Source organism: Arvicanthis niloticus, chromosome 1, assembly GCF_011762505.2.
Source record: "Arvicanthis niloticus isolate mArvNil1 chromosome 1, mArvNil1.pat.X, whole genome shotgun sequence".
NCBI lineage: Eukaryota > Metazoa > Chordata > Mammalia > Rodentia > Muridae > Arvicanthis > Arvicanthis niloticus.
The window spans coordinates 24,649,332-24,721,420 of NC_047658.1; the positions used below are offsets into that span (position 1 = coordinate 24,649,332).

The 72,089-nt window shown below is 38.4% G+C and overlaps 1 pseudogene; it reads right to left on the reverse strand.

Moving 5' to 3' along the window:
• Positions 1-5,677: 5,677 nt before the first annotated feature.
• On the reverse strand, positions 5,678-23,987 carry LOC117707748 (E3 ubiquitin/ISG15 ligase TRIM25 pseudogene; annotated as a pseudogene).
• Positions 23,988-72,089: the final 48,102 nt, after the last annotated feature.

Below are 72,089 nucleotides of genomic sequence, written 5' to 3' on the forward strand. Positions count from 1 at the left end.
AGCTTTTCTTGTTCTCTTTCCTGAATGTTCTACTATACCCACATGTGCATCTGCTTACATGTGTACTGTGTTATCCATTTATCTGTTGGTAGAGGACTAGGCTGATTCTATTTTTTATGTAGTTAATAAAGCATAAGAAACAACAGAAAAAATGGACTTTCTTTCTTCTAAATTGCTTTGCATTGAAAAGACATTATTTTCCTTTGTTGTTATTCTTGATACCACTTTTCATCACTTAACTTTTAATCAGATTACATTATCATGAAGTACAATAACATGTTGCCTAAATGACCTAACTGCTCAATGAAAGACATAATATTTGGTGGTCACTGGAACACTTTCAAATATTTTTGCTCCATAACAACGAAGAGAAAAGCAGAATACCAACCTGAATTCGATCTAGGGTCATTTCAAACTTTGAACTACATAAATATGGCTCGTGTTCAGCTGATTATCCATTACATTTATTTATAACTGTGGGCATTTTAATTGGAATTTAATATTAAGAAATAGAAATAGTATTCTTAATGAGACGATTATGAAAATATCTTTTCATGTGCTAAACTAAAATATTCAGAGATTTATTTTTAATCCCTGATTTGTTTGTGATAAAATTAGTTGAAAGCAGTAAAATCATCTTTTGCATTTTCAGTATTTGAACTCATAATTTCTAACAGTGTCTTGGGGTAATAGAATCATGTTAATTGGAAAATTTTTTGCACTTTTTTATTTGTTAAAGGATATAGCAAGGAGTCTATATTATTTGTGGATGACACTAAGCTAAGACATCCACTCTCCTGGATGTCACCCTCACTGTATATCTTCTAAGAAGAAAACGATGGACTTACATCAGAAGAAAATATCTTCTGTCATCTAAGCACTACAACCATGTAAATCTTGGCCTCCTTCTATTAGACACATATAACTTGAGATGGAACTATGGGATTGATTATAAACTTACAAACTGGTCCTCTGAATGATAAATGAATCTATAAAATAGATTTCTACGCTGCTGCATTCTTGATCCATTTTGTTGGTCAAAAATCAACACATGGGATTTTTAGGATTGTACTTGATTCTGCAGCAAGTAACAGTCCTTTTTGCTGTGTCTTTTCCCCTTGCTAGATGAACTTAAGTATAAACCAGTGCTGTGTGTGTATGTGTGTTTTGTAAGATAGATAGATAGATAGATAGATTAGATAATAGATAATGTTGATAAACTGATAATAAATAAACAGATAAATAAAAAGAAAGATGACAGATAAGATAGATTGGTAGATGACAGCCCTCAAAATGAAAGTAACATAAGTTGGCACTATGACTCTATTTTGTTTTTCCAACAGTTACATTATTCAGTTTTTTATTCTTTAAGAATTGATTGAAATGTATTTCTACACAAGAGAGTTCATTTTTACAAGCTATTTTATAAAACTCAGTTTATAACAAGTAGGAACCAAAGGTTGTGCTTGCTATAAACTGGAGTCTCCGTGCTTAACTAAATCTCTTGCAAAGTCATGAGAAGTTGAGAGCAATAAACTAGTGTCAAGAGCTCATCACAATCCTCATGCATGACAGCCGTGTCTCTAGGAGGACATGGTGTCACCTTGTGCTTCTTCCCTTTATTCATGAAGTCGTCTTCAGACATGAGTTTGAGTTTTACTTCTATTGCAATTGGCATTGGAATTTCAACAAGTTTCTTAACTCTCTAAGCACTCCTTTTCCTTTTGACCAAGACAATCATCCTCTAGTTGAGCTTACAAACTACCATGAGGTTACAGTGACAATGAGAAGTTCACTAAGGGTAGTTGCTGTGGCACTTCAGTTTTACTCTCAGGACCTATGCAGCAAGTGCCATCAATCAGAATGTCTGGAAAAAAGCATGAGTGAGTGAAGAAATTGATCACATAATGATGATAATAGAATACACTAAAAAAAAAATACAATGAGCACAAGTAAACATCAAATTACATAATGGGCACAGTGCTGGTGCTGTAGATGAAAAATGAGTTTAGGAACTGACGAGTTACATATGCATCGTTTTGTAAATGCAATCAGACACAGAAATTTAATGAGGCAAAGAGTAGAGTTATAAATCTAATGACAGTGAGTAAAGATGAGTTTTAAATTCTATCCATCATTTATAAAAATAACTTGTTTATATAATATGTATACATCTATAGAGGCACATATATATGTACATGTGTGTATACATGTGCATATTATAAATCATATATTGCATATATTATATGTATTGTAGATAAGGGGTAAATAGGTATTTAGAATGGCTGTAATAATTCACATCTGATCTTTGCCATAAAAGTTACTTATCCTCCTTTTGTTCCGTGACTCCACTATATTGGGTGTTTTACAACGTTGAATTGTTGTAACAATTCAAGATAAGCATAACCCTTTCAGGGGATGCTTTTGTTGTTATCTACTTATGATTTTGGAAAAATTACTTCCCTGGAAAATTTTTCTGGCATCTGTTTACCACAGACATAGTACCACAAACATGGTGCACCTTCTGACCTTGTTGTACTGAGTCTTGCCTTGAGGACAACCCTGTGGTGATGTTGTTGAACGGGGCTCTCCTTATCAACTCTGGCCTCTTTCAAGATGGATGTACTTGTGATATTCCTCCCAGTCATCAATGTCACTCAGTGACAAATGTCTGCCTCTCCTCTGTTGTCATGATTTTTCCATATTTGCTCTAATTTCACATGAGCTATTTTTCTGTGGAAATTTTAGGGAGAAAAACTTTTTTGGAAAAACAGTAGCAGTTTCCTGGCTTAAGTTGTTCATTTCAAAGACAAAGAGCTAATGCAGTTGGTAAGCTACTCTCAGCCAAATTACACATTAACACTCCAGCCTTGCTTTTCCCAGTTTCTAGGATGTAGAATGTGAGAGTAATTAACTGCTTTACAGTTAAGTATGTAGGAATGTTCTGGTATGTAAGAAGTAACAAAGATGATCCATCATATTTGTAAACAAAATATTTAGAAACTGAAACTCAACAATGTATGCTTTATTTTGGGGGGAGAACTATTGAAACTTCATCTTGAGGTCGAGGTGTGTGTTATGAGAACATGTGAAAATTTAAATCCCTAATATACATCAACTGTTTTACACGTACATGAAGTTCACAGAGAAAGTTTTGCTGCATTATTATGAATATTTCTTCATTGGTATGTAAGTTTGTTTTCTCCTCAACTACTATGTTGATTACACATCAAAGAAACAATTTCAGTCGAGCCCAGGTTGCTGAACTAGAATCTATTGGGGTTCTTTATATGAGCATTATTGAGAACTAACAGAATAGCCACATGGGTGACAATTCTCAGTGGCTGCATTCTGGGAATCCTGTGCACAATTTGCAGGTACATGAACTCAAGACTCTCCTCTTCCATAGCAACTGTTTCCTGATAATATAACCTCCCGGAGCTGCTCCTGATTCATATAAATTTCTTGTGAGTCATTGCGACTTGCGGCAATCTTTCCTCTAGAAGGGAATGCTTCAGGAAGGGAGGCATAGATGCACAGCAACCCTAGATGGTAGTATATGAACTCCATGACAAATATGTGTATAAAAAGCTCAACAGTGTTTTGAAAAATATGATATATAACAGCAATATATATGGATAAGTAAGTATGTCAAACAAGATAAAAAATGTACTAAACAAAAAGGTTGATGGATCTGGAGTCGTTAGGGAATGTTGTTATTCACTATGCACCAATGTACACATTTAAGTTATAGGCATGATGCTAAGAAATGGAAGGCGGACACAATTAATATTTAACATTATTATGCTTTTATCTTTAAATAATATTTCTGGGATGTGTGATTTTTTTGAGAGATATAGATAGATAGATAGATAGATAGATAGATAGATAGATAGATATAAAATATAAAGAAATCAGGAACAAAGAAGAAATAAACACAGACTTTAAGGTTTCCATAAGGAAATGTTAATTCATGTGCTGTGAATGATAATTGATGCTTCAGTGTGGTCAGGGTACTGAGGTGAGAAGTAAATGAGTCAATATGGCAGCATTTCTCAAGTTGTGGGTCACAACCCCTTTAATGGGGTCACCTAAGTCGATCAAAAACACAGAGATTTATATCACAATTCATAACAGTAGTAAAATTACAATTATAAAGTAGCAAAGACAATAAATTTATGGCTATGGGTCCCTATAACATTAGGAGCTGTATTAAATGATGTATCAAATCATTAGGAAGTGAGAACCACTGCAATATGGGACTGAAAGTTTATCATATCCGACAACAAATGTTGTTCTTAATTTCACTGGACCACATACTGTGCCACTTCCATGTGTTATTCCTGTCAGTCTTCCTTTTTCTTAATGAATTTTGTAGTCTCCAGAAAAACAATCCTGCTTTTCCTGCTTTCTTGGTTTTTTTTTTTGTTTTGGATTTTATTTTGGGAGAGGCATCAAGACAGGGTTTCTCTGTGTAGACATGGCTGTCTTGAAATTCATTCTAATGACCAGGCTGGCCTGAAACTCAGAGATTTGCCTGCATCTGCCTCCGAAGTGCAGAGATTAAAGGCAGTGCGTGTCACCACCATCCAGATTTTCCCTGCTTTATTTGCATGATGCACGGGCTTCCCTTCTAAGGGACGAGTCCTGTGGGCTTCCCTTCTGAGAGCTGTAACACTTTGGTTGTTTCCGGCTGGATCACAGTTGCATTGAATCCCATGGAGGGTGACATCTGGTGCCGCGATATGGTAGGAAAGCAGCTGGCACATACTGCAGCTGACACCCACACAAATTTAATTGGCCCTCTGACTCTACAGGAAGGGTAAGTCCTCCAACTCTGAAGACAATCAACCTGTCCTTTACCTACTATGTTTTCAGTAGGCACCATTGCATGAATTCAGTCAGGCTAAGAGACAACTGATGCTTTCTGGCCAGAGCCAGTTTCTAGTGTGGACTGAAGGTCCCTTCAGTCCCTGTATAAAATCCAACAGCCCATAATAGGCATTGGAAAAGACTCTCTATTTAAGCTCTTGAAACAACAACAGCATAAAAAGAACCTGGTGATGCAGCATCCAGTTAAGTCACTAGAACAGCTTCCTAGTTCTTACAACTGTGGGAAGGCTTATTAGCATTTTGGACCTCTGAAATCCCCTAAAGCCAATAGGCCAAGGGAACATTCCCATTGAACAAAGTGTTTCTTCTCTTTTCTGTCACGAACAACATATCATCACGTTAGAAAAAGAATTCCCTAAGTTAGGGGAATAAGTGCTTTTGAAAAGCTCTCAAGAGATAAAAATTGCAAAAAAAAAAAAAAAAAAAAAAAAAAGCCTCCTTGTTTTGGTAGGAAGACCTTCAGATAACACTATTCATAGCCAATGGTAATATTTACAGTCTTGACTCATGGACCCAAGTAGCTTTCATCATCCAAGGCATAGACACCCAAAACAGGGGGAAAACAAAACAAAACAAAACAAAAAAAAACAACACTTCAGTCCTCTGATCTCTACTCCTTTTTTTTTTTTTTTTTTTTTTTTGCCAATTTCAGCTGCAATCAGGCAGTATACTAAAAATGTGACATGCAGATAATACTACTGTCCCTGCACCTCTTCAGCCAGATGAACCTAAAGATCAAAGGCCTAAAACTCACCCTATTTCAGATCTCATAGCTCTTACCCAACTAACACAGGATGGGTTTGGGCGTGGACGCTGTATGATCTTCCACGTTACCTGAGCCAAAGGGTTCCTCAGCTACTTGAGAGTGGGCTTCTGCTCTTTCTTGAGGTCCAATGCACCTTGGTAGACTCTTTATCAAATCCTGATCCAGATCTATCTTAGGTTTCGTTGTACCCTGGTTTTACTGACACTTCTTGCAGTTTTGCAGCTTTCTCCAGAAATACAAACTGGTCCTCTTGAACCAGGACGAGCTCAACCTCTGCCTTCAGATTCTGTATTTCATTCTTCTTCCTGGCAAGAACCTGGTAGACGGTGTTGCGCTTTCCAGATTCTCTCCTCCTCCTCCTCTTCCTCCTCTTCCTTCTCCTCCTCCTCCTCCTCTTCCTTCTCCTCTTCCTCTTCTTCCTCTTCCTCCTCCTCTTCCTCCTCCTCTTCCTCCTCCTCCTCCTTTTCCTCCTCCTCTTCCTCCTGCTAAGTCAGACAGCCTTCATTTCCATATATTCTTGTCTCCGCTGTTCCACCTTCCTTTTCATAGACTCCTGCACACTCTGCTACTTGGCTCTCACGTCCTCCAGTGCATTGGTTGCCCCATTGATGTGGCTGTACATGATGAGTTTAGGCCTCAGCTTGCATCTCTACGTCTGGCTTGGCTTAGTAGTATAGGAGAGCAGGCCTTGTGCTCTACAAGGCAGATACGTCAGATGCACTCGCCGTGCTCAGGACAAAACAATTCTGGAAGGTGATTGGGCTGGGAATAGGTAGCTGCAGGAGGGGGCGTCCTGGAAGGTGGGACTATCTAGGTGAGGAGGACGCAAGTGCTCATGGGAGAAAGAGGCCATGCACACAGGCACATCCTCACAGAAACCTCCTTCAGGCAAAGGTCGCAGGCTAACTAGATGGCTGAGCTGGAAGCAGCAAAGCAGGAAGGCAGAGTCCAGTTGTCCAACGGGTCCTCACCTACTGAGCCTGCTGGAACTGCCCCACCATTGTGCATAGCATCGTGTTCTTGAGCAGCTGCAGATGCACCTGGTACATGGTGCGGCATTGTGGGAACCAGTACCGAGGGTTCTGGAAAACACACATCAACCTGCAGAAGTTGTGACCGCACTGGGTGGTGATGGGCTCCTTGAGTGGCTCTGGGCAGATGGAGCAAAACAGTTCCTCGGCCAGCAGAAACAGCCCAAGCCCCAAGCATCGTGCTCCTGGGGGAACCCAATGGATATTCGGGAACAGCTGCAGATAACACCTCGAAGTGCTCAGAGAGCTGGGTTCTGTCTCTGTCTCTGTCTCTGTCTCTGTCTCTGTCTCTGTCTCTGTCTCTGTCTCTCTCTCTCTCTCTCTCTCTCTCTCTCTCTCTCCCTCTCTCATCTCCACTCTCCCTCCCCCCCACCTCCCCCTTTATCTATCTTTCCTTTTCCAGTCCTCTACTCCTTTCAGCCCTCCTTTCACCCCAACCTTTCCTCTCCTCCAGATCCTTTTCTCTGTTTCTCTTCAGAAAAGAGCAGGCCTCCCAGGGGATATCAACCAGATCAACCAGACAAGATATACTAAGAGTGGGCACCAACTTGACTCTCATATCAAGGCTGGATGAAGCAATCCAGTAGGGGAATAAAGATCCTCAGAGCAGGCAAGAGTCAGATACATTCCCTAAAATTAGGAGTCCTATAAGAACACCAAACCACACAACCATATATGCAGAGGACCTAGCTCAGACCTCTGCAAATTCCATGATTGGATGTCTGCGAGCCTCTATGAGCCCTGCTTAGTTGATTCTATAGAGCCTGTTCTTATAGTTGCCTTTCCTCTCTGGCTCCTATAATCTTTCCTGTCCGTTTTGCACAAGGTTCCCCAAGATCTGTCTAATGTTTGGCTGTGGACTTTGTATTCCTATCATTTGCTCTCTGACGATGATTAGGGTAGGGACTGATCTATGAGTATAGGAGAATATCATTTCACTGACTTTTTTAAAAAATTGGCCAGATAAATTTAATAGTAAATTATGGCCTGGTAGCCAAGCACAGCCTGTTGCAGGTGCTTGTGACAAAGTCATAACCTTCTAACAAATAGAAAGCAATGTTTTATTTAAATTGCAATGTAAGTCAAATTGTGCTTTTTGAACATATTTAATAATTTGGGTTGGCTGGGTACTTCTACAAGTTCTGCTGCAGAGGAAACTCTCTGGAATCTTCAAGGGTGAGCCTGGGGAAAACTCCTAGCATGGAGGGATGAGGAGCCAGAACCTAACATCTGCAACCAGGCAAAGCTTCCAGTGGTGAGATTGGGACACCAAACCCACCACAAAACCGTAGACCTACAATTTGCCCTGCCTACAAGATATGCTGGGGTAATGATGGTGCAGGTTTCCCTTCTAAGCCCATTGTCAATTCTCCCTCAAAAGACCACGCTTGGGTGAAAGGAAGCTATGCTTCAGCCTATAGATTAACTGAAAAGTGTTTTGTGTCCCTTTCATTTTTCCAGCTTCCTGTTCATAAATTCCTGCAGGAACTTATTTAGAACTATTAGTATTGAAAAAACAAATATGGGATTTGGCACTAGAAGAATTAAAAGTAGCTTTCAGATCCTTCCAGAGGCATGTAGTGAATTGGCATTAGAACAGTTTTCAATGGGGACCCACTCAACTCTAAAGAGCTGTCCTGTCCCTACATTCCTGGACAATCTAACTCACGATGTTGTGATTTGGGAATTCTGGGTCTCCTTTGATGAACTGTAGGACTCTAATCTTTCCAGAGTCCTGGATTTAACCACAGTGGGATGAATTGGGTGCCTTTCAATTAAGCGAGAGTGCTTAATTGTCTTAGTAGATGTCATGAATGAGTGAGGGTCAGAACAACTTTCAATGCCAAGAAGAAATAATAGAAATAATTTTAGTATTCTGCTGAAGCCTAAAGCTATGTTAGAAGGGATGGCATTAGCTGAGCATGTTCTACTGTTGGATGACGTTTTGTTGTGTGATGTGTAGACTCCAGGTACTCAACTTAAGTGACCTAGAGAATTCAAAAGTGTCTCTACATTATATAAAGGAGGAACCAGAAGTGTCAGAAAACATTTTTTCTCTCAAAATCAATAAATCATTTTTGTGTTATTTGGAATAGAAAAAAATTGTGAAAATATTCTAGCATAATTTAAATTTAGCAAGCCTTATTGGAACTTATGTAAAAATATAAATAATACATAGATAAAAAGAGTGCTAGTGTTTTCAATACTATAATGACCCCCACACACACTCTTGTTCATATGGGCAGAGCACACAGAAGCCAGGAGAGAGCATTGGTTCTCCTGGAGTTGGAATGACAGGTGTGAGTAACCTAAACGAGCATGTGGTTCAGAACTCCTGCCCTCTGCAAGAGCAGCAAAAGCCCTTACCTGCCGAGCCATCTCTACAACCCTGAACATTTTATTGTGTATTCTAAAAAGAATGAATACTTAAAATAAATGGAGTTTTTGCTTTAAAATTTGTTCTACTGGTATGGTTTAGTATATGACTTATAGTCAATTAATTTTCAAAAATTTTTGGCAGCATTATTATGAAGAATTTATAATGAAATCCAGCAGGTTATCATTTCATTGACTTTAAGCTGAAACTTTAATGTATTATGATATTTTTTTCTATTTAAGAAGATACTGAATGAAGAATGCCAATTTCTTCCTGAGCCTCATGCCCAACATATGGGTACATTAAATGTTTGAAAAGAATAAGAATCAATTTACAGACATGCTCGAGATTAGCTTGACTGTATCATGGGAAGAAAAGAACTCTACTTACAACCCACAGAGCAGTATATTTTCTGTGCTTCCCTTAGAATACACCTGCTAGATCTGAAAACTCTGTGAAGCATGAATGAGGCAGAAACTCCAGCCCATGAAGTCCTACTGTGGGATCTGCTGTCACCTGTTCAAAACTTAAGTTCTCACTAGTGTTGCAGCCAGCATGCAATCATTGAGATGTCTTTAGCATCCCATGAACACAGGTGCTGATCTTATGTCTGGAGCTAGGAGGCATGAAGAGATCCACAGACCCAGGCCATGATAATAGGCTACCTCTCTTCTTGGCTCTGAAAGTGGGTTTAATTTAATGCTTTTTATTTTAACACTACATAAAAAATAGATAAAATTACCTTGCCTTTTATTTGCTATGTCTTATTGACAGACAAAATTGAATGCTACAATAAAACAGAACCTTAAAATCCTGCAATCATTAGAACACTGGAATACTCTAATTGATTTACTTTTTGTCACATTCAGCTATTGTTTTCTTTAACCTGCCATTAATCAAATAAATATTTTCTTAATAATTTATACAGGATTGGGCATATTCCTTCCTCTAGTTGTTGTGTTTGTATCTTAAATAATTATACTTTTAGGTATAAAAATATAAAGTCTTGCATATAAACATCCTGAAATTTCAACATACCTGACACATAAGTGATATTCTTATGATTTCATAACTTAGATTTTCAGGACATTCCCGTACTGATATTATGAATATGTTAGAGCATTCTGATCACTTAATTTTCAGAATAAAGAACAACTTGTGAAGACTAGCTCTGTTACAGCAAAATAGAAGGGAATGGTAAGGATTTTAAGGTGATTTTGCTGTTGTTATTGTTGGGTTTTTGTGGTCAGTGTGTGTGTGGGTGTGTGTTTGTCTGTATGTCTATGTGTCTATGTGTCTGTGTATGTATGGTTAATGAGAAGTAAGGTATGAACTAATCACATCATCACGTTTTTTAAATGTTTGTATAATTGCTTTGTATTGCTGCTTTTGTTCCCTAGCCAGAACATTTTAGCTTGTCTCTCCACTCTGAACAACATTTGACTGAAAGGTGATATAATAGGACATTTTACCCTCATGTGTTTTAAAATGATGCACTCTGCTTATTTTTACTCAGTTATTGATATGGTGTATTTATGGTATGAAGGTGGTCAGTAATTTTCTTGTCTAATTATATTGATTAGTGTTATGTGAACAAATACTTGCAGTCTTGTGAACAATAACTAGTCAAAACCCATAATTTTTGTTTAAATGATGTGATATCATTAGAATTTAAGCTTATATAACTGCATAGCTTTGATTAAAATCAAGTCAATACGTGGTCTCTAGTGTCTCTAAGCACATTTCTGAAGCACTTCCATCATGTTTCCTTAAATAAGCACAGGAGAGGCACACATCATTAATGTCAAGTGAGCACAGACATGGAGGGAATGTGCTTGAGTTAAGGACACCACTTGCTTAGTTTAAGAGGTGCATTTCTGCAACGGAGTTCAGAAATGAGAGCACTGGATCCCGAGGACTTCATCATGCAAGGGTAATTATGTAAACTCCATTCAATTATGATCAACCTCAAGAGTCAATTTTATTTATGCCTTTCAGGTGATGTAGCTTATACTGGCTATCTGATAATGGTCAGTCCTTCTCTAAGAAGGAGTGTAAAACCCTTGATAACTAAAGCATCAGCTGTATGCATATGCAAACACACATACAGATATCCAGAGAGAAACAAACCAGCATGAAAGTTAGTGAAAACCAAATCTAAAGCATCTCCCTGATCTGACACTCAGCCTTCTCATGGCCTATAAGCATGAAATTGTATGGTGCTTTGGAACTAAGGCTTGACTGTATTGTCAGTTTCATTCTGGACACAGTAACTCAGGCTCAGTAACACAGACTCAGGCTCCTTCCTCTTTATCTCCCAAATATTCCAAGTGTTCACATGTTAATGAATGATAACAATTGGAATGAATCAGCTTTAGAATATAGACTTCTATAGTTGTCACCTGAAGCAGCAGCCACTATTTAGACAGACAAATATGTAGGAAAAATAATCAACATTCAGATGTTATTAGACATCAGTTCTAGAGGTAAAATGAAACTACCGTCCATTTTCATCTTACCCATGTGGTTCTGAACTGAGTGACAGAGAATAAAGAAAACTAGATTTTAAATGACTAGAATTAATTTACATTAGAACCTAGGGCAGAACTTGTTCATAATTTCTTCACATTTCTCACTTTCTCTTTTAGGATATGTTCCTCAACCTGAACTGCTTTCTTCATCATAAGAATAAAGCATATGTGTGTTGGTTCACACAAAAAGAACATGGCAACTTTTCACATGTGGACATTTTTTAAAAATAAGTGCTATTTCTCTAAGAGTGTTGTCATATATCTTGTGCCCTCTGCTAAAAATGGGATAAGGTTACTTACCAGTTTAATTATATGATACTGTGTGAAAGAGAAGGAAAGAAATGTCATTCACCCCATATAGAAAGGTCACTGATGTATTCATTAAAAGACTCCCTCCAAGTGTTACGAAAGTGATGATGTAGTTAGGGTTACTTACAGGGTCATGGGTGTAAGAACACAGCAGCTCCAGAAATCCCTGGGTAAGGCATGGGCAGCTGCACTATGGAAGAGTCCCAGGTTCACTGTTTCCTGCTTATATAGTCTTACAAAAAGAGGAAATGGGTGCCTGGTGATCTCAGGATGGTTTCTGAGCACCATCATCCCTGCCCTTTCCTCTGAGAATGAATGCCTGTAATCAGGATTTCAGGAGGGTGACCACAGCAGCTCTGATTTAAGGCACAGTGGCCACATTCACGCTGGTTGACACAGATGTGTAATACACTGTATGGTTCATTTGAGTTTATTCCAGGTTGTGGTCTTCACTACTGTTGCCTTCTTTTCCTTTTGAATGAGGAAGCCCAGCAGTCTCTAGCTGAACACATAACAATGTCAACTAACCCCCAAATTTTACATTTAAAATATGAGTTTATTGTGCTTTTAGGTAAACTGGCTGTTTCTTGGTTAAATTATTTTTTCTATGATCCAAATACTAGAGTCAATGTCAGGTTGAGTTCAGGGAATTAGTGTTGGAGGGTTCCTTACATATCATTTTTATATTAAATATTAACATGATCTGTAACTGTGATCAAGCCAGGAAGAGAGGGATGCAAAACAGGGTTCTTTTGTAGTGATGGTTCATTACTTTTTCAAAATAAAAAATAAAAGAGCTGTTATGAATCATTATTTAAAAGTTGAAGTTTGGAACTAGAAGGGGAATTGCAAAGTAAAATACATTTAAAATATCTAGTATAATTTATAATCATTCATAAAGTTTTAATATGCATTATTTCATTAATTTTTACCATGAAGCTCAGGCTGTGGTGGAGCTCATGCGTTGCTTAGTGTTGCTGTCAATCCCAGAGAGACAGGCCTGTGCAACTACACTTGCTTTCTTAAATTTTATTTGACACATTATAATTGTGTCGTCTTACCAGTACAATGCTATGCTTGGATACATCCATCCAATGATTCAATCTGTATGATTAGCACATCTGTCATCTCCAGCTTTTGCTATGAGACTTTTTAACATCTTCCACTGAACATAAACCACACTTAAGATGAAAAATGCCAGAGAAAGTAGTTTTGTACAGACTACAGTGATATATTGTTTCCCCAAATTTAGTTAAAATGTAGTTCTTATAGAGAAGCAGTGTCATACTTTTGCAAATATTGGAAGATTAATGTTAACTAAAATAATAATTAAAAACCATTTTGAAAATTAAAGCCAGACATAGAAACAGAGATCATTTCAGTCTCTGAGAATTCAGAAACTGGAAACTGACCACTGGGATTTCCTGTATCTGAGTCTGTGTGTAGTGGACTTGCAACTATCCCTGGCAAGCTGATGACCCTTGAAACTCAACCTCCACTGTTGGGAGCCGCAGTGCCAAGATGGCACGGACATCCTGTCCTCCCACTTGTAAACAACTGACTGCGCAGGTGCAAAAGGCAAAAGGCGCGCCAAAGTCACTGCCCATCCCGGGGCGTAATATGGGGTGATGAGTGAACAGCCAATCAGAAGTGAACACGCCACTCTAGGGTATATATAGCAGTGCCTTTCCCAGGCTTGGGGTCTTTTCCGCTTTTGCTGTTACAAGAAGTAAAGCCTCGTCTGTAGTGATACCCGATTACTGCCTCCGTGTCCTTATTCGCGGGCGAAGGGGACACAGAAGAGGTGCGCGCAACACTCCACTAAAGGGTAGTAGCCTCAAATCCCGCCCAGTAACATAACCCTATAATTTTATTTCCTTTATTTTCTTCTTCTCAAAGACTTCATCTCACTTTCTCCTTTCCTTTTCTCTCTTTCACTAAGCTTTATTTTTCTTTTCATATTTGTTTGGTGAATGTGTGTTTATGTTTGTTTGCTTTTATGTGTATAGGGATTATGAGTAAAGATATATATACCTTTTTTTAGTTTTCTTACATATTTAAACAAAGTAATGTCAGAAGCCAGGACCCTCGCCTCTTACCCTCACCCCCTACTTCTCCCCACCTGCACAACGTCCCTTGCAGCTTCATCTCCCTAGCAACCACAAGGTTCTGCTTAATAGTTACAAATAGATTTTTAGATGTAAAGCAGTGTACTGTATCTTTTGAAGTAAGCAGTTAGACCGCCATTGTTTCAGGGCACAGGCCAAGAAGATTCTGTACTTTCCCATCACCTGGATCCCTCTTACCCCTCCCTTTGCAAAATGTATTATAAATAAGCACTTTGTGCCCAAATATATGACTCTTGACAAGCATTTGCCTCCTTGAGTCCATTCTCTCTCTTGCCCATTCTTCTTTCAGGTCCTCGTCCCTCACGAATAACCTAGGACCTGCTGGTCGGGTCAAAGTAAAACCTTAGAAAAGAATTTCATGTAGGTAGGCATGGCCAAATAGAAATTCTGTTGCAAAGTTTATCTCTTTAGCAAAGCACCTATGACCATATGAATGAGTTCTTATTCACAGAGAAACAACAGTTAAGGGTCAGGGACCATGGAGGAAGGATTTATAATAAGTGTAAGCATGGGTTCTATCAATTGGGAATGCAAAGTACATGGGACCTTTTTCATATGGACAGGTTCTATCCACAGAGAGACAAAGCTCAGGATTAGAGCAAAAACAATACTCAGAATTTGGAGGATTCACATGAAGAAAAGCAAAAGATCACCAGATTGTTAGATAACATCCATTCCAGACTTCCTGGTAAACAGGAGTCTGTCATTCCCTTCCTTTGAAAAAAAAACAAAACACCCATGTGATTAGCAATTCTAAATTTTCTAATGTTTTCTGTGGGCTGTGCCTTCCACCTTCTTCTATGATATATGTCCATATATCATTTGTAATTTTCAAAAGTAGGTTTAATACTTGAGCATATAAAAGGTAAGAAGTTGATATCTGGTTTCAAATTTATCATCAATGAATTAATAATGATTGAAAATATAAAATCCTGTGATCCTTTTATTCATAGCTATATGACTTGACTGGGTTGATATATATAAGATTCATTGATTTCCATAAACACAAATTCTGAAACAGTAATATACTGGCACTAAGTTGAATATTTGATGTATTTAATCTTAAGAGTTCATTAAATAAGTCAGAAGTGCATTCTGCCTTCTCATTCTTTCTGTTCTCCTTTGTTTTTAATACACTGATATTACCTCACTAATGAGTTTTAGCTAATCCCTTCAGAGTGACAAGTGGGCTTAGAAGAAGCAAAATTGGAATCCTTTTTCCTAAAAGTTAATCTTAGAGATGCCACTGCCAGGTCTTGGTCTGTTTTGCTACAAAGCTATTTATTTTATAATGAGCAACTTATTGATTGTATTCATGGGAAGCTGATTGTAGGCTCTTATATACTGTTTACATTTAGTGGCTGTGAGTGCGAATAAACCTCTATAAGAGTCAAAATAAAGAGGGACCAACTACACATGCATGCGTGAATGTGCTTACTGGTGTGTGATATAGACATGCTTTTATTTAAATGTTCAGCACTTGGTTAATGCTCCCTCTAAGCTGCATTTGTGACCACTCTCCTCTGTTGTCTCTGCCTTACTTTCAGGACTGCAACCCATCCCACTCCAAAGCTTCTTGAAGTGAAGAACTCTGTGTTTGTCATTCCTTACTCTATTTGTTTTGAAAGTATTCCCTCTTTCCTTTTGTTGGTATTGCTCACTGTGGCAATGGAGAAGTGTTTGTTCCTGATTTTTAATGATCCTTTCTTGATGTTACTGTTCTATTGTTATTGCAAAATAATCCTGACTTTCTATGAGGCTGCATCCTTGAGTTCTCATCTGCTAACCCTCCCTCCCTTTGTCACCCCCTCTCTTTCTTTTATTTATCTTTTCTATCTATAGACATTTTCCTTCCCCAATCCACAATTTCACTGAGTTTCATTTTGTGTTTATTATTCATGCTTGAGCTTTTCATATTCTCTCACTCTGTGTCTCTCTCTCTGTCTCATTCCCATGTGTGTATGTATGTATGTGCGCGTATGCACATTTCTTGCGCATGCATGTTTGTGTGTGTGCACATGCAAGTGTTTTCAGTAGTGAAGGACTGACCAAGCTTTTTTTGTTTGTTTCCCTGAGATGACTTTTTTTGAGGTTTATTTTTATTTTTTTTAAAGAAAACTTTATTTTATATATAGCAATACACTGTAACTGTCATCAGACTCACCAGAAAAGGGCATCAGATCACATTACAGATGGTAGTGAGCCACCATGTGGTTGCTGGGAACTGAACTTAGATCCTCTAGAAGAACAGTCAGTCCTCTTAACCACTGAGCCATCTCTCTAGCCCCCAAATGGCTTATTTTTCTAAAGAGGGTCAAGAAGGCAAAGGAAACCCTAATAATCTCATGAGTAAAAATTTGAGGTGTCATTGCTAACTCTTTGGTATATGGAATTGAAAAAGCAGAATAAAAATCAAGCAGTCCATAAAATACCCTTTATTCTAAATTTTTCTCCCCATACCTGGGTCTCATTGTATACATCACCCAGGGTACATGCTCTCCCAGGATGGAGTGGTAGCAAGACTTTTGCCTTCATTTATTTATGTAGAACTAAATAAATCTAAAGAATTCTCAGTTTTCTTCATTTTCACCAAGTCTTTTATACATTTGCTTAATGAAAATATGATTATTTTTAAGATCTTCTCAAACTTCAAACTCCTCTCATATAAATATCTACACTATGTTTCTTTCTTTGCTCATTAATTGTAATGTACTGTGGAAATCAGAACATTTGATTTTCTGACTTTTCTGATGCTTTAAAGTACTTTTTTGTGTTTCCATCAAATACCTCTGTGATATTATGACCAAATATCTGATAGAAATATTTATTCTGACTCATGGCCTCCGAGCTTGAACTCTCTCATGGAAGGCAGAATGTGACAGAGCAGACAGGAAGCTGACAGAACATATGCTGGAGGGTTTAGGAGAAGACACAGTCCAAAAACATATCCATAGTGACTTATTTCCTCCAAAGAGACCTCACCTTTTGCCTTGTTTTCATAGTAAATCTATCCTTTTGTAAATCAATCAAAGGATTCACTACACCATGGCCTTCATCTAACTAGCAGTGATATCCTAGCCGGCACACAGAGAGGAGGGCTTTCCTGCCTTTTGGTCATTTCTCAATGGGATCAAGTGGACAGTCAAATTAATCTTCACTGAGTTTTGCATGAACTATATTCCTAGTGAGTCTTAAAAAGATCTTTCTTCAGAACCTACTGGAGTACTGTCAAAAACAAGGGTCAATGATTTTCTTCACATTTTCTGATTCAGAGCTGAGTGAAGTCTAAGACTTTGAGCCTCATGGGCTGGGCTAGGGAGCATACTTCTAGAATCACTGCAGGGCACAGGCCACGTATTAGAATTAGACTTTTCAATTCTACTAAGGTAGTTAACAAAATTCAACATCATATATGCTTTTACAGACTACATTAAAGTGGTTGAAAATGAACAACAAAGACTTGGTTTAAAAGTGTAAATAATGAACTCTAGAAATGATCCCTAAATGTTCCTATCCAAAGGAAAGACACGGACAAAAATGAAGCAAAGACTGAAGGAAAGGCCATCCAGAGACCATCCCACCTAAGAATTCATCCCATCTGCAGACCTCAAATCCTCACACTATTGCTGTTGCCAAGAAATGCTTGCTGACAGGAGCCTGATATGGCTGTTCCCTGAGAGGCTCTGCCAGCACCTGACTAATACAGATGCAGATACTCACAGCCAACCACCTGACTGAGTCCAGGGACCCCAATGGAAGAAATAAGGGAAGGACTGAAGGAGCTGTAGGGGATTGCAACCCCATAGGAAAAACAACAATGTCAACTAACTGGACCACTCAGACCTCCCAGGGACTAAACCACCAACCAAAGAGTATACATGGACTGGTCCATGGCTCCAGATACATATGTAGTGGAGGAGGGCCTTCTTTGACATCAATGGGAAGGGAGGCTCTTGTCCTGTGGAAGCTTGATGCTCTAGATTAGGGAATGCTAGAGCAAAGAGGCAGGAGTGGATGAGTGGGTAGAGGATCATCCTCATAGAGGCAAAGGGGAGGAGGGCCGGGGAATGATGGGAAGGAAGGTTTGTGGGGTGGTAACAAGGAAGTGGAATATCATTTGAAATGTAAACAAATGAAATGATTAATTTAAAAAGTGTAAACAAAATTCTGCCTATAAGGTTCAAAATAATGACTATCTTTAATTTAAAATGTTTTTATAGACATCATTAATTTAAAAAAATTTTTTACTTTAGAGTTGCATGCTTAACAGTACAGTCATTCTTCCTTTACAAAAATTTCTCATAGTTCCGAAACCACTTCATATTTTTAGCCTACCTTAGTATATAAAGAAACAAACTTTTGATCAATGTAAAACTAACATTGTGTCAAATTGGTTTGTTTGAACTTGTTTCATGTGCTTTTATGCAGTAGTTGGCAATTAATTCTTCTCCACTGTATGACTACTCTGTAAAGCATTCTTTATCCATCCATTGAATGGAGGACTTTATCTAAGCCAATAAGATACCCTGCACCACAGTCACAGAGAGTCCCATACTTGCAAATGCCTCAGTTTTGAGTCTGTTACATTTCAGTAATATGAGCATAGATCAAATTAGATAATGTTGAGGAGCAAATTGAAATGCTTGTGGGTCAGGAAAAAGTAGTGTGTGCGTGGGAGGTAGAGTTTCTGTAAGATCACTACCACCGAGGTTTAAAACTTTTGTGTGAACATTTACTTTTATACCGAACTAAGAACATCTCAGATAGCATCAGTAAGTATTTGTTGGTTTGTTTCTAAGAAAACAGATCATTGTCATTATGCCATGCAAAACATGCCTTTTCTTTCCCTTCCTGAGTGGCTTCTAGATGCCTGTGATTTGAAAATCCCCTTTTCCTGTGAAAGGCACAGTGAAGACTTGCTTTAATGTGAGACTGATATTTTTCTCCTGTGCTGCACAGAACTCTTTTATTATTGTTGTTGTTGTTGTTTTATTTTATTGAATATTTTCTTTATTTACATTTTAAATGGTATCCCCTTTCCTGTCTCCCCCTACCCCTGAAATGAAACCCCCTTTCCCATCCTTCATCCTTGCTTCTGTGAGGGTGTTCCCCCACCCACCCACTCCTGCCTCCCCACCCTCAAATTCCCCTATACTGTGGCATCCAACCAAGACACCTAGAGAGAAGGATTATTATCGTCAATGTATAGGAATCACACTGCAGCCATATTTCAGAGGCAGCTTTCATTGTTTCCCACTAAGCCTTAACAAGACCAGTGATTAAAGTCTTCATCCTCTGCCCAGAAGGTCTGTAAATTAACCATTTCAATCCTGTCAGTAAATCACTTCCTGAGCTACTTCTACCAGAAGACACAGGAGGAGAAAGATTCGACCAGTTTCTCAACATGGAAATGAAGAAGTTAGCTGAAGGAAAGGAGAGAAAAAGAGCAAACCAAGTTTGAACTTTTCTCCTGGAAGGTACCAGCTCCCTTCAGAGAAGAGTGAGATCTCCCCAGATTCTGAAGGCTCCTCAGGAGAAACCACAACCTCTAAGAAACAAATTTTGTGTTTTGTTCTTTATATGGTACCTAGAAATTATTTCTTCTAATTTCTAACATCACCTTTCAATATAAAATCTTAAATGTAAATAGTGAGAAAAAAGTGGCCACATTAATTCAGAATCCTCCATTAATAAATTGCTTTATAACACCTTGAATACCTGATCTGTGATTATTGTGTCTGGAAAAGTTCAAACATCGCCACTCACACAGATGGTACACATCCTTTTATCTGTGCTGTGATATTTCTAGAGAGACATGAACTAGAAGAATAGGAACCATGAGGTTGCAGAGACATCTCAGCAGCCAAGAGCATCACAGCAGCTGCTCTTCCAGATGACTAAAATTCAACTCCTAGTCCCACAGATCAGGTCACAATCCTTCCTAACTCCAGTCCCAAGGGTCCTGCCAGATGTTTTTTGACCTCTGGAAGACCAAAACAAAACAAAAAAACCGTGGTGTGTGCTGATATACATGCAAGTAAAACACTCATACACATGAGTTATAGTAAAATAATGATCAAAAATGATATATTTTGAAACAATGAAAATGTTCACTTGATTGTTTTAGAAATATATGCTTGTGCTTTTTATAACAATCTGTCAAATCTTTAGTCCATTTTCTATGTTTTTAACCTTAAAATTATTTCTATAAGATGGATATCTGTTCCTTTTTGCTGGAGAATATTTTAAGTCAATACTATTTTTGTGTTGCCATAAAAAATTAAATGGAATGAATTTACCATTGTTTCATCTTTATATTAGATCTGATAAGTGTAGCTGTTTGTACTCTAGTGTTAATTGGGTCCCTTAAATTAGTTTGTATGAGAGGGTCTGCACATAACCTCTGGGAACCTGCCTCCAGTTAATTAAGACTGGTAAATGAAAATTTAACCAGCCAATAGCTGGAGAGGAGAGAGATGGGATTTAGGGTTCCTAGGTTTGAGACCTCAGAGAAGCAGGAAAGAAGAGAGACACCACATCTGAGAAGAGTGTAGGACAGAGAAACAGAGCCGATCTGATCCATAAAGGGGTCAAGACAATGTAGCCAGAGGGTTGCTCGGTTAGGTTTAGAGCAGCCAAGATGGAACATAGAAATTAGTAACTCAGAATTATCAAGGGAAAGTAAATTCTAATAGGAGGGAGGTTAGGCAGTTGCCCAGCCATTGTGCTGCTTAAGGCATATTAAAATATAAACATTGAGTGTGTGTGTGTGTGCGTGTGCGTGTGTGTGTGTGCATGTGCATGTGCGTGTGCGTGTGTGTGTGTGCATGTGCATGTGCGTGTGCGTGTGCATGCATGTGTGTGTGTGTGTTTGTATTTTATTCGGGAACATAAAACATTGAGGCTGGGCGGGTAATAACCCTGCACAGCGATTTTATTAAAATATTAATGTTACAAATAGGCTCAGTGATTTTAATTATTTCTTTTACTTTTGAGATTATAATTGCATCATTTCCCTTCTCTTTCCACCTTCCAACCCCCCACTCCCACATGTAACCTTCTAGCTTCATTTCAAAATCATCTCCTCTTTTTTCCTTAATCATTTGATCCATCTATGTGTAGTGGGAGATATTTAAATCTCCAACCCAAATATGTCCAGTCAATGAAAGCACAACTCAGTAATTATAAATATATTCTGTAAGCATAGATTGGGCAGATACCCCTACACTACTCTATTCCCCAGCTATGAGACCCTTATAACTTGACGATTTTCCAGACCCTGAATCTGTCCTTCTACCTCCTGCTTCCCAGTCTTCCTCTCCTTTATCATCTTCCTCCTCCATTGTCTTCATTGAGACATCCCTCTGCTCTCTTCCACCAAACTTTATTTCTCCACCTCCCCTTCTTCTGCCCAATCAATGGCTCCAGCCTTTATTTTACAAACTAAGATGGGCAGAAGGTTCATAGAATTCACCTGTGTAATGACTCACACCTCCTCTGTAGCCCTTCATAGGAAAGGGGAATTAGTATCAAAATACAAGGCCGGGGCTATCCACAACATGTATGTACATGTATATTCCTAAAACTAACCAACCAAGTCTGTACAGAAAACCACAATCAATCAAACTGCAGAGCTATAGATCCCAAAATAACTCCCACACCTAAGGCTCAGGGAACACTTTGAAAAGAGAGTGGAAGGATTATATTACCTTGAGGAATATAGAGTTTGTTGTGACAGTATTTGTCTCTTAGTAATGTCAGAAGCTTCATCAATTAAGTTTCACCAACATGATTGCCTAAACATGAGATGAACAAGATCAACAAGAACAATGCCAAAGTAGACAGACGAGATCCCAGGAGGCCTGAATTCTACACCTACACAGTGAACTGTAGGCAAATAAAGAACGCTGGGAGTGGGGAAAATATTCTTCTCCAGGAAGAGAAACATTACACAGGCTCATTGTTTTTAATTACCATGTTTGGGCTATTTTCTCTGTGGCTTTGACTGTTTTCTGATTTAGACAACAAGTTACTTATTTTCGATTTTATAAATGGTTAGCTGGTCATACCAAACCCATGGTGAGAAAATGCATATCCTTCCCTACTAAATTCACATTTCCTTTTTGATAGTAATTTTTGTAATATAAAGTACAAGGCTAAATAATGGTAATAAAACTGCATTGTAGATAGTGTGTTAATAATCTGAGGAACAAACTAGAAGAGGCTGTTATTGTGTAATTGATTTTAACAAATACTTTCTTCTCAATTTCCTTTTCAGAAGTTAAAGCTAATTTCCATTCATTTTAATAATTTCCAATACAGACACATGTTTCCTTGGAGATATGCAAATTACCACACTTTTTAAACAAAAAAAAAAAAAAAACCAACTGTGACTGAACTGAAAAGTTATCCTTTTTCTTTGTATAATGAACTAATATTAATGTGTCAATATAAAATCTAGGTAGAAGTTTTACATTGCTATTTATTCTATGAAAAACAGAAGACAATTGTTTATTTCAGTCAGTATATAGGGAATATTAGAAATATGAGCTGTATTTGAGACAAGTTGTCTATGGATATTCTGTGTTGCTTTCAGGTCAGAATCAAGGTGAGGGGGTAGAGACAGGTTGAACTTTTATTTCTAGAAATACAGTCTTCTTATGATGAAAGCCTCTAGTACCATGAAGTTTTAAAGAGAATCTGCATCTGTGCCCACCATGCCCTTGTTTCTAGATTTATGTCTACAAATGATTTTCTCACAGCTACAGAGAGCTCTCCTAACATGTTATGTGGATGAAAGCTGTCTGCTAATATGTAGGGTGCCAGTAGTCACTGTAGGTGGCCAGAGTCTGATTTAAGGAGAGAATGGACTCCATCCAGTGTGGACACTATACTTTTTGGATATTGTTTTCAAGGTGACAGAAGAAAGAGACAATATTATTTTTGGTGTGAAGTTTTTATTATTTATTTAAAAATAGTCCAAGACTGACCTAATCAACATAATGACAAAGGGGTGCTAGTGCATTCAATGCTTAGAGAACACCTATGGTCACACAGAAAGATCTCAAGTAGAGACATGTCAACTCCTATTTAAAACCCACTTTCAAGTTTTCACAGAATGTGGAAAGAGAAAACAGATTTCCTCTTTGGTTTTAGAAGTGATCTCTGGGGTTTATAAGATGGGCAGCTAGAAGGAAACACAGTATTTAAAAGTATATAGCAAAAAATAAAAAGGAAAGCATTCTACTAGTCTACTTCAAAGTCTAAAATGCTACTAACTCATATTTGTCAATATAAGCCACAGAGAATAAAAGCATATATTTTAAATGTGCAGTGAGAGGTGATGCAATGGCTCACACATGATAAGTGGATTAAACTGGTCTGTCATTGACACACCCAGAAAACTGCCTATGAGCTTTGCCTGAAGACAATTCTTGGCTGCAATTTTAAATTGCATGTTTACCAACTAAGGCACACAACAAAAAGAACTTCTTTTTATTTTGGCCCTATTATTTCTGTATCAGATGGTCAGTAAAGCCATTTACCGAGAATAATAGAAAAAGAATGGATACAAAATCATAACTTGCAATGAACAAAGCAGCTTGTGGATCAAAAATTGCAATGAGAATATTAAACATGTGAATATTAAGTTAGTGATTAGACTTCATAGATAGCAACTATGAGTCAGTGCATGGATCAAATACGGTACGGAAGGTTCGATGAGCAAGCTGGGGTTGCACAGAGCACTAATGGTAATTCTTACACCAAGAATTTTTTCTTGCATATATTAAATTAGTAGGTTTACATTACTAAAGATAGCATGCAAAGGGTACCTCTAAATGCAGACTGTATGATTACTAGCAGATGATGATGTGGCTTCTCTTTAACAATGAAGACAATAGTGTCTGCATCTTCCACAGAAATGAATGCAAGCATCCTACGAATGTACATGTGCGCAACCTGGTTGTATTTGCAACTACTGATGGGGTTCTGAACAGTTCTTAGTATAAATATGTGGTACTAACCTTAAGTCTATATGATCAGATTGAAGAATATCTCAGGGGTTAGCAAAAATGAACTACTGGATGTGTCCTAAATGAAGACTTTTCTAGAGGCAGACTGCGAAAGCTCTGACACAATGAATAGTTTTAAAACATTTGTACAGACTGTTGGGAGGTGAGAATTCTGGAAGAGGGCCTCATTATATAAAGTGTTTCACTGATGGCAGAATGAAAAATGTGAAGAATCAGCGAAGTTACATTGTTGCTTGCTTTGTGTTCCAGTCCTCCCATAAAGAGAAGGGAAAAGAATCAAAGGATGAAAACTATTGGTAAACAAGACAAATTATAACTGAGGAGGGGGGGAGTATATATGGCATTGTATTTTGAAAGGAAGGTTAAAAATTGTGTTATCTTTTATGTATGCTTACAGAAAGCCACCTGTTCCTTAGTAGCTTTCATTCCTGTGTAGACATGGTGTTCTAGTCTGTAGTCATCTATGAGATGTGTCTTTGTCACACTGAAGCACTTTTTGAACAAACACAGCAGTAATTCCAGATCAGTTCTACATTTTGTCCCAACTCTGCAAGTTCCTCTGCTGCAAACACCCTGTCAGGAAGGTAGCCAGCGGAGACTCCCATCCCCAAGTGAACACAAAGCACAGCTCAGCAGTCACTGTCATCTCTTTTTCTAGTACCTGTGCATGTTCAAATATGATTACATTAGAAAACTGAATATCTAGGAAAAACATTGTTTATGTGGATGGAGGGCAATAGTTTTATAAAAATTCTGAAAATTTGCAGCCAATGTTAATGTATGAGCTGTGCTCACATATCTGTGACTTAAGATTCTATTTACAGAGCACCTGGGGAATCTGTCTTGTATAATTACAGTATATGCAGTTAAGGCTTATGCATTCATCACTTCACACTGAACTCAACACTAAGGCTTCAAAATACACTTAACAAATAACCCTTCAAAGAAGACAAAAGATGTATTAGATAAGACACCTTTGAGCACAGCCAGAAACCTTTTAACATAAACTAAATTAAACTAGAATAATATTGGAACCATAGCACAGGTTGAAACTGTCTTTTTAAGACTATATTGAGGAAGAAGTTATACTGGTTCACATGGCTTGATTAAAAAGACTATATATTTATAGAAAAAAGAAAAAATGTATCAAGTGTTTGAAAAACACAATAGGGGTTGAGAGCAAGTGAATTAAACAAATCAGGAGACAGTGTAAAAGAGAACCATGTAGAAAATGCACTCAGAAGATACAGTTACACACTGCCTCCAGGTGAGGAAATGAGCAAAACCCAATGGACAAGGACCTGAGATCAGTTAGTACATACATGACTGTAGAGACTATAGCTTACCCTGGTCTGGTATAACTTTCAATGTCTTATATATAAACAAAAACTTGCACTTTCTGAGAGGGCAATTTGTCTGAACTAGAGACTGTAAAAGAGTCTGAGATTTAACTGGCTTCATAATTCTCATTTCTGTTTTGCAGTGCATATAGTTCTTATTCCTATGTTTCTGTAATTCATCTGCTGTTACTTTTTTGCTCAGGATTGTTTTAGCTTTCAAGGTATTTTCAAATTCAAGAGGCAATGTATATTTTCCCCTAGATCTGTGAAAAAGTAAGTGGAGAATTGATGATCAGTGGAAATATAAACTGTTCCATGGAGATCAGTATGGCGGTGATTGAAGAACTAAGAAAAAAGATGAAATCTGGACCAGCTATACCATTTTTCCATTTGTGCTCAAAGGACTCTATGTCAGCATGCCACAGAGAGCGTTGCCATCTGTTTAGTGCTACACTGCTTCAAAGAGCTGGAAAATAGCTGAGCCTGTTTGCCCATAACTGAAGAACAAAAATAAAATGTGATCATATTGACATGTATCAGTTAGCCTTGAGTGATATCTTGACACAGACTAGAGTCGCCTGAGAAGAGGGTTCCAACTGTGGGATTGTCCAGCTTAGAAAAAACTTGGGGCACATGTTTGAGTAACTGTTAATTGATGTGGGAGGGCCCAGCCTACTGAGCACAGTTCCTTGGGAAGGAGGTCCTGGGCTTTGTACTAAAGTTAACTAAGCATGGCTTGGAAGCTAGCCAGAAAAACTGTTCTTCCCCAATTTTCACTCTAAGTTCCTGCCCTACTTTCTATCAACAGTAGGCTGTAAGTTGTAAACTGAAATAAACCATTTCTTACCTAAGCTGCTTTTGGTCCAAGTACTTTATCCAGCAACAGAAAATGTGAAGAATAAAAACACCTTTAATCCCAGCAGTTGGAAGACAGTTGTGGATTCTCTTTAGTTGGAGGTCAGCCTAGTTTACATTGCCAATTCCAATTGTGCCAAGAAAACTCTTTCTCAAGAACACACAGATACACACACACACACACACAGAGAGAGAGAGAGAGAGAGAGAGAGAGAGAGAGAGAGAGAGACAGAGAGACAGAGAGACAGAGACAGAGACAGAGAGACAGAGACAGAGACAGAGACAGAGAGACAGAGACAGAGAGATCGAAAGAGAGATACAGAAAGAGAATAAAAGCTTGGCACATTTATGAAAAAATTGAAACTGAAATTGTGCTAAGTAAGTCAGACTCATACAGACATGTATGTTTATGTGTGTGTGTGTGTGTGTGTGTGCACCCACCCATACACACACACAGACATGTCGCATGCATATGCACACAAGGAGTGAGAGTGACCCAATATACTTGACACAGAAAAAGCAATGGAATATTTAGGGAGATAAATCAGATGAACAAATAGGTTGTGGGGGCACTGATAGATACTCAGGTGTGGGACCATGAAAGAATAGCTTGGTTCCTGGTTGAGCACAGGCCTCAAACCCCGGACCTTAATGGGACAATGGCAGTTGTTTGGCCTCACTCCCAGACCCCAGGCTCCTGACAGGTTCCAAGACCTCCATTGTGTCTTTTAGTCACTAGGGCAATGCCCCTACAGCCCCTCCCAAAGAGAGGTTTGTGTCATAGCACAGGTAGAGGGCAAGACTACAGGCCTGAGAGTCTCAAGAGATTTGCATACTAATGAGTTACCTGAAGGCCAGAGGCCATAGCCTATTAAGTATTTCTTCTCAGACCCTCTTCCCTCCTCCCTCCCTATTTAACTCAGGTCTGCCCTGAGTTTCGGGGTAGTGCACCCAGATTCACCTACTTTCTGCCATGACTTTAAAACATTTAAAACATGGACTTCCTCGTGTCTTTGGGGTCGGCTGTGGGAAACCATAGAGAAGGCCTTTAATGAGCCTGTTGCCTCTGCCTAATCTCCCAGCAAGGACTTTTCTACATTCCCCCAATGGAGGTTGCCAATTCAACCAAGCAAGCCAAGTGAGTGCCAGTAACTAAGTCTCAACCCACCTGGCACTGTTGGGTCTTCTCTCCCCATAGTTCCTCTAGGCCGCAGGCCTGTCCAGCCCATAAGTCTCCAGTCTCAACTCTTCTGCAGCTACCAACAGTGCCTGGTTGCCCAGGAGTTTGAGACCAGTCAATCCTTGAAAGCCTTCTTGTTCCCACTCAAAAGCCCTGCCCAAAGGGACCTCAGACTGAGATCTCCCCAGGCCTGGGTGAAGCACTGCAGCATCTGCCAGGTGCCTTGTGAAGGAAACTCAGTCAAATTTCAGCACTTCTGCTCTCCAGAGCCTCATCCAGCAGCCTAGGGTGACAGAAACATGAAAATCACAACTCCACCCAACAGAACTCATACGCCTGCACCCACACGAGAGCTATCAACCTCACACTGAGAAATAGAGAAAAATAATAAGAAGAACATTTTTTAAATTTTATTGGATATTTTATTTATTTACATTTCAGATGCCACCCTCTTTCCCCATTTCCCTTCCCTAGAAAACCTGTTTCCCATCCTGCCCTCCTTTTTGCTTTTATACCATTTTAATTACATACAAGTATTAGGGTCAGGTCTAGGATGAGGAACTAGCAATACAATAGATGCAAATAGTGTAGTAATAAGCAAGACAATATAAACAAATATCTATGAAGAATCCATGATCATTGTTTCTAAGGGCTTATCAGAATGACCAAACTATATGAGCCTACTTCCCTGTCCTAACCCAAAGTCATTTTCATGTCTGAAGCCTACTTCCTTTTTCTAGCCTAAGACTTAGTTTCCTGTCTGAAATTACTTCTTTGATCTAGCCTAATGTCAGATTCCTGCCTGAAGCCCACTTCCTTGTCCTTTGCCAATGTCATATTCCTGCCAAGCAACCCATTTCCTTGTCTTTGGCCCATGTCAGATTCTTGCCAAGCAGTCCCAAAAGCCCTCCTTGCTCTGCTGAGGGTTAATGCAGCAGACACTGCTGATAAAATTACCGTTGGCCTGAGGTCAATATTCCTATTTTGGTCAAAGTTCAAGAATGGCATATATAGCTTGATCATGCTAGCACTTTTTGTCCTGGGAATACATTTATTCATGCCCATAGTGTTAAAGCTTGTCTTTAACTACATCAACATGTTGGCAGCCAAAGTAAATAGATTAAAACTGAAAATGGACCCCCAGATAACAGGCTGGCAAGCCAAGGACAGGTAAAATTCTGCACAGTGCCTTACTAACCTAAGACATAAATGCATTGCTTTTGATAATGCATATTCCATGACAGTAAGGAAGGCATTCTTGTCAGAATGACTTAAGATAGGCTCAGTCTTGTTTATGAAATAAGAAAGGGGGAGAGGCAAAGAAGTACATTGTTATATGAGATAAAAATTATCATAATGAAATATTATATTGCATGCTCATTTAGAAAATTAATGGAGAAGAAAGTCATTTAAAGGTAGTTCAGCACAGGAGCATGTAATATGGTTGCAGAACAAAGTATGGTTAGCAGAGAAGAGACTTGTAGGGGGAAGGGACAGTTGGAGAATGCTGGTCAGGAGGTGCTAAGTGTAAGTTACACAGGAGGTTGCCCTGTCACTATTGTACTCTAGGGCAACTGGGAGGAGTTTGGGGAAGGCAAAAAGTATGACCAAAACATACCATACATACATATATACATGCATACATACATATATAAATATTATAAATAAATACATAATTAAATATATATAAGTTTAAAATTAAGAATAATATTACATTGTTTGCCATACCAAAAGTGTTACTGAATTATATCATCATAAACAGTCTAGTAGTTGCATAAGAGGCCACACATAAAATTATAATGTTCAAAGATATATAATTTTTCATTTATATCTAGTTTAGCAAATATTTTCAAACCTGATTCTTTTGCTGTAGACTATATTCCTTCTTTGATCACATAAATATATCCGGTTTTATGTTTATTCTCAACAACAGACAAGACAAGGAGGTCACTGCAGCAATTTAACCTAGTAATGAAGATGGTTTCACTTCCCATCCACAGACCTGCCAAACTCCAGTGTTTCTGACGTTAAGCATGAACTGATCAGCAATGAACGGGAGCTATAAATGTCATTGTCATCTAGTCTTTCAATAATTTTATCTGATATTATATAGCATCTTTAAAAAGTAAGATTATCCTTCTGGTATGCCCTGTGCTCAAAACAGTCCTAGGGTGCCAGCTCTGCACCCAGTCCCCTGAAACCAAGAGGAAGCTGGACTTTCAGGAGCTCTAACATGCCCAGCAACATAGGATAATAAAATCACAGGATCTCAGGACTTTAGGCACACCAGGATTTTAGGATCCCAAAAGGAGCCTGACTCCCAGGAGCTATCACAACCAGGATCTCAGGATCACAGAATCAGAGACAGCTGGACTCTGAGGAGTTTTTACACAACCAAGATAAAAGGACATACAGGCTCCAGTCAGAGATAGTGAGTAAAGGTAACACTAGAGATAACCAGATGGCAAAAGGCAAGCGTAAGAACATAAGCAACAGAAACCAAGGTTGCTTGGCATCATCAAAACCTAGTTCTCCCACCATAGCAGATTCTAAATACCCCATGACACCAGAAAAGCAAGATTTAGATTTTAAAATCACTTCTCATGATGATGATAGAGTACTTTAAGAAGGACATAAATAACACCCTCAAAGAAATACAGGAGAACACAGGTAAACAGTTAGAAGCCCTTAAAAAGGAAACACAAAAATCCCTTAAAGAACTGCAAGAAAACAAAACCAAACAGGTGAAGAAATTAAACAAAACCATCCAGGATCTAAAAATGGAAGTAGAAACAATAAATAAATCTCAAAGGGAGACTACCCAATAGACAGAAAACCTAGGAAAAAGATCAGGAGTTATGGATGCAAGCATCACCAACAGAATACAAGAGATAGAAGAGAGAATCTCATGTGCAGAAGATACGATAAAAAACATTGACACCACTGACAAAGAAAATACAAAGAAACTCCTAACCTAAAACATTGAGGAAATTCAGGACACAATGAGAAGACAGAACCTAAGGATAATAGGTATAGAAGAAAGCAAAGATTTGCAACTTAAAAGGCCAGTAAATGTCTTCAACAAAATTTGTTGGGGTCCACACTAGCCCCAAGTTGGGGCGGCCAAAATAAATGTTGCAGCCCAGGCAAAATGTTGAGGCCCAGGCCGACCCACGTTTGGGCGGCCACTGTATCCCGGCCCAAGTTGCCGCTCCGGTCTTCAGGTCGGGGGGGTTCAGCAAGAGCGAGGGTGAGGCCAGATTTTACCTAATGTCTGAGATTCGTCTCTGATGATCATGTTGGGGACCGCACTAGCCCCAAGTTGTGGCGGCCAAAATAAATGTCTCGGCCTGAGCAAAATATTGAGGCCCGGGCCGACCCACTTTTGGGCGGCCACTGTATCCGGGCCCAAGCTGCTGCTCTGGTCTGCAAGTCGGGTTTCAGCAAGAGCGAGGGTGAGTGCAGATTCTACCTAATCTGAGATTCGTCTCTGATGATCCCTCTATAGTCTCTGATCTCAGTCTATATTCTCTGATCTCTGGTTCTGTCTTCTATAGTCTCCCTAATGTCTTCTCTCTGCTGTGTCTCCCTAATGTCTGAGATGCTACTGTCTGCCTCTGCATTTTATATGTCTTACTTCTAAGCCATGCCTCTAAGTTACACCTTTAATCATGCCCTTAGGTCTTGTCTCTAACTCTGATCTCTATACTTCTAAGTATACTATTAAGTCACACACCTTTAATCTCACACACCTTTAATCTCAAGGTATCTAAACCAAGATTATCGGAGTGTTCTCAGCTGTTGTAGGCTATTGTAATTTAAATCTCATGTCAGGGTATATGGCTCAAGATGGCTGCAAAGCTGATAGCCGCTTTCTGCTAAAAGTCAGCCCCCAACAAAAATTATAGAAAAAAACATTTTCTAACCTAAAGAAAGAGATGCCTATGAACATGCAAGAAGCCTACAGACTCCAAATAGACTAGAACAGAAAAGAAATTCCCCCCGTCACATAATAATCAAAACACCAAATGCACAAAACAAAGAAAGAATACTAAAAGTAGTAAGGTAAAATTGCCAAGTAACTTATAAAGGCAGACCTATAATAATTACATCAAACTTCTCAACAGAGACTATAAAAGCCAGAAGATCCTAGACAGATGTCATACAGACCCTAAGAGAACACAAAAGCCAGCCCAGGCTACTATACCCAGTAACACTCACAATTACCATAGATGGAGAAACCAAGATATTCCATGACAAAACCAAATTTACACATTATCTATTCATAAATCCAGCACTACAAAGAAAATAGCAGGAAATCTTCAATACAAGGAGGGATATTATACTCTAGCCAAAGCAAGAAAATAATCTGCTTCTGATAAACCCAATAGAAGATAGCCACAAAAACTAAATCCACCTCTAATAACAAAAATAACAAGAAACAACAGTCACTTTTCCTTAATATCTCTTAGCATCAATGGACTCAATTCCACAATAAAAAGACATAGACAAATGGGCTGGATACATAAACAGGACCCAACATTTTGCTGCATAAAGGAAACACACCTCAGTGACAAAGACAACAGACACTACCTCAGAAAGAAAGGCTGGAAAGCAATTTTCCAAGCAAATGATCACAAGAAACAAGCTGAAGTAGACATTCCAATATTAAATAAAATTGACATTCAACCAAAACTTATCAAGAAAGATAAGGATAGACACTTCATACTCATCAAAGGAAAAATCAACCAAGATGAAATCTCAATTCTGAACATGTATGCCCCAAATGCAAGGGCACCCCCATTCAATAAAGAAACTTTAGTAAAGTGCAAATCACACATTGCACCTCACACAATAATAGTTGGGGATTTCAACACCCCACTCTCAGCAATGGACAGATCATAACAACAGAAACTAAATAGAGACACAGTGAAACTAACAGAAGTCATGAACCCAATGTATTTAACAGATATTTATAGAACATTTCTCCTAAAACAAAAGAATATACCTTCTTTTCAGGGCCTCATGCTACCTTTTCCAAAATAGAAAATATAATTGTTAGCCAAACAGGCCTCAAAAGATAAAACAAGATTGAAATAATCCCATGCATCCTATCAGATCACCATGGACTAAGAATGGTCTTCAATAACAACAAAAACAATGGAAAGCCCACATACCTGTGGAAAGTGAACAACGCTCTACTCAATGATACCTTGGTAAAGGAAGAAATAAAAAAAAAGATATTAAAGACATTTTAGAATTTAATGAAAATGAAGGCACATCATACTAAAACTTGTGGGAAACAATGAAAGCAGAGATAAGAGGAAATTTCATAGCTTTGAATGCCTATAAAAAGAAAATGGAGAGAGCATACACTAGCAGCCTGACATCACACCTGAAAGCTCTAGAACAAAAAGAAGGAAATACACCCAAGAGGAGTAGAGAGCAGGAAATAATCAAACTCAGGGCTGAAATCAACCAAGTAGAAATAAAAAGAACTATACAAAGAATCAACAAAACCAGGAGCTGGTTCTTTGAGAAAATCAACAAGATAAATAACCCTTAGCCAGACTAACCAGAGGGCACAGAGACAGTATCCAAATTAAGAAAATCAGAACTGAACAGAGAGATATAACAACAAAAACTGAGGAAATTAAAAATATCATCAAATCCTACTACAAAATCCTGTACTCCACAAAACTGGAAAATCTGGGTAAAACAGACAATTTCCTATACAGATACCAGACACCAAGTTAAATCAGGATCAGATGAACCATCTAATAAATAGTCCTATAACCCCTAAAGAAATAACAGCAGTCATTAAAAGTCTCCCCACCACAAAAAGCCCAGGACCAGATGGTTTTAGTGCAAAATTCTATCAGACCTTCCAAGAAGACCTAGTACCAATTTTCTTCAAACTATTCCACAAAATAGAAACAGAAGGAACACTACCCAATTTGTTCTATGAAGCCACAATTATGCTCATTCCTAAAGCACACAGAAACCCAATAATGAAAGAGATCTTTAGACCAATCTTCCTTATGAATGTCAATTCAAAAATACTCAATAAAAGTCTTGTAAACTGAATCTGAGAACACATCAAAACATTCATCCAACATGATCAAGTAGGATTTATGCCAGGAATCCAGGAATGGTTCAATATTCAGAAATCCATCAACTTAATCCATTGTATAAGAAAACTCAAAGTAAAAATCGCATGATCATCTCACTAGATGCTCAGAAAGCATTTGACAAAATTCAATACCCCTTCATGGTAAAAGTCTTGGAAAGCAAAAGAATTCAAGGCCCATACCTAAACATAGTAAAATCAATATACAGCAAACCAGTAGCCAACATCAAACTAGATGGAGAGAAATTTGAAGCAATCCCACCAAAATCAGAGACTAGACAAGACTGCCCACTCTCTCCCTACCTATTCAATAGAGTACTCAAAGGCCTGGCCAGAGCAATTAGACAACAAAAGGAGATCAAGGGGATAAAAATTGGAAAGGAAGAAGTCAAAATATCACTATTTGCAGGTGATATGATAGTATACTTAAGTGACCCCAAACTTCCATCAGAGAACTCCTAAACCTGATAAACAACTTCACCAATATGGCTGGATATAAAATTAACTCAAACAAACAAGTAGCCTTCCTCTACTTAAAGAAGAAACAGGCTGAGAAAGAAATAAGGGAAATGACACTCTTCACAATAGTCAGAAATAATATAAAATACCTTGGTGTGACACTAACCAAGCAAGTGAAAGATCTGTATGACAAGAACTTCAAGTCCCCGAAGAAAGAAACTGAAGAAGTTCTTAGAAGATGGAAAGATCTCTCATGCTCATGGATTGGCAAGATTAAAATACTAAAAATTGCCATCTTGCAGAGAGCAATCTACAAATTCAGTGCAATCCCCATCAAAATTTCAACACAATTCTTCACAGAGTTAGAAAAAGTAATTTGCAAATTCATTTGGAATAACAAAAAACCCAAGATAGAAAAAAATATTCTCAACAATAAAAGAACTTCTGGGGGAAATCACCATCCCTGACCTCAAGCTGTACTACAGAGCGATAGTGATAAAAACTGCATAGTATTGGTACAGAGATAGGCAAGAAGATCAATGGAATAGAATTAAAGATCCAGAAATGAACCCATATGCCTATGGTCACTTGATCTTTGACAAAGAAGCTAAAACTATTTGGTGGAAAAAAAGATAGCATTTTCAACAAATGGTGCTAGTTGAACTGGAGGTCATCATGTGGAAGAATACAAATCAATCCATTCTTATCTCCTTGTACAAAGCTTAGTCCAAGTGGATCAAGGACCTCTATATAAAACCCGACACACTGAAACTAACAGAAGAGAAAGTGGGGAAGAGCCTCCAACACATGGGCAAAGAGAAAAAGTTCCTGAACAAGACACCAATGGCTTATGCTCTAAGATCAAGAATTGAAAAATGAAACATCACAAAATTGCAAAGCTTCTATAAGGCAAAGGACACTGTCAATAGGACAAAATGTCACCCAACAAATTGGGAAAAGATCTTTACCAATCCTACTTCTGATAGAGGGTTAATATGCAATATATACAAAGAACTCAAATAATTAGACTCCAGACAATCAAATAACCCTATTAAAAACTGGGGTACAAAGCTCGACAAAGACTTTTCAACTGAGCAATATAAAATGGCTGAAAAGCACCTAAAGAAATGTTCAACATCTTTAGTCATCAGGGAAATGCAAATCAAAACAACCCTGAGATTCTACCTCACACCAATCAGAATGGCTAAGATTAAAAACTTGGATGACAGCACTCCTCCATTGTTTGTTGTATTGTAAGCTGGTACAACCACTATGGAAATCAGTCTGGCTGTTCCTCAGAAAATTGGACATAGTATTACCTGAGGATCCAGCAATAATATTCCTGGGCATATACCCAAAAAATGCTCCAACATATAACAAGGACACATGCTCCACTATGTTCATAGCAGCCTTATTTATAATAGCCAGAAGCTAGAAAGAACCCAGATGTCCTTTAGAAGAATGGATACAGAAAAATGTGATACATTTACTCAATGGAGTACTAATCAGCTATTAAAAACAATGAATTCATTAAATTCTTAGGCAAGTGTATGGAACTAGAAAATATCATCCTGAGTGAGGTAACCAAGTCACAAAAGAACACACATGATATGCATTCATTGATAAGTGGATATTAGTCCTAAAGCTCACAGTAACCAAGATATAACTCACAGACCACATGAAGCCCAAGAATAAAGACCAAAGTGTGGGCTCTTCAGTCCTTCTTAGAAGGGGGAACAAAATACTCACAGGAGCAAATATGAGACAATGTGTGGAGCAGAGACTGGAGAAGGGACCCTCCAGAGAGTGCCCCACCTGGGGATCCAAAGCAGGTGCAATCATCATATGCAAACACTGTTGTGGATGTTAGGAAGTGCATGCAGACAGAAGCCTGATTAATCTGTCTCCTGAGAGGCTCTGCCAAAGCCTGATAAATACAGAGGCAGATCCTGGCAGCTAACCATCAAACAGGGTCTCCAATGGAGGAGTTAGAGAGAAGACTGAAAGAGTTTAAGGGGCTTGCAGCCACATGGGGAGAGCGAAAATACCAACCAACTAGAGCTCCCTGAGTCTAAAGAGCTAGCCTGGGAACCCAAATGGAGGGACCCATGGCTCCTACTCTACAAGTATTGGAGGATGGCCTTGTTGGGCATCAGTGGGGGAGGAGATCCTTGGTCCTCTGAAGGCTGGATGCCCCAGTGAGGTGGAATTCGAAGGTGGGGAGGGGAATGAGTCGATGGGTGGGGGCACACCCTTATAGATATAGGAGGAAGGAGGATGGGATAAGGTGTTTCTGGGTTGGGGGAATGGGGAAAGGGGATAACATCTGAAATGTAGAAAAATAAAGTATCCAAGAATAATAATAATAATAATAAAAAGAAAAACAAGTGAACAAACAAAGAAAAACAGATAATAGAACTGGCTATCACAGTTTATCATTTAAGACTTTTGGCAGCAATTTAATATTACCCTTACTGGGATTTCTTATAATTGTCAAGGACAAGGGACTGTGGAAGGAGCCCATGGAACTTTAAAACAATATCTACATAAGATAAAAAAGGAGGACGTATATACCTATACACCACAAATTTATTTAATTCATGCTCTTTTTATTTTATTTTTTCTAAAAAAAATTTGGATGCCAAAGAACTTTCTGCTGAGTGTCTATGGCACCCTACAACTAGGCATACTTATGCCTAGGTGAAAGGGAAGGATCCACTTACTGGCATATGGCATGACACCGATCAGGTATCTAATATGGTGAAGAGGGCATGTTTGGGGTTTTTTTCAGGATGCTGAAGGAACATGGTAGCTGTCAGAGCCATGGGTGAGACATGCTGAAGCCAGGATAAAGAATGATGCTGACCTGTGAGCTTGCTCTGTGCCCTGACAATGGTAACTGGGATGCTGTATTGGACATAAGTACCATTACTTATCTATACCCCTGATGGGACAAGCTGCCTTGCCTCAAGTTTTTAGACCTTGTGAAACAGAGAATCAAAAAGAGAAATTATAATGACTCTTGTATTTTTCTTAAATGTGACCAGTTATTCAGACTCAATCATGGACTTGTCTAGAAATCAATCCAATATTGGAAATAACAGTTTTCATTTGGAAGTCTGGTTGTGGACATTTTTAGAGATATATTTGGAGGTTAGCTGCAATTCTCTATGATGTTATGTTAGCAAGAGATAAACTTGGGGCAGGATCTGGATTCCAAACAAGTATTAGGGCATGTGTTAAGGCTCTTTTAATTGTCAAGTTAAAATTACTTTTGTTTCTTCTACAGTATTTAATATAAGTTGCATTGATTGTACACTTTCTAATTTGCAGAATATCTAATTTGGGATGAATTTATTTATGGTCGTAATTATTGTTAGAATATTTGGGAATATTTGTATGTTTAAACTCATTAAATTTTATAAATTAAGCAATGCAAAGCAGTAACAAAATGTGCTAAACCTAATGATACACTTATAAGTATATGAAAGTTTTCCCTTTAAAATATCACTTTTCTACTTACATAACATAAAAATAAGATGACTGCCAAACTTACACGTGCTCACATCCCCTGTATTTTGAGCAGGACTTATTAAACATATCTTCATCTATGAAAAACAATATGAAAAGTCACTGCTTATAATGGAATATTAAATACTTTCTTTAGTTTGTCTAACAATGGTGAAGTAGACCTGAGATTTTTTCATAACTGACGAAGTCCTGAGGAGCTAAAACTCAAAGGAATATTGTTTTAGGAAGAAAAGAATGTGAAGCTATCATGTCAATATGACTAAGATTAAAATAAAAGTCAACTATGAAAAAAGTTAAAAATTAAACCATATGTTAAGAAAACAAACTAAATTTTACACAAACTAGAATTGTTTTTGTAAAAGATTGTTTATTTTTTAAAAAACTGTATGTTTTAGTGTGAGTACCTGTACATCAGGTCCATGCCTGAGGAGGAAGGTGAGGCTTTTGGATCCCCTGGAATTGATGTTGGAGTTAGTTGTGAACTGCCATGTGAGTGCTAGGAACAAACATTTGGGTCTCTTCTTGAGCAGCAATTGTTCTTAGTATCTGAGCCATCGCTCTAGCACCCACATCTGTGTTCTTGATCATGAAGATCAACCTGTATTGGTGAATAGAATGTATGAGTTTCTTAGTGTGTTATGCTATAGATTTGAAGATTTCCATAGAACACAAATTCTTTCTGTTTAGGTTCAAGAGTTAATTAATAGCAAATTATATCCAAAGAAAATACTTATCCGAATCTGACTCTATAATTTAATATGCAAATCAGGATGCTTCTCAAAGCAATAAATGATCCCGTTAATAATGTAGATGTGATGATCACTCCACCCAGGGAAGTAATGAGAATCCAGAATAGATAGTTGTCTTGTACCTGGGAATTTAATCCTGGCCAGATTAACAGTTCTAAAACATACTATTGAGTGCTTTACTCTGTGAACTGCAAAGGGTTCATGCCTAGAAGTCCATATGGCATGTGTTTCAGACCAAACGGCACTTTATCCCAATCTTATATGTATTGAAATACTCTTAAATGTCTCTATACAGTTTATACTGTTATCCTTTATAACAACTGTAGAGTAGATACTGTATTAGCTTTACAGTATTTGCATAGAGTTGAGAAAAAGTAAAATGAGCTTAAGTCACCCAGCCCTTCTGCTCTCTTACAGGTGGTTTGTAATGGGATTTGCTTAATTAAAAGAGACCTGTCACTCTGGTCCATGACCTCAGTGATAACAGTAACTACCCCATCACTATTTTTTCCACCCATGTCCTTGCTAGTGCTCAGAGGATGGGAGCGTCTGGAGATTCTGTACACATCCTAAGAATGTATTGATTTCAATTATTTCCATTTTGTAAGTTTAGATGTACATGGAAATTACACAAAGTGACTGAGATCCTTCACAGAGACATTTCCAGTGACAGATTGTGGAAAACAGAGCTTTGCCACTGGGGAGTTTTATTTTGATTTGTAAAATGAATTAGTCATAGAATTTCACTCATTTGTTTATTATTCATGCTTCAATAATTCCCACTTGCTGAAAAATTCAAAACTTCTTCCTTAACACATTCGCACAGTGACAAATTTGACCTATCATTTCATTCACCAGCACCCAGTGATCTAAACATTCACCTCTAAAACAGCCATTGAAAAGGAAAATTAGATCAATTCTAGCTTTGAAATTACATTAGGGAGAAGCAAAATGTGTATTTACCTTACTGAACTGAACTCATAATTTTTCTAAGATTAAATTTAAAATATTTATATATTCTGCATTCAAATTGAGAGACCTGAATATGCAAATCATCCAGGGGAGAAGAGAATGCCTAATATGTTGGAGGAAAGGAAGTCCTTGGAAGTTTAGGTATTTACCAGAAGTAAAGTGCATAGCTTTAGTTCTTAGGTACTTTACGTTAGACAGTTAACATAATATTTGTTTCTGTATGTATCTAGGTAATTTTTCCTTCAAATAAGAAACAATTATACTTCCTCTGGTTAGATGGATAGACACATACATAGATTAGGCGAATATATAATGGAATGAGCTAGTATATAGTATACTCATAATATACTCATAAAAATACTCATAAATACTCATAAATAGGGGATACCTGGGCAGTGGTGGCACATACCTTTAGCACCAGAACTAGAGATCCAGAGGTAGGTGGATCTCTGAGTTAGAGGCCAGCCTGGTCTACACAGTGAGTCCCAGGAAGGCTAGAACTATACAGAAACACTGTCTTGAGACACCCACCCAAAAAAGAATATATATATATATATGCATGAGTGCTATCAAACATATTGCCTCAACTATCTGTCATTGCTATATGTGAAAACATTCAAAGATCTAGTAATAAAGAAACATTGACCAAACAAAAGCAGGATTAAAAAATTAGTTCTATTAATTCATTAGGAATAAGAGAAAAATGCAAAATAAACTATACATAAATAATGTAAATAATTAAAAGACAAGCAGATTGTACCTATTAATATTGAAAAATAGACTTCCCTACATGACTGGTACATTTTGGAATCATTTTCAAGGCAAGTAGGTCACACAGCTCAGCCTCTTGGCTCAGGACGAGCTCCCTATTCTTAACTTGACACTAATTGGCACTTTGGGTTTCCGATCCGACTGGAACTCTCTGTGCCATGGCATTTTCTATTATTGAGCTTCAAGGTTAGCAATAAGTCAAAGGAAACAACACTTACTTAACCCAATTTCCAGCAACATAGAGGAGTTAATCAATTACTTCATGCATTAATTTATTTCATGAATATGCATATAATAGTGCTGTTATTTTAACAAGGTATATAAAAATCACAGTCTTACATGAACTGCATTGGTATTTACTATGTAAAGAGTTTGGTCCTCCTGCCCCATCTGGGGATCCATTTCATATACAGACACCAAACCCAGATGCTATTGTGGATGCCGGGAAATGCTTGCTGACAGGAGTCTGATAGGGCTGTCTCCTGAGAGGCTCTGCCTCTCAGATACAAATACAGAGGAGGATACTTGCAGTCAACCATTGGACTGAGCATGGGGGTCCCAATGGAGGAAGTTGGAAAAGGGACTGAAGGAGCTGAGAGTGTTTGAGACCCATGTGGTGAACAACAGGTCAACTGGACAAACCCCCAGGAGCCTCTGGGGACTGGACCACCAATCAAAGAGTACACATGGAGGGACTCATGGCTGTGGCTGCATATGTGGCAGAGGATGGTCTTATTGGACATAAGTGGGAGGAGCAAGCCTTGGATCTGAGGGGTCTCGGTGCCCCAGTGTAAGGGAATGCCAGGGTGGGAAGTCGGGAGTGGGAGGCAGGGGAGTACCATCATAGAGGCAGGGGGTATGGTATAGGGGGTTCCAGAAGGGAGACCTGGAAAGGGGATAACATTTGAAATGTAAATAAAGAAAATAGCCAATAAAAGGAAAAAATAAAAAGATAGGTTTGTTTTTCTCAAACAAGGAAAAAAAAAAGAGTTTGGTCTCTAGATAAAGGTTAAATCACTAGTTCTGAGTACACCTATGTGGAGAATGAGTTCAATGTCAGTCACCCTTTCAAATCTACTGTTCTTTCCATTAATGTAGAAGTTGAGCTGAACATGGATTTCAGGTCAGAATTATCCACAGGTCAATTTTCTACCTTCTTTGAAAGAGTATCGAGGTAAGGATAGCTCTGGAACACAAGGTTGTTCTTTGTGTGCTAGCTCCTTGCAGCCGTGGCCTGACACTTCTGAGGGAAATTATCCATATACAGATGATACCTGCTACCTTCCAAATCATCTGACTAAATCTGTATCTGGAAATAAGAAATCTGTCTTACCACTGAAACTTAAAGCTGACTTTTTACCATGAAGGAAGTAGGTTACATGATTGACCTGATTATTACAGAGCTCACATAGTTCAGAAATTTTACCATCGATTGGTAAGCAAAGAAGGCTCCATAAGAAAGTGCTTAGAGTGTTCAGGTTTTAGAACAATTTGAAGTGTAAGAATAGTGTAGCAGTTCAGGCCTGAAATCCCAGCACTTGTGAGGATGTAAGCTAAAGAATGAGACCACGTTTCAGAAAACAACAACAAACAACAACAAATAAAAAACAAAAAATCAGAAACAAAAATCAAACAAAAGATTTCGGCTGAGGAAATGCTCTTGTAATACGTATAACAGTATTATTCTGTACATTAACTTCTTTATATCTACATGGATAACTGTGTTATTGTTACATTTGTGACAATATGATAGAATGCCTGTGATGATAACTTACTAGGTGGGTAGGTTTTATTATATTCATGGTTTAAGAGGGTTCAACCCACATGGATGGGAGCCTGGTGCAGTAGAGTGTTCTGCCATGCAGCCAGACATCATAGAAGAGATACACTCCTCTGGTGGCCATCGTCTTTGCTGCTGTTTATTCCAGTCCCAGCTCCCATGTCAAGAGATGCATACCACTCACAATCTGGGCCTATTCCATCTGTTAATCCTTTCTGGAAATTCTTTCACAGACATAACCAGAGGGATGCCTCTATCATTTCTCAGGTAATGCTAAGTCACATGAAGTTGACACTATATTGATCATGAAACCTTGTTAAACACTCCACTGGTCTACTGTTCTGTCTTTCTTTGTTGTTGGTTTGAAAGTTTTCTAGATCATGTCTCCTGGGAGCTATTACCAAAACCATCAATGCCTACCCTGAGGGGAAAGATATCTGCTGTCAAAATGAGGCCATAAACTTAGAAATCCCAATGCTCCCACTTGAATGTTTATCCTGAGTTTCTTCTTTATAAGTTTTATTTTCATTTAAGTGAAAAACAACTCTAAACATTAATAAGATATAATGTTTTATTAAATATGCACACTATGGGGAGTTTAAATGAGTTTAATTATTGCCTCAGCTATTTGTCATTGCTTTATGTGAAAACATTGAAAAGCTGTTATTATTTTAAAATAAACAATGAAGTATGCCCTTATTAACCATAGTTACAGCACAGTGCAATATAGTCCAGAATGTGTATTTTCAAACTAAAGCATTGTATCCTCTGATAGATAATCTTTATTTTAGACTTGATTTGCTTTAGAACCAATCAAGAGACACATCACTAAGAATTCTGTATTCTTGCACTGACATTGGTACTCAGCTTCTTTAGCCTTTCAGCTGAAGCACTGAAAACCAATGGCTCTCTAGGATTTCTCAAAGCCTTGGAAGGCAGATAGGATGTGCTAAGCCTGGGTGCAGAAAGTTGTACTTAAAATTTTGAAGGTGGGTTGGTGAACCCATCTCTCAACTGAAAACCCTTTCTAACTGCTGGAGGTGGTCTCTTGAAGTTCCATCTCCACACTGATGGGCACTGGGGCTATGGTCAGCCCCATTGAGTCCAGGGAGCCTCTCACATCCCAGGTCTCTGGGAATTTCTAGAGGTTTGTTCCCCCAACACCCACCTCCTGCAGCTACATATTTCCATTTATTCTCCTGGCCCTCTAGCCTTCTCTCCTTTGTCTCCCCATACCTGATTCTGCTCCCCATTTCCCTTCTCCTTTTCCTCTCCAATCCATGTCCCTCCCTCCCTCTGTCTCCCAGAATTATTTTATTTCCTCTTCTAAGTGGAATTGAAGCATCCTCACTTGGGCCTTCTTTCTCATTTAACTTCTTATGGTTTGTATGTTGAATCATGGGTATTCTGTACTTCTTGGCTAATATCCACTTATCAGTGAGTATATACCATGCATGTCCTTTTGGGTCTGGGTTACCTCACTCAGGATATTTTTTTTCCTTCCATCCATTTGCCTTCAAAATTCATGATGTCCTATGTTTAATAGCTGAAATAGTATTCCACTGTGTAAATGAACCACATTTTCTGTATACTTTGGTTGAGGGACATCTGGGTTCCTACCAGTTTCTGGCTATTACTGATAAGGCTACTTTGAACATAGTGTAGCATGTATTCTTGTAATATAGTGGCTCAAAGAAATACAGGAACAAAAATGAAACAGAGACTGAAGGAATGGCTGACCTATGACTGGCCCAACTTGGGATCCATCCCATGGACAGGCACCAAACCCTGACACTATTACTGATACTATCTTGTGCTTGCAAACAGGAGCCTAGCATGGCTGTCCTCTGAGAGGCTCCACCAGCAGCTGACTGAGACAGATGCAGATACTCACAGCCAATCATTGAAGTTAGGTTGGAAAACCATATAGTAGAGTTAGGGAAAGGACTGAAGAAGCTGAAGAGAGATAACAACCCCAAAGGAAGAACAACAGTGTCAGCTAACTAAGCGGCCAATCAAAGAGCATACACATCCTGGCCCAAGGCTCCCAGACACATATATAGCAGAGTGCTGCCCTGTCAGGCCTCAGTGAGATAGGATGTACCTAATCCTATGGAGACATGATGCCCCAAGGAAGGAGGATGCAGGGGGCACCCTCTCAGAGGCCAAGAAGACAGAAGATTGGATGAAGAACTCTCTGGGATGGGGAAATGGGAGAGTGGGGAAAAATAAAACATATAATGATCAAAAAAGAAAGAAAAAAGGAAAAAATAAATAAAAGAAATGAAAACAATTCTCTTAATCTAGAATATCAGCCTTGTAGACAGAGGTGGTTGTTATGACTTCAATAGATGATGGCTTCCTTATGCTTTGGAAGCTAAATTGTGAGAACAGTTTTAAAGCATACAATTTGGAGGTACACAATGGAAAAGTTAAAATGCTATTAGCACTGATGATCTAATAGGAGCTCAGAAAACAAGAATGCCAATAGCAGTGTAGACAGTAAAGGCTGGAGACTCAACAATTAAGCTAAAAGTCTTTTATATCTGACCGTGCAGGAGAATTTCTCTGTATTTTATTCATGCCTTGAGGTTTGAATGAGATTGAGATGAAAGATGACTGACTAATTTGGTGGCAGAAACTTTACAGCAGTTTGTCACTCAGTGGTGGTGGCACTGTTACTAGTACGGGCTATTTGAATGCTTTAGGGTGAGCACCAGGAGCAAAGCATATTAAAGTTATTTGAAGAACTTTCCCTGGAAGAAAGAACACATCTGAGGCACTCTGTTGAGAGATGTCTCTAAGGGGGGTACTGAAGACCTCTTTTCTGAATTCAGAACAGCCTAAGCACATTAATGCTAGTGTGCACAGGTCCATGTCTAGACCTGGCATCAGAACTGGGCATCATCTGCCAGTACTGAGTTGTGGGCATGGGGAAAACTACAATTCCTAGACTATAAATGTTCCTGATCAGTTCTGAAAGTTAAGCTTGGGTGACAAAGCATTGTGTGCATGGATTCGGAAATGCTTCCTCGTTTTCCCTGTTCAGGTTTATTTTAACAATGCAATGATGAACCTGAGGCAATGGCATGGCTTCTGCAGCCTGACTTCTCCTTCTGTGAGTTTATTTTTGGGAGTGGAACTGATGGACAATGCATGGAGATTTCTCAAATAAAGTAGATTAATATGGTGTGCTTTTCTGTTGAAATTTTGTGTGTATAGGCATGAGAATTCACACTCACAGTATCTTATAAGGCAGGATTCTAACTTCCAAAGGCTAATAAGATATCTGACAATGTCGCATTCAAAGAGATTAGTACAAACTTTCTATACCGCGAGAATGACACATTTAGCTGAGGCAGCTGCATGCTTCCTAGATATCTAGAATTGTTTTTCCCTGTAGAAATAAAAGCAATTTACTTTCATTATTGTGAGTCAAAGCTACTTCCTTGGAGACTGAACTTTATCCACATTATTTCTGTGTATGAGATAACATACTATTCTTAGAGAAGACATCATTAACCTACAAAATTCGTATCACCCAGGGAACTGCTGGGATGGGTAAATATGTAACCCATTCCAATAAAATTATAACCTGCTTATTGATTGTTGACCTTTATCAAGAGATAAAAATGAAGAGTGGCTCAAGCCTGCTGACCTGGGCAGTGCTCTTCCACACTGTACACTTATGTAAATAAACTCTCTGCCTAGACTTTTTAGCCACCAAGTGGAAAATGAATGCAAGGAAAATTTCTTACAGCTTGTTCTTTCTAATTAATATGCTAATGTCTCCTAAGAGTTTTCTTTTCTAATGTTAATACAGAGTTGTTTTAGTATAAGCAAAGATTTAACATTTTGATGCACCTTTTAAATACCTAACAGCTGAACTGATTCAAAAGTAAGCTAATATGAAGATGAAAACAAATGAGAGCCTAATGTGAACTCTAATATTTGCCTAATTGTCCTTATAAATACTTTGGAGAACATTCTAGGAGCATAGTTCTCAATAGCAATTTCTTTCTCTCTCTCTCTCTCTCTCTCTCTCTCTCTCTCTCTCTCTCTCTCTCTCTCTCTCTCTCTCTCCTGTCTGTGTGTATGTGTTGTGTATGTGTGTTCCTAGTTACTTGTTTATCAGCCCCCAAATTTTAATGAAATTTTAACATACAAGCTGGATTAAATTCAACTGCTCCAATAATATTCTTATCACATTATATGTGACAAACTCCTTCATAATTTTGAGTATCATATTTTAAGATGACATTGTAGAGAAGTGGAATTTCCAATGGCAAAGGCTAGTGTCAACTCTGTCCTGAATATAGTGATCCCCCAGAGTACGAGTTAAAAGCCTATATCTTAAGGATATCTTTGAGAAGTATAAGGCATACATTGAGAGTCTTGGAAAATGTTATGTGCAACAAAGTAGTGTGAAGTATTAGAAGTTATAATAAAAAGAACAAAGAGAAAAAAAAGCCTATATCTTGTTTGACAGCTTGTGGATTTGGCACTGTTGGTGAATCACTCACTGGATAGCACATGGAATGGGGCCCTTTGGAGATAATTAGATTTAAAGAGTTTGTGGCCATGTTAGTTAAACATTGACAAAGTGTCTGGATTTAAATTCACCTAGAGATATACCTGTAGGAATATATCTTAAGGCTTTTCAGAGAGGTTGACATGAAGACAGAAATTTACCCTGAATATGGTTGCATCATCTCATGGTCTGGGACCCTAAAATAAATCAAAAGTATGAAAAGGAGCAATCCAGCTGAGCAATGCTGTTAGCTGTATCTGCTTCCCTCACTTCAAACATCATGGACCCAGGCTGGTGTAACTACAACTAAACGACTCCCACTCCCTCTACTGTGCATTCTTGACATGTGACTACATTTTTCTCTTAAGTTATGGTTGCAAGATATTTTGTGATGGCAAAACACAGAACTTTCCATTATAGGACTATTCCTCTTAAAAGAGTTAAATGATAAATTAAAGATTCTTTACTTCTCAACATGTCAAGATACAGAGGGAAAATGGTCATCTATGAACATATTTTATACCTAGATCTTGGACTTCCTGAATATAGAACTTTTGCTAAAAATTTAATGAATTCAAATTATTCTTTGTTTGTAGTTTAATAAACAGAAAAATTCATCTAATATAAAGTGATTAAAAACATTGTTGTCCTATCTCATATATAATAATAAATTACCTTTGATATGTAATGTGTAATGAGTGAGGTTTGCTGACACTCATCTATAATCCCAGTATTTACAATAAATATTGTAATCTTATCTATGACTACATGAATGTTTATGAAAACATTAAGAAACTGGGATTTATCATTCATTTGCCAAGCTATATAGAGAAGAAGAAAGAAGATGAGGAGGAGAAGGTGGAGAAAAAGGAGAAATCAGTGGTGGCCTTGCATAGCACTTTGGCAAAATCTAACATAATGTCCTAATTAAAACTTATTTTCAGACCCTAGTCTTGAAAACCTTCTATGCTTGTTCAAAATATTATTTTAGGATACAGAAGTGCAGAATAAAAGATGAAAATCTGAGTCAATAAATCAAGATGGAAAGTGAGAAACAGGTTTGTATGAAATGATGAACAGTTGAAAAATAAATGCTGCATCTTTATTTCTTGAGAAGCATATTATTTCTTTAATTAATTTAAATAATCTGCTGTATATTTAAAATAATTGTTTGTCATTATACAAAACAAACAAGCAAAAAGTTGAGTTTGCCAAAACTATAGTATAAAATTTTAATAATAATAATAATTACCATATGACTCAAGGAATTAATATCCTATAAAATATCTGGTATTAGATATTCTCCTGTAAGAGATTAGGGTAAGTATTTGGATTATTTTTAAATGAGTAAGAATTTTTATTAAAAGGTATTTAAAACATTTTATTAAAATGTATTTAATTTGCCTTTGCCAAATCAAAATGTAAACATTTCTCTTATTCTTTATAAGAGGTGATTGATACATTTGATTACATACAACTGGGTTCTATTTCTTCTCCCAACAACGACATTTTTACTCAAATTTCAGATGCATTTTGTTTCTGTATAAATTATCTATGGTCATTGAAAGAGCTCTCTTTTTCTAAACTTGAAAAACAAAAGAGTATACATATATACATATATCTTGTGGTATCTTAATTTCTTTAAATTAGCATATACCTTTTAAGGATGGATTACAGGAGCATTAGTGGGACAAATACCTGAAAACACCAAGATCAAACCCATGGTGTATTCTAATACTGTATTCTAATGACTACAACTACAAATGCAATGGATCATGGTCTGTGATGCCATAGTTTCTTTTAGATTTCTTTTGCCAATAATTATGTGAATGTCTGTGTTTCTGTTAACATGTGTACATCAGTGTAATGTCCATGGTCAGAATAGGGCAATGGGTCCTCTGGAGCTGTAGTGATAGGTAGTTGGGGGCCTCCTGATTGGATGTTGGGATCTCAACTGTGATCCTGTGTAAGAGCCCTGCATGCTCTTAGCCAATGGATCACATTCCAGCCCACCTCTTTGTTTCTTATTAATAAACAATCAATTAGATAATGATTTGCCATTTGATGATCACCAGCTTGGATTACTTAGTGTTCTATAAGTCTGAGAGAAGAACACTGCTGATGACAACACCCTGTTTCCACAAGAACGTTTTACACCTCGATGCTATCTTTTCTCCTTCTGTAAAACCTCTATAACCAGCATGCTGTTAGATGACTCCAGTTCCCTCCACAGTTCCCATACGTTCAATAAAATCTTTCTTTTCTAAGCTTCACTCCTGAATCCAGGCAGTCTCTAAGGTCATGTGTCCTTAAGTCAAAACTACTCCACAGTTTCTAAAAAGCAGGGCTTCTATCCACTTAGTTAGACTTGCTGAAATGATAAAAATGAGAAGCTGTATAGTGAAGTTATCTTGAGGTATGTATGCTCTAAAGCTCTGGTTTGATCTGTGGAGATTCCAGATCTAAGATGATCAGTGGTTTAGTCCAACTGCCAGGGTTTCACTGTGTTTTGTTAGAAAAATAAGGAAACAAAAGGGAATCCTACAGCTTCTTTATTGGAACAAAACAGGAAACACTGACTTTGCTTTGCTTCATTGTAGAAGTTAATAACTGGTGCACTGAGACAACTAGAGCATCCACAGGATGCACAGGTACAGGGTGTATAGAGAATGAATTGCAGTGGGGGAATAATGAAATTTGCATACTTTCTGAAGCATGTGAAACTAATACACTGAGTCCATGTTATCATTAACATATCCCACTGCTGGATATTTACTACTACCCATGATAGAGAGACAAGTAGTAGCCAGAAGGGAGAATGATTTAAAAAGTGACACAACACAAAAATATGTTTGCATGTGCATTATGTTTGTTTGTCTGTCTGTTTGGTGTTTTGTTTGTTTGTTTGTTTGTTGGGTTTTTGTTATTTATTTATTTATTTATTTACACTCCAGAATTTATTCCTCCCTCCTGTGTCCACCCTCTGACTTCTGACTGTTCCACACCCCATACCACCTCCCACTCCCTACCTGAAGAATGTCCCCAACCCTGCACCCCCACCAGGGTTTTTAAATAACAAGAGAGGACAAAGATGGAGAGGTTCCATGGCTGCTAGCTTTGGAGTAGGCATTCTAACAGGCAGTGTTATTCTGGGAGTAACAAACGGTTGAACAAGATCAGTCTTAAGGTTCTTGGGGAAATGGCTGGGATATGGATAATTACAGACCGCACAGGATCTGCAGAAGGGCATGAGGTCTCTACTCCAGAGAATGCTAAGAGGTTGAAGACAATTCATGAGCAGATGCACCAGAGAGATGAACAGTGGCCAAAATATTATGATAAATGTTATGTCCCTCTGCATAGATAGGTAAGTCAGGTCATGTGATCATTATAAATTATATTTTAAATTGTTCCAAGAGCTGGAATGAGGGAGATGAGCCCAAACCCATGTCCTCCTCCTTGTATCTCATTAGCACAGAGGTATCAGCAGATAATTGGCTATGGTCAAAGAAAGAGTTGGGAACTTATTTAGTACCAAAAGTATCACAGAATGAAAGAAGTGACAAAAAAAAAAAAAAAAACTATAAGCATATTCTAGAAAGAAAAATACAAAGTAACATTTCAAATGTAAAAAGTGATAAGAGATGAGCTGAATAGTGTTCCATTAACCAAGATGGCTTACAACTCCAGAAAGTTTTCCAGTGAAAGGTAACTGTGAGAACCATAAAAATATCAGCTGTGAATTGAGATATATTTATATGTCAATAAGGAATGGATAATAAGCACCATGAAAGAGCATGCCAGAAACTTCAGGAATCCCACTGTTCACTTTGTAAAGTTAAAAGTTTAAAATAGGGGAATAAAGTGAAACTAAAGTAAGGTAACATGGCATTTTAATTTTCCAAGCACATCTCAGTGAATGGACTTCATGAGCTTTCCTATTGGTACTCTGAAGAAGACAGACACATTGGAGGAAATATGCTGTGAGAGAAGCTTCACGAGGAGAACTCAGTTCTTCACAAAAGTGCTCATCTGCAATTTTCATGCAATACATTTCTTTACAAATGTTTTTATTTTAATTTTGTATCTGAGTAGTTTTAATCTGAAACACATAGATGTTAAGATCCTGCAGGTAATACTTTAAAATCTTAGTATTTTAAAAATTTATCTTCATAATCAAAACAATCATCATCACTATTGGAGAAAAGGCATACTGCATCTAAATTGTTGCAAAAGTAAAGAGTTTTAGTCTCCATATTTCACTTTCTTCATTGTATACTTTTTACTAGCTGTACTGTAAGTTACCCAAGAAATATCTGTATTTTCTTGGTGTCTTTTGTTGCTATATTTACTGCAGGTATCATACAAGCAATGACATAGGAAAATTAATGTAATTCGAAAGAAAAATTTATAAATAACAATTTAGTGAAATGGATTATACTATTCCACTTTACCTACTGTTTGATTTGGATGCTATTGTAGCTTGCAGCTTAGTTCAAAGAATGACTGATTTAAGGTACAAAACAGTTCCCTTGCTTCTTTATTCAGAATCATCTTCCTAACTGGACTTTGCATCAGTGTAAGATCAATCAGTGAACTCCATAACAACCCAACTGTATAGAAAGTTCCCATTGAAGTGATCAGGAAAATAATGTCATTCTGACACCATGTGCTTGTTATGTGTTAAGTCTTTCTAAATGCTTTCAAGTCATCATGTATATATGTCTATTTTATAAAAAATTATCAATTTAGTATGGTACGAGTTTGTACTCAGGTTGCTAAAAAAAAAATAGATATGTGAGCTCCAGAGCTATAAGACTGAAATTTAAACTTTGTAAGCTGACTTGAAAGATTAGGGTCATAAAACCTACCAAAAATGAAAAAGAAGAACAAGAAGAGGAAGAAGGAAGAGGAGGAGGAGGAAGAGGAAGGAAATGAAGAAGAAGGAGGAGAAAGAGGAGAAGGAGAGGAGGAGAAGGAGGAGAAGAAAAAGAGTGAGGAAAAAGTTAGAAGATAAAAGTAAACTACAAACTCCATAGTGATTTTTATTTTTTTATCTAAAATATTATAGAATATTCTTCAGGATGCAATTATGAATCTGGTCTTCAGTAGCTATTACAGCAGATTTCTGCCCTGGTCTACATTCATACCTCCAACTACTCCAGTAAAGCATATGAGACAGTTTTATTGCTAGTGACATGGCTCTTTCCCTTTGTTTCAAAGAAATATCTCTGTGTGGGATTTCCAAATGTTAAACATGGCACTTAAATGAGAAAAGTAGACACAGGTTTCTGAGTAAAGGTTGCATTACCATACTAAGACACAGGGAAAGCAAATGTTAGCTGAACATCAAACAAAGGTAAGGTGAAAGGTGAGGCTTAGAATTGTTCCCAGATGAGAAAAAGAAAAGGAATAAAACACCCAGAAATGTAAAACAAATTAAATTTAGTAATTGGGTTTTCCATTATATTTAATAGGTCATTGACTCATTTTGAGTTATGTTCTTTCTGCAGATGGTTTGTCTGCATCCTTCAATTGAAAAGAATTGGATTTGTAAGGAAAAATCTACTTTTGATTTCACGCTTTCAAATATAGAGAGCTTGATCATTCCAATATTATCCAATAAACTATGGTTTAAAATGTAGAGTATAAATTACAGTGTAAGGTAACAACATTATTAATAATAATTAAAATAATAATGAGAATATGTGTGTCATATTTAAATCATTCATTTCTTTCATGTATCATAGTACAGACTTTAATTAAAAACTGTGAAAACTTATAAAACTTCTAGATATACCTGGAAAGGCATTAGGGAAAATATATGCATACATAGAGATGAGAAATACTTTGGTTTGTGTAGAGAAAAGAAACATTCTAGACAGAAGTTACATTTGCACAAAGAGCCAGAGGCAAAGACTGGAACAAGATTTTAAAGACCACCCTGAAAGTCTCATACACCAAGATAACCCTGGGCATGGGAGGAAAGGCAGCCTTGAGACCAGGAAATGAGATGTGAATGAAACGTTCAAGGCTTTAACTAACCAGATAACAATTTTAAAACTGACATTTTGCCCAGAGCCAACCCTAGGCTTGCTTTTCTCAAGCTCAGTGGAGACACTTGTGAAGTAGGCTAGTCCTGTCTGCAGCATTGTCATCATGATCAGCTATTGCAGAGGTTTGACTCAGAATGATGACAAGGGGTCAGCACGGACATTTTAGTACTGCCAAACCCAAACTTCTATTATTTTATTTTAAATCATTTTTATGGGTATATGGGTCAGGGGGATATGCAGGTGAGTACAGCCCTTGAGGGAAGGCAGAGGAGCGAGTTCCCCAGAAGCTGGAGTTATCAGCAGGCATGCACCACCCAGAGTGGTGCTGGGATCCAAATTCAGTTCCTCTGCAAGGGTAGCAATACCTGCTCATAACTACTGCACCATCTCTTCTGCGCCAAATTTCAATTATTCTAATAAAATTTTAATATATATATATATATGGATTAGATAAAGAATGTTACATGATTGTGATAGACTTATTATAGATTGGTAATAAATAACAGAATTCAAACATTTATCTTCTGAATTAAATCACTTATATATTGATAGAATTAATTAATTACTACTGTTGGTCACTTAGTGTCTCTTAGTGGTAAGCATAATCATCATTAATAATTTACAATATCACTGGAGGCTGACGTACAGTTAATGTACCTCTGGAGGAGTATTTTCGTGCTAACGTTTGCCAATTTGCGTGTTACCCAAAATGTTAAATCTTAAAGAAACAAAGGCTAGAAGTGAGAAGAAAGAAGAAAAGTAGATACAGGGAATGAAATCAGGTGAAAAAGCAGGAACAGATAATAATGCTTTTAGCCATACTTCTATCTTGCAACGTTTTCTTAGAGATACTCATTACAAATATATAAAGTGATAACATCTTGTTTTCTTACTGTATTTATGTCATATATTTTTTATGCCATTCTATTCTAAAATGCTGTGTCACAGGTCTAAAATGTGAGGCACCTGAATGGCGATTAGTATTAATTGTCCCCAAACCAGTTACATGTCCTATAGATATTCTAAAAATACACATTCTAATATTTTCCACAGGTGACTTATTTAAACATTTGCCATATGTTCAGATTCATGAAATACATATTGCCACATGTATGCTTGCCTCCAATTGGTCTTTATTTGGTTAGATAAGGTTTATTTTCTGCCTGACAAATTCTGAATATTTTCCTATAAACTTATTGATACAAAACAGACATGGCCGTGACTTTGGAAACCATGGTAAACTCTTCCCCAATTATTATTAAAATAACTAGTGATAGAAGCTTGAATGAGCTTCACATCCACTTGCACAAACATGCACTTGCACACATACAAGCTAAATACACAAACACACACACACATATGCACACATGCACACACACAATGGAGTGGTGTCTTAAGAAGACTGAGACCTAGCTTTACTGAAAACACATAAACAGGAACTGAGTATGAGGGTAACAGGTGTTTTCCACCACACCAGGGTTAAAACCCTATGCCAAGATGTCAGACCTGAACACAGCTACACTTTTTTCTCTCTGTGCAGACAAGACTTTTCGTTCAAGATCTGAAATATTGGCCTAAATCCTTTCGCTTTCCTGCAGAAGAAAAAAGAAGAGGAACTAGCCCAGAAGGCAGCCTTCTAGGAGGATATGAGAAACATCTTAGTAACAACAGGATTTTTCAAATGGGCTTCCTTTTCATTTGGGCAACTGTATGATTCCGAAGAAAACAAAAGTGGGGAGGTGGGTCCTGGTTCACCATTGACGTGAAAGGAAACTCAACCTTCAGTTCCAATCACAATCTTCAGCCTACCAGAGGTGTGTTCAGGAAAGGAAGCCTGTGATGCAGCAGCCCCAAGCACATCAGCAGATCCCAAGTTAGCTATGGAAACTGGCACAGTGGAAAGGGCAGGCAAGTCATCACATGTTTCTGACTTGGAAAGGTTTCTGTGGAAGTGGCCCCCACTGCTCTGTGTCTTCCACACAGCGGTGAGACTGAAGCTCACCAGTAAGGTAAGGCCAAGGTCCTGGACAGTGCTGAGCTCACAGAGAATACTGAATCTCCTACCATGTCCTCACTCTTTTGTTTCTATGGAACTACTTACTAGGGTGCCACCCTGTCTTGTCAGCCTGAGTGGATGGAGTAATATTTCTGGATGTCTATGAGTCGATTATAAAGAAATTTCTGCCAGTGCACCCTGAAATTCTGGGCTCTCAAGGGTCTCGCTGGTGGTCTGATCTTGAGATAAGACTGTTTGTGTTTCCATGGTGTCTGCAAAATTGTTAATAATTGATGGGGTACGTCATGGGCACACAATTCTTGGTAAAATGCTCCGTATGACTGAACATTCCCACAACAGGCTTTCTTCAAGGTAGATGCACTAGAATACTAGTAACTTGGCTGAATATATTTCTGGAAGTCACAGACTGTGGAAGCTATTTCTGTGGATCTAGATCTAAGACAATAATCATGAGGACACAAGGAAACATAAGCCCATACCTTAGAATCCAGAGGCCAACTGACATGGAGATGTGAACTAAGAACCAAGAAGACATGCCTGTGCCTGGAGAGACACAGCAGAAGTTTTTCTTTACCCTGACCTTTTAGCTTGTAGGTGGCTGAAAATTGCCTACCTGAGTTGAGAGAGGACTTCATCCAACAAATAAAAAAAAATCTAAAAGAAAAACAAAGACAAAAACAAAACAAAAAACAAAGCTCACAGTCACATGCAGAAATAATGCTCTATCCACTGCAGTTGAGTAAAGTCCCTGGTCCCAGCTCTCAGTCAGTTGTAAGGAGAGCGGAGAGGTTGAAGAAAAAAACTCCCTGCCTATTTTGTCGTTCCATCACAGGGAGCGGGTACATGCAGAGAATCCCAATGACTTTGTATTTTTCTCCCAGGTTGCCTGGCTGAGTTCTGCTCAGAGATACTAGGCCCTATCACCTCAGACTTTTCTCTCTTTTCCATTGCAGTTCAGACCCACAGAGGCCTACACCAGGATTTATGTTAGAAATTCTGCAACACAGCAAAAAAGAACACCAAGGAAAGAATCAAGACATGTTAGGTCTTATGCAAATCCCTAGTAATGGTACAAAAACACCTTCCTGTCTGGGTTGCTTGTTCCTTTTGGCTTCCCATGAGTCTCAGGGAATTTATTCAGGGTCAGTGTCAATACGTATCACCCTCTAGAAGGAACCTTGGTTGACAAGGCCTGGCCATCTGGAATTTGATGACGTTGTAGTTGGTTGCTTTTCAGAAGCCTTTGAATTGAATAACTTGCTTTGCTTTTATAGTTGAAAATTTTCATTCTACTGGTGGCTACTGACAGTAATCCAGTCCTTGGTAAACTGAGGCTGGGGGCTTCCTTCAAGTTCAAACCAGGCTCACAGAGAGTCACGAGACTTTATTTTGAAGGAAAAGAAGGCAGAGTGTCAGAGAGTCAGGCATGAGGCATGGAGACAGGCCTGTTGACAAAGTCTAAAAGGAAAATGAGGAGTCAATTCTTTTTGAGCCCTCATCTTAGTACCTACTCTGGTAAGTCTTGGAATGTAAATTATTTAAGTACTGCAGGACTCCTGAGCAGACCTGCTTCCTACTGCTGGAAAAAGTCTAGGCCCAGGATGTGCCAAAATGCACATCTCAGGTTCATCTCAAACATCTGAGCTTTACAGAGTACCCAGCAAAGCACCAGAACACCCAATGAATTGAAACTCTGAGGGGAGGGATAAAGTTGAGAGTCATCAAGCACTGGAGTGGCCTGGGGATTCACTTGTGTTATGAGAGTGAGATTGAGACATCCAGGGAGTTGTGATAAGTAGTATTCCTTGGTAGGTTGGGGAAGAGTATCTGCTTACTCATATCAACGTTCCTCTCCAGAAAGGAGGCCCAGATGTGTGTTAGGCTCACAATGAGGAAGAACTTTTTTCATACAAGAAGAATTGGGGCTTCTTTTATTAGGTTGATTGATGTAAGCAAATGGACCTCCTGATAGCCTGCCTAAATCTTGCTCTGCACAGAATCAGTCCATTCCAGATCAGCATCCCTGAGCCCATACAGTCAATGGTGTACAGTGAAAGTCAAAGGACCATTTCCTAGTGCTTTTACAGCTTTTGTAATTTTACCTTTTATCAAAGTAATTCTTCAAACTTCCAATTCTGTGTGAGTCTGTGTGTTGAATCTGAGCTTGCCAGGGTATGAGAACAGGGTATAGAGATGATGTACCTACAGGCTGTATAAATGAAACTATTTTTAAATAAGCCAAAAGAGTTCTTCCTAGTGGTTGCCTCTTGTATTTATGAAGCCCTTTGTTTGTGCACACCCAAAGAGCTCCTACACGCAAGGTTTTCTAGTGTTTGCACATGCCCAGAACACTTCTATTGATTTTCAAGGAAAAACAGTAACTTGCCTAAGGAGTTCTTGGAATGTTTCTCTCCTTTTTCAAGGACTGAAGCTCACAAACCAAGCAGCTTCTCTTGGAATGTGACAGGTCTAAGTCACAATCCGGCGATTTATGTTTAGATTTTGAGAGATCAAGTATACTTGTCCTCAGAACTTGAGACATGCTAATGTGTGAGACAGTCTTCTGTGAATTCCTACATTTCAGTTCAATTACATAAATTCTTACTATATTGTCTAACTCAACAATATGCTATTCCCAATCAAAATTTGGCCTTTTGTATCTGGGGACACACATATGAGTTCACACAGAAAATGGACACCAATATACATGAATGATTTTGGACATCATGGTAGGGACCAGTTGTTGAAGCTCCTCGGGCCTACCTTTCTTGGTGGGTCAGGCTTACTGAGCTGTGACCACTTGGTATTCCTAGCTTCTTTTGCCTTCACAGACCCATCCAACCCAGACACCCTTCTCATAATATGTAGACTTACACACCCACTTTGGATACCAGAAGATGCTACCTGAATCTATCGCAGTGGTGTGTGTACCTCTAAATATAAAAACTATGTGAAGTCTGGAAGACATTCTTACAGAATGTCTTAACTGATTGCTATAAAGGCCCCCCTGTAAGGTGCACATTCTAATGATCACCAGCTGCTCCTAAAAGGCCTGGTGACTCCACGGCTGGTTTTCTAAGACAACCTCTCAAGAAATTACCTCAAGAGCCTGAGATTGAAGAAATTCTATCCCAAACACTGGATGTGTGTCAGATTAGCCCCAGATCAGTGGGTTCTATCACTTTACTGAAAATCAGCCAGGACTCTTCCGCTGAGTTTAGATTCAGAGGAAATGCAGCAACACAAAGAAAGAAGAACAACCTGTCCATAAAATATATAAGATCAAAAGATGCAGTGACAGAGATCCAAGGAAGTATAATATCTTTGGATCAGAATACTAATTGCAAGATGAGTTCTCTCTCTCCCCGCCTCCAGCTCTCGTTCTCTCTGTCCCTCTCTTTCTATGTATACACGTGTTTTATATGTATCATAATAAATGTATATATATACTTATATTAGTTTGCATTATACTCCTGATCATAGCAATAAAATAAGACAATGAAATTTCAGCTTTTTTCGGTAAACATATATATTACTCATTATTTTTATTTCATTGTGTAGTCTTTTGAAAACAGATACCATTTTCACTATAACCCTGTGTCTCTGTGGGTTTGTACACGTAGGTTCAGTGCTTGTTGTGGCTAGAAGAGGTTGTCAGATGTCTTAGATCTGGAGTCAAGTGATTTTTAAATGCCTGTTTCCCAGTAAGAGAAGTAGATGCTGTTAAAAACTGCATCACTTCTCCAGCCCCTTTTGTGTAGTCTCATGGATCAACAGCAGATAATGGTTTCCAGTAGAATGTGAGGAAGAAGTTTCTAACAGAGCTGTTCAAAAATACATAGCTCTACCTTGGGATATAATAATGTTTAGGCCCGCGGATATTGAAAGAGATTTCACACACACACACACACACACACACACACACACACACACACACACACACACAAAGAAAATGTCTAGTGCACCAATTCCCATTTTCCCAGTAGTAAAGACCCTTCTGAACCTGGCCATGGTGAGACATACCTGTAATTCCAGCACTAGGGTAACTTCAATAGGAGTATCACTAATTTGAGGCCATTTGAGGCTACATAGCAAGACTGTGTCAGATTCATAAATCCTTTTGTCTTTGTATGCCATATTTGAGCATCCTCTCAAAGACTATTAGGTCACCTTTACCATCTGGTTGACATCACAACTCCAAATCAGTATTAGACTTAATGATATTAAGGAATATTTCACAAAGGGGATATTTCATAAGTGACTCTGGAAAATATGTACCAAGATACATGGTAAGACACTGACTCTGACGATGAGGAAAATGAGGTAGGGGTGCTTGGTCTCAGAATCCTTGTCATAGCTGCCACCAACACTGCAATCTCACCTCTAGGTTGACAACTATTACCCTACAGTGAGCTTCTTACATTAGAAGCTGGGGACATGTCTCAGCAAAGAGAATGCTGCTGTTTCAAGCTTTAGGGCCTGGATTCAATTCCTAGCACATCTGAAATCTGCCATGGTGATGTTTGCCTATAACAATGCACTGGCAAGCAAGTGGCAGTAGGATATGTTCAAGATCCCCCTGTGCTACATAGGTTATATGGTCTAGCCTAGGTCACAAGAGACCCTGTTTGGTATAAAATAAAAAGTATAAGTTGTTTCAAAATGGGAATTTTCTATGCCTTAAGCACATTTCCTTTTCTCAATTGCAGGACTGCAACCATGTCATCATCCAAAACAACATGATTACTGTCACAGATTTGTGATAAATTTAATCTCACACCTTCATCTGTGAGAATGTGTGTGTGTGTGTGTGCACGCGCGCGTGTGTGTACATACCTTTGTGTGTATATGGGCTTGTGCTTGTGCATGTGACTGTGAGTGCCTATGTGTGATATCTATCTATCTATCTATCTATCTATCTATCTATATATCTATATATGTGTGTGTGTGTATATACACACACACACATATATATATTTGAGTGTGGTGTATCTATTTATATATGTAAAATAGTGTATATATCTGTGTATGATCAATATGGGTCATGTATGTTAAATCTGTGTCTTGCATGTTCACTGGTATGTATGAACTGTGTTCATTCGCAGTGCCCAAAAGGAATTAAAAAAAAAATTATTCTCTATTAAGGTTTATTTCAAGTTCAAACAGTATATAAGGATTTCATAGCAATTAGAAATTTATTTGCTAACTAGTGTATTAGTTAATACTTAAGATAGTATTTTTTGCCCAGGAACAAGTATGGGTGTAAGAGCCCAGTGCACCCAAAGCTGGCCTGCATCACCAGCCTAGGCAGCCTAGAGGACAGGTTGTAAAGCAATCATTCACTAAAGAGATGAAGCACGGAAAGGTCTCCATAGGTCCTGCACACCAGCCTACATGTCTATGTTTACTCAATTTAAAACTGTGAGAGACAAGTGGCTTTTGGAAGAAACAAGACACAAAACTTGAACCTAACGGATATCAAATCAGAGTGAAGTTTCTAATTCAGGTGAGCTCTTTGGCTTGGGGATGATTGTAAGCCAAGATGCGGTTTACTAGGAATGTGCGGCTCACAATGCAGACAGCGTGGTGCCTCTCTAGTGAGACACTTGACTATAATCTCCATGGTACCCCAGTACCACAGAAACTGAAAAAGGTGTCAAATTTACAGGAAAATATCCTATTGATGGTTGTTCCTGCTAGGCTCCCATAAGAACCTGTGGGGATGCTGTTTGGGGTTTACACTTAAACTGGTGATCTTTGCACTTTTAATGGTTACTGAGTACTGAAGTCATATTGCATCACAAATGTGAAAAAAAAAACTTACAGAACAAAGAGACCACCTCCCAAGCCCTGGAAATCAAGAGGAGATTTCTGGAGCTCTGTGGAAGGTATCACTGTTAGGTCATGTAAATAGCATGAGGAAACCTTCCTCCCCTCCTCACATTCCATGTCAGTCCCTCCAGTTTGTCTCCTCCCACAGCCATGTAGTACTGATTGATATCCTCCTGACTGACCAATCTGGCCACAAAACAACCTGATATACTAGGAAAGTCTGTCTGGCCTAGAGAGAGTAGTTGACTTGACTGAACATGCTTTCTACAAACCTGTTATTTCTCTGAGTTTTTAATGACCTCATCACCGAGGCTTGTCTTACATCCACCTCACATGAAATTAGTGTCCTATAGAAGGGATGACAGGACTATAGCTCAGTTAGTGAGAAACTGGCAGAAAGAAGCTGACTATGACCTGTGAGTAAGTGAACATTCACTCCACTGCTTCTGTTGCTGGCCCTGTGCAGAAGTGAAGCTACCAAAGACACTTATGTTGCTATCCATAAGTTTCACAGAAACTGTTATTTTATTTATATTTAAAGTAATATAAATGAATATAATTGAAACATATTTATAGTTCCTTAGAAATTATATGTAATTCTACAGTAAAAGTTTACTGTCATGTCACTCAACTGAGTCTCTATCAGATGCCACAAAAACATGCTAAATGAGAGGTGTGAGTGGCAGCAGATAAGATTGGCAGGTGCTGGAGGACAACTGTGTCCTGATTGTTAGTTATTTCACCCTTTTGTCATTTCTCCCTTTTCTATCTCTCTTGTTATTGTGATTGGATTTCAGTGTGAAGCCCTGTCTGACCTAAAAGTCACTATGTAGTGCAGGCTGACTTGAGACTTTCAAAAATTCATTTGTTTCTCTGCCTTTCAGGTGCTGGGATTAAAGACTTTTTATCCACTGTAGTTGTAAAATTTTAAATTTATCCTTTGACATTGTCCTATATGTTTATAATATGTCTTGAACATATTTACTCTTCACTGCCCTTCTCTACTCTCCTCTAAGCCCTTCTGAACCACAATTCTAAAAACTACTCTATTATCATGCTTTCATTTCTTGTTAAATGTACAGTGACTCTCTCTCTCTCTCTCTCTCTCTTTTTCTCTCCTCTCTCTCTGCCCATGTGTGAGTGTGTGTGTGTGTGTGTGTGTGTGTGTGTGTGTATGCTAGAGTCTCTTTGGAGTTCAGAAGAACTTGCAGAAATCAGGTCTCTTCCACTACTATGTGAGATCCCATGATTAAACTCTCCTTGTCAGGCTTGGTGGCAAGGGCCTTCTCCAATAAAGCCCATTTTCTGGTTTTGTTTCAATCTTGCTGTGTTTAATCAGAGTGCCTTGCCTGTCTACACTTGAGATGCCCTATTGGATCCGGGGAAATTGCCCATTCTCTACACCCCTAAAGAAAACTGATTCCTCCTGCCCCCAAAGAGTTACTATCAGTAGTTCTTCTGCTTATGCTGGAGCAGGAACCTCTATCCTATGCATGCCAGAACACTGAAAATATTCCACCTCGTAAAGCTGTAGTGAAAGTAACCACAGCTGCTGGGCTTTTATGAGTGCAATGACTTGTCCTGTCCAGAACAGAGGTTTTCATGGCCCTCCTCCCCAGCCTCCACCTCTTATACTGTTTCAGTGTCATGTTACACCATATCACCTGAGTGGTGAGATCTGTTGAGTGTCTGTGTGATATAAATGTCTCATTTGGAGCCAAATACTCAACAGTTGTACTTAACCCTTTAAAAAGTAGTTTTGTCTATGTATTAACAGATCCCCATGCAAAGGAGTTTCTCTGATTAACAAAGAATGCAGCCCTAATCTATGGACATAAACATATTTAGGAGGCAATTTGACATATCCAAAATGACAGTAGCATGTCTCATGGACTGTTAAGTGCCACTATATGGATTTACAACCAGATTTAGAGCACCAGATATGAATTCCATTCTGTAAAGTGGCCAAAAAATCAACCAGAAAGTGTTGGTTACCATTATCGCCATAGTGCCATGATAGCATCTGTAGGTATATCTTTCCTAGCAGGTCATCATTGCAGCATATAAAATCCACTGCTGGTCAGAACATAATGACAGTTTTCTCCCAACACTATGCATAGCACCACCCTTCACAGAGAAAGGTAGGCAACAGGGAAGAAGTTTGCCAATCAGTTTCAGATTAATTTTCTATGTGCCAAGACCATACTGTGGTGTCTTCAAACAGTAGGTTCTTATCTACTTCTGGTGTGTAGCCAGAATAAATAGTACTAGCCTGTTTTGGGATGGAAGCTTCAGGCTTCCCTGACTAAAAATACATAGTAGATATCGCACACCTGGGACTAAATTTTTCTGTGATAACCCATGGCTTGTGAAAGCAGCCTAAGGTGTTCCAGGTGTCACCTCCCATTTATTTTAAGACTCACAGTATTCCGCTTAGTTACTGAAGCCTTTTCAGAGTCCCAAACTACATACAACTTAATGGTTAAGTTGCCTAGACACCCAGCCTCCTAAATTTACCTGTTGACTCTTAGGTCCTTGGTCCTTCCCTAAGATGGTGTGAAGCTGGAAGCAATACTGAACTCTCCTTTATAAACTGAACTAGTTATTCCAAGATTCCTTAGAAATTTGTGAAACTAAATGACAGGAGTGAATATTAAGGGTAGAGAATGATACCTGCTGAATCCTCAAATGCAGCCAGGGGCTCACTAGCCATTGCTTCCTGAGAATAATGAGTTCTCATCCATTGCCACTCAGCAAATGGATTCAACATGGAATCCATACTGAGGACCCGTCCATCACTACAGTGCAGTTTTCTTACCACTGGGTGTCTCTTACCCTTAGATGGCTCGGACTAGGTGAGGGTAGGAAGTGGATCTATAGTTGTTCTCTCTGTAAATCTCAATCCCATTCCACCCCTGCCTTAGAAACAGAAATCCTCTTTCCCTCCTCTTCTTCTGTTCTATGCATCCCTATTGTGCTTGCCCCTGCTGCTTGCTTGTCTGATCTAAGTGAAGACAGAGGTTATATTTTTCCATATCACAGCTAGAGATACAGACATCCCCAAAACCCCAGTTCAACATTCTGTAGGCCAACGGAGTTTTAAGAGAAGCTGTTTTATTGGTAAAATCCTAGGCTGAGTAGCCAGGTCACCACTTGTACCTGCTCCTAGATCAAAAGACCAGAAGGAAAGAAAGCATTCTGATCTACAGTGCTCTCCAGAGCCCCACTTACTTTAAAGACAGTGCATGGGGCTCAAGAGAAGGCTCAGTGCTAAAGAGAATCACACTCAATCCTTAGATCATATTTGATCTCAGCGCTCATACTGTGGCTTACAAAGCTCTGTACTCTAGTTCTAGAGGGTCTAACTTACTATGGTGACCTCAGTTGTCACCAGAAATGCACATAACTACATGCAGACTGACATACACATAAAATCTTCTTAAAATCAAGAAAAATAGAAGTCCATAAGCATAGGACTCTTTAAACTTGCACCTGATCATGAGTCTCTCTAGGTTTGCTCAGTCTTGAGGCAGGTCCCTCATTCTACATTTTCCAGCACTGGGCAACTGGCAGAGTAAAACTACAGGAAAAAGAACTGAAGATTTTGGAGTTCTAATGGAAACTTAAAATGACTGAAAACCTCAAGCAGCAACAAAGTGGGAACACGGACATTTTCAGCTTAGCGCGTATGAACTTTCTCTTCAGCTATCAGCTCTCCCTGATTTGCACCAGACAAGGCACAATAGCACTCATTTTGTGGACTCTGAAGGAGTTTTCCAGGAAGATAGTGAGGCCACAAGTAGAGGACCTGAGGAAGAAAGTGGGAGATAGAAGACACTGTTAATCATATTGTTTATTATCCTGGGAGTTTAGTCTTACTGGGATGAACTTTGTCTAAGCAGATATGGTTTTGGCTGAGGTAAATAGAGAATTTCAACAGTGTCTGAAGGCACATGGAATGAGGAAATTAAGAGCTAAAGAAAAAACAAAAGTCTTGGGCCTCATGAAATTTTAGGTAGAAGGTGGCTAATATGTTCTCCTTTTTCACTGAGGTCCAAGGCAATTAGGTAACCCATCCAAAAGACAAAAAGCAAAAGCTTTCTGCATGTACTGGTTCATACCTTAAGGTACTTGGGGAGAGAGGCAATAATGTACCATGACTTTTAGCCTGTTTGAATTACATCCTGAGACCCCGACTAAAACAAATCCACCACTAGAAAAAAGGAGGGACACCTCCTGAGATGCTGGAACATCTCCATCAACAAAAGCAAAGAACTACTCGGGTGCTTCTTTAACACAGATGACCTTGGAGCTGTTTCTCCTCCCTGATGCTGCTGACATTTTCCTGTTAGCATAGTAAGTGTCATTAGCAGCCTATGAAATGTGAGGCATATTGGCACTTCTGAATAAACACTTAGTCATGCTTTTCTCTCTTTTTTTTTTAAAGTAGTATATCTAAATAAGGCATGCTAGCCACAGATATTCTTCATTTCCCTGCCTCATCTTCACTAAGCTTTGAAAGACAGTAGTATTGATGTTCTGTTTAGGCCAGAGGTGGCAATTTGAAATATTCAATTTCTAGAGTATAAAAAAACTGCAAATTATCATTGTAGCTGTAAGAAGTTAAAAGATACTAGATAGGTCGGGGAAGGTGCAGGTGGCCATAAAGAAATCCTATTGCTCACAACCCGGGTCAGTGCCATGCTCTCTCTGGCCACTTTCTATCCACAGAACATTCTAGCTGTCCTACAGGTCAGCCGTAAATCTCCCCAACCCTCCTCCAGCCTTACAAAGTATCCCAAGCACAAGACTTGAAATCCCATCAATTCCCACCCTAGGAAGATTGCCCCTTTAAAAGTTATATAAACTTTCTTCTGCTCAGTTTTCTGCCTCTTCTCAAATGGGAAGAAAAATCCACACCCTTGAGTTTTTCCCTCCCAATAAATTTCTTGGGTGAGGATAATTGTGCTGTGTGACTCTGTGGTAGTCCTTGGCTTCTGACTGCTAAGATGCCTTTTTTTCTTTGCTGTTACACTTACAGGCAGTTTCATCACAGACAGAGTTGGCTTTAAACCAGATTGGTTGGTTACTCCTATAAGGTTTGTACTAATATTTCACTATCCTGTTTTGTAGCCACGACATTAAAAATACATTAACATGTATTTTTATTTTATGACCTCAAGTATTTTTATAAGAGTATAACTTGTGTGTGTACAATATGAATGTCTGTTGGTTTTAGAGGTCAGAAGATGATTTCAAATTCTTTGGAATGGAAGTTAGACAGTTGTGAGCTGTTACATGAGTGCTGGGAACCAAACCCATGTCAGTTGGAAAAATAGCCAATGTTCTTAATCTCTAAGCCATCATTCCCATCCTGAGTAACTGTTGTCTTTTTAAATCAACTGGTTGACACATGAATCATAAGAAAAACATATTTTCATTTAAATAAAACTTCTGTGCTTTCATATGTTGGACCTAAGTGGTGGACAGGCCTGAGTGTTTTTACAGTTTGCCATAAATTAGGAGTGATGGTAGCATATGGGAATTTGAATAAGTTCAGCCCTCATAGACACATGTGTCTGAATACTTGGTCCCCATGGAGTGACACTGTTAGGAGACATGTTCTTGTTTGAGTAGGTATAGCCTTGATGGAATGGTTTTGTCATTGTGGGGGTAAACTTTGAGTTCTCATACATATGCTCAAGTCTGGCCAAAGTAAGTTTTTGTTTGGCTGCCTTCAGATCAACATATAGAATTCTCAGCTCCTCCAGCATCCTGTCTGCTTGGACACTTCCATGCTTCCTGCCGTGGTGATAATAAACCCAATCTCTGAAACTGTAAGCCAGCCTCAGGTAATGTACAAGAAAAAAAGTTGCCTTGGTCATTGTGTCTCTTGGCAGGAATGAAAACTCTAACTAAGAGAGCCAATTTTTATTTTTATTTTTTTAAATTTATTCAGTTTACATCCCATTCACTAACCCATCCTGGTTACCCCCTCCCAAAATTCCTTTCTCATCTCTCCTTCTCTGAGAAGAGTGGAGTCCCTATTGGTATCTCCCCACCTTGGCACTTCAGGTCTCCTCCATGATAAGTACATTTTCTCCTACTGATGCAAGACAAGGCAGATGAGCTAGAAGTATGTATCCCACATATAGTCCCTGCTATCCCCAAAAGGGACCCACATGAAGACCAAGCTGCATATTTTGCTATATATGTGCAGAGAGGTCTAGATACAGCTAGTGTATGTTCTTTGTTGGTTCAGTCTCTGAGAATCTCAAAGTGTCCAAGTTATTTGACTCTGTGGACTTCCTGTGGAGTTCCTATTCCCTCCAGGGCCCACAATCCTTCCTACTTTTCTATAAGAGTCCCCAAGTTCCATCTACTGTTTAGTAATGGGACTCTACATCTGTCTCAGTCAGTTGCTGAGTGGAAAATCTCAGAGGACAGCCATCCTAGGCTCCTGTCTGTAAGCATAACAAAGTATCATTAATAGTGTCATGAACTGGTGTTTGCCCATGGGATGAGTCTCAAGTTGGGGCCATTATTGGTTGGCCATTCCCAAGTTTCAGCTCAATCCCCCATGCCTACAGGGTATGGGGTCCTAGTGGCAAGCACACAGATCTGCCACTAGTGCAGGCGGAGGTAAAATCACTAGAAGGGTGATCTGTACACCAGTTTTTAATTGTTTTTGTTTGTTTTGTGGTGTCTAACTGTAGGAGGAGCTAAGGTGGGAGGAGTAAGGAGAGGAAGAAGAGGTGTAAAGAGAGGAAGAGAAGTAAGAGGAGGAGAGGGAGAGGAACGAGGGGGGGGGAACATAAAGGCAGATGCATGTCTCCCGCAGTCAAAGGTGGTTGGTATATTTAGGTTGGGTATTGGGTTATGCTTCTGACTGTATATGCATCTTGTTATTGAACATTACCAAACTTATAAAGCCATTGATTAATGTTTAAGCATTAGAGTCTCATTTTTGTACCAAGCCCAAGTAGATGGTAGGATGGTCTGGGCTCTGCCCAGCCTTGCAGACACAGTGTAGAAGATTGGCAGAGCCATCTCCCACGCTGGCATCTCATGGGTGACAGGGCTGGTGTTTCTGGCTGGCCATTTCTAGCTGTGGTACGCACGTGGCCTCTAGCCACGGAACATGGTGGCTGAGCTAGGCAGAGCCATCACATCTTAGTCGATTTTACCAGCAGCCATTTTAAATAATTACTTCAACACCTAACTTCTTGAGTTCTTTGTACATTTTGGATATTAGCCCTCTGTCAGATATAGTGTTGGTGAAGATTCTTTTCTAATCTGTAGGCTACTGTTTTATCCTATTGAGAGTTTCCTTTGCCTTACAAAAACATCCGTCTGAGTTAGCTGCTGGGTGACGCTTGTCCAAGAACAGCCATCCTAGTCTCCTGTCTAGAAGCAAAAATAAGTTCTTGACAGAGGTCATTTAGCCAATATGCTGTAATAAATATTTAAACTCAATTGGGGGTTTCTACCCCATCTTGATCACTCAGCTCCCAGATAAAAGACAAGAAACCTTTATATTTATAAAAAGTCTTATGCACTAGAGCTGCACAGATATCTACCCTCTAAGCTATTAGCTTCTACTTCCCTATCTATATCCTTGAGTTATCACTTGTCATATTCCATCTGTGCTGCTTTTACTCCAATTGGCCAGCCCTCATGACTCACATACCCCATAGCATTTTCTCCTCTTTCCACATTTTTCTCTCTCATCTCATGGTCCTTCTCAGACCCCAAGCCAGGTAACTGATCTCTGCCAATCTTTCTTCTGAACAGCTATAGGTATCTTTGTTCATTAATCAGGAATAACTTGAGTGGGGATCGAGGTTACATAGCATCATTGGTTATAAGTGAGAATCTCCCTGTCCATGGGAGCAACAAGGGATAGTATTTATCATTACAATACATAGCAACAGACCAAACCTCAAAATCACGTCTCTGGGGTTATGATTGAGAGTGAATGATGTTAGGGCTGAGACTGCTCTGAGTGTGTTTACAGAGCATGCATCCCTCTGCTATCCTGCTAAATGACTGACATTATCCATGGTCATGAAGAGGGAAACCTCAACCTGTTCACAGAATTGAAATACTGGCTTCTGACACAACACTATTTCTTTCACTTTACTCACAGATATTCTTGTCTTACATTAGGGCTCTACTGAAAAGATTTAGAAGCTGGAATTCATTTATTGTCTTACACTCATCACTATTGATAAGAAAAAAGAGAAATGTAGAATAATTCTTGCTGGGGGTCAGCCCTGGTGTGGGTGAGGGGAGGTGTCTTCTTTCTTCTCCTCTTCTTGTCCATTCCTCTTCTTGATGCATCCGGAGGGGGAAGAGTATCAGTGGGGGATAAGACTTAGAGTCTTACGATTCAGGGTAAGGCCTTGGGCCTTACGAGATTCGGGGTAAGACTTTGGTCTTATGAGATATTTAGGGCTGCTGTATAACAAAAGCTTACTTCTCTATGCTAGAAAAGTTCACTTACTATGCTACTGTAGCTGACCTGCCATTCGCGACTCTGTGGCCAGAAACTTCAGTCTCTGGCATTTAGCACCTCAGCCCAAAAACAGCAAAGGGTTAAGCAAAAAGCCTTTATACTCTCTCATCAGAGATTGCTGGGTTCTAACTTTTCAGCCTGCTAGTCTGAGGTCGCAGGAAGAAAAGACACTTAGAGAAGTTATTATAGAGTTTATTACTAAGTGTAAAAAGTTTCCTATGAAAGCTATCTAAGGGGAAAAGCGGAAAGGTCCTAAGTGAGGAAAAGGAAAAAATTCTAATAAGGGAAAAGTTCTAAGGGAAAGAATTCTAAGCAGGGGAAAAGGAAAGGAAGGGAAAAATGGCTCCTAATGAATGTCCCTTTGTCTTTGTTTTCAGTAATTATACATCTTTCAGAGTACATGATCACATGTTACAAAGTTTATCACAAGTTCGCACTAAAATTCAAATCATAAATTGAAATAGAAGTTTACAACAGAGAATGTTTACATGCATATCCATTAGGAGTAATTATCTGGCTAGACATTCATCACCTGTCTAGCTCCACAGGTTCACTGAAGGTTTAAAACTATAACTAAGAAATTAGTGTATAGATAAACTCAGGCAATATTTTCCCTTCTGTCCTAGTACCTATAATAAATCGTGAGTTCCCTTTTAGCGACCTGTGGTCAATTGTTTTACAACCTCTTGGAATGTGCTCTGAGCAGGAGAAAGTCTGGTTACTATCTAAGGGCAATTAACTGATGATACTCGGGAGACTGGCAGAGTTCTCATTGCAGTTTTGACTATCGGAAAGGGACATAATAGCAGTTCTGCTATAAAAGAGCTTAATAATCATTGATATAATTTTAGGAATTCTTATAGGATCATCACTAAGACTTAAGAAGTCATCTATTTGTCTATATAGCATCACTACAAGACAGTACATCTTCATGAATCTGCAGAGATCTGCCCCAAAAGGGTGTGCTATTGCTTAATGATTGTTACATATGTTTAATAATAATAATAATAATAATAATAATAATAATAATAATAATAATAGGAAAAACATTTTAATAGCAGGAACATTTCCTAAAATAAGTCCCTCACAGCCTTGCTGGATAAGGGCTGATTTGTCACACATCATATAATAATCCAAGGCAAGCCATTTCAGGATGATCACCTGCTAATTATTAGCTTTTCCCATTATGGCCCCTGACAAATTCTCACATGCAGGTGATCCTGTCAGCACTTAACTTATATACTCTGAATTTAGTATTTTTGCAACTACACTTTATAGATTTTATTATTTTGCTTAATTTTAATATAGCATACTTGGTTCAACAGTAATCTTTCTCTTTATGTTTAATTTAATTAGTTTCTCCTTTAACAAATATTAATGTGTAATATTTTTATACCAAGCATTATCATAGTAGAACACTTTTCCTAGTAGGTGAAAACATTTTTAAAGCTACACTGAAACTTACATGCTTTCTACAATATCTCATAGAAAATAAAGAAACTTTTGTAAGTAACAAAAATAACTACAACACAAACCACATTTTCTTGCTATGCCCTTCTCCACTGTGCATATCATCCTCTAAGCAGAGATCCCAATGTATTACCTCCCATGCTTCCACTTACTCAGCTATCACATTTCCTACTATCATCAGGAAAACACATGTTTTCTTGTCTTGTGGTGAATATTCATATTCTTAAGCCTGCACACTCTGGTGTCTTTGTTACATGGAAAAGGCTCTCTGCTGACTTCTGCTTACTCCATGCCTTCCCAGCCTCCAGTTATGTTCACATGTCAAAACACCCATTCCCTACCTTCTTTTCCATTGAGCAATTCAGAATAGGCTTTGATTAAGCCTTCTATGAAGCCACTGTAATTAAAGCTACTTTGTAGCAAGGTCACACCACTCCATTAGTGTGCCAGGGAGGATGCCAGTACAATGCTCTTTGATTTCTATATTTCTGCAGCATCATGTGAAATCCAGGATGGTGACACCCTCAAAAATGGTTTTGAATATTGATTTGCCTTTATTCATTTTGTTCAAGTTAGTTTTTACTATCCTCAGTCTTCTGTTTCCATATGAATAAAATCATATTCTGATTTTTTTAAGATTTATATGAAGAATCATGTTGAGATTTTGATGGAAATTGCATTGAATCTGTGAATTGCTTTTAGGATTTTCACAATATTCATTTTATTTATCCAGGAGCAGAAGCCAAGAGGACAAGAGGTTGTGTTGCAGTAGTTTGTGAGGCTGGACCAACTGGGGCTAAGTAACTAGACTTTGTAGCAGTCTAGGATAAAGATTCTGAGAAAAACAAAAACATAAGACAAAAAACAAAACAATAACAAAAACAGGGGCTGACACATTGTAAGTAACTTTGGAGCAGTCTGCTGTTGATTTGAAGTCTGCTGAGACAGAAGGTAAAGTTAAGGTGCTTACAGGAAATCTTTATCTTGGGTATATATTTGAAATTTTGATACGAATGGTCATGGTAGTTACAGGAGGAAATTCACTGGACCCAGAGGAAAAAGAGATAGGCATGAGCACATGCGCGCGCACACACACACACACACACTGGGATAAGGAGAGAGAGAGAGAGAGAGAGAGAGAGAGAGAGAGAGAGAGAGAGAGAGAGAGAGATATTGAGATTCCACCCTCAGGAATAGGCAGTAGGCAGAGAAATGGTGTTGATTAACAGGAATACTTAGCTAGAGCCCATTTAACCTGTGAGAACTTGATTCATTTGACTTCCTAAAATTTAAATGAATTGTCTATAGAGAAGGATTTTCAAGTCTATACTTAGAAGACAACCAAAGAAATTTAAATTTTGAGCTTGTTGACTATTACAATGGTAACAATACTTTACTAGAGCTAGATTAATAGCTATTAGATCTCTATTGATGAACATCAAAATTGTTAGCGTTAGAAGTATTAATGTATCAATAGCATAGACAGGAAATAAAAATCTGAAACACTTATTGGTTTAAATCACTTTCTTAAATCTATATAACTTAAATTTACACATCTTAAAACACTTTTTGTAGACCCTTATTACTTATTTAAGCTTTAACATCCTCAGATCTTTACAACTTGTATTTATACTGTTTTTAAGTTAAACTATTTTCTTAGACCCTCACAACTTATTTTACTTTTCTGTTTTTATTAATTAATTCTTTTATTTATTTACATCCCAATGTTTGCCTAGATCCCCCTCACAGAGTTCCCTCCCCCCACCATCCCCTCTTTCATTCACCTCTGAGATGGTTCCCCTTGTGGTATCCTCCTACCCTGGGACCT